The following is a 50,530-nucleotide window of genomic DNA, read 5'->3' as shown; positions in this document are numbered from 1 at the left end:
ACCCTTTGTTTCTCTCCCTCCTCCCAGCTTTTGAAAGTATCTTGTCTCCTCATTGGTCATTTTGGTCAGGTGCCAGCGAGGTTACCTTTAGCTTCTTAACCCTTTACAGGTGAGAGGAGCTTTCCCCTGGCCAGGAGGGATTTCAAAGGGGTTTACCTTTCCCTTTATATTTATGACAACAGATCCCTGGGGGACCCTGCTATTTACCTCTCTCCATTGTGAAAACACTTGTTTTGCTTTGACCAGATTTTGGTTGATAGGTGTTAGACACTTGGGGGACAATACCCCCAGCTGCACCTTATCAGGGAGAGCTTCAAGCCAGAATGTGCCTTCCTGTGATTCAGAGCACCCAGGAGGAGCATGCCCACTTCACCAATCCTTAAGATGGTGCTGCATGCTCTCCCTATGTTACTGGTAAGATCTTCTGATGAGAGTTGGGTCCATGGGCCCACCTTCTCCTTCCCCCTTTCTGCCCCCTTTTGCATAACTATTATCCCAGGGGGAGCTAAGAGGAAGTAATCCAGTCTCAGGAGAGTGCAGGGGCTGCAATTATTCCTAGTCCTGGCCCAAAAGATGCAAGAAGGAATACTTATTTATACCCTTCTCCTCAGTCCCCCTCTGTGCAAGGGGCAGACACAATCTGGCTCCAACTGTTTATCAAACGGCTTCAATAATAGACTGCTGTCTGATTTATGCCCTCGCCCAGTGACAATAATAAAATGGAAGTGAATACAAATGCACACCCATGAAGTAACCATCACTAGAAATATTTAACTGATTACCCTTTATTTGAGTTTAGAAAGTGAATCAATAAGTGAATATATAATTGAATAACAGAGGTCTTCACCAAATTCTGTAGACATAATGATAGCTCTTTGATCTATATCTGATCATGCTGAAGGTCCTAAAATGAAGGTCATGTTCAAATCCAGTTGCAATTCAGGAAAAGTATTCTGGCTTATTAGCATTAGTGTAGATTCTGTTTACACTGGTAAACAGATTAAAATACTTGACATGTTGTTCAATTAAATGTGAGATTGCTAACTGACAGACCCAAGTGTATTGATTTTTCCAGCCACATTAAACTAAATATGTGGCACAGTGTTTCGTTACCTTTTGTGCTTAACCCTTTCACATTAACCCAGTGTAACATGTGTGTGCATCAAATAAAATAATCTTAAACTTCTAAATTGATAGGCATTGGAAAACAGATGGATTCTTCTTGAGGTATTCTGATATATTATTATCACTAGATGTGTTTAGCCTCTTCCATGAGTCACAGTGTTATCTAGATGGCCAAAGGCATGCAAAAAGACTCCCACTCCATGTTCATTCAGTAAGTGGATAGCTTCATAGAGTTTAAGGCCAAAAGGGACCAATAAATCATCTAGTTTGGCCTCCTGTATATCACGTTAAATGTCATCCACTTACTCCTGTACTGAGCCCAATACCTTGTGTTTGGCTAATGGATATCTTCCAGAAAGGCATCCAGTCTTGATCTGAAGACATCAAGAAATGGAGCATCCACCATGGGAAACAAATATTTAATAACAAGGTCTTCCATCTAGCAGAGAAAGATATAACTCGATCAAATAGCTGGAAGTTGAAGCTAGACAAATTCAGACTGGAAATAAGGCATATATTTTTAACAGTGAGAGTAATTAACCACTGAAACAGTTTACCAAGGATCATGATGGATTCTCTATCACTGACTTTTTAAATCAAGATTGGATGTTTTTCTAAAAGATCTGCTCTAGGAATCGTTTTGGGAAAATTCTATAGGACACCAGATCGCAATGGTCCCTTATGGCCTGAGAATCTATGAAATTAGGCACATTTTTAGCAAGGAGGGTAATTAGCCATTGGAACAAACTACCCAGGGATAAATAGGTATAGATTGTAATCAAATCAACCCTTAACCTTCTGTTTGTTAAGCTAAATAGATTGAGCTCCTTGAATCTATCACAAAAAGCCACATTTTCTAATTCTTTAATCATTCTCATGGCTCTTCTCGGAATCATCTCCAATTTATCAACATCCTTCCTGAATTGAGAACACCAGAACTGGACACAATATTACAGCAGTGGTCACACCAGTGCCAAATACAGAGGTAAAATAACTGTTCTGCTACTCAAGATTCCCCTATTTATGCATCCCAGGATGGCGTTAGCTCTTTTGGCCACTGTGTCACGCTGGGAGCTCATGTTCAACTGATTGATTATCCATCATGATCCCCAAATCTTTTTCAGAGTCACTGCTTCTCAAAGTAGAGCCCCCCCATTCTGTAAGTCTGGCCTACACTCTTCATTCCCAGATGTGTACATTTAAATTTAGCTTAATTAAAATGCATATTGTTTGCTTGCGCCCAGTTTACCAAGTGATCCAGATCTCTCTGAATCAATGGCCTGTTTTCTTCATTATTTACCACTTTCTGAGTTTTTATGTCATTTGCAAACTCTATCAGTGATAACTGTAGGTTTTTTTCCAACTCATTGATAAAGATGTTAAATAGCACAGGACCAAAAACCAATTCCTGCAGGACCCCACTGGAAACATACCCACTCAATGACCATTCTCTGTTTACAGTTACATTTTCAGGCCTATCAGTTAGAATTAGTTTCTACTTTGAGTTTTCCTGGCTTCAACTTCCAGCTGCTGGTTTTATAATGCCTTTCTCAGCTAGATTACAGAGCCCTTTAGTACCCAGTATTTTCTCCCTGTGAAAGTCCTTACACACTGTAATCAAGTCACCTCTCAGTCTTCTTTTTGGTAAACTAAATAGATGGAGCTCTTTAAGTGTCTCACTGTGAGTCTCCAGCCTATGAATCATTTTTGTGGATCTTTTGTGCACCCTAACAATTTTTCAGTATCTTTTTCAAAATAAGCACACCATAGCTGTGTGCAGTATTGCCATGTACAACTCCCTGTTTATACATCCAAAGATTGTATTAACATTTTCTGGCACAGCATCGCACTGGAAGCTCATAATGGGATGCTTGTCCACTATGACCCCTCAATCCTTTTCAGTCACTGCTTTCCAGGAGACAGTTTCCCATTCTGTGGGTATGGCCTATATTCTTTGTTCATGGATGTATACCTTTGCATTTGGCTGTATTAAAATGCATTTTGTTTCAGTGGTCCCAGTTTAACAAGCAATCCAGACTGCTCTGTATGACTGCCTTGTCGTCATCATTTGCCATTCTGCCAATCTTTGTGTCATCTCCAAATTTTATCAGCACTAAATTTATATTTACTTCCAGATCAGTGATGAACATATTGAATAGCATCAGCTTAACATCAATCTCTGTGGAACCCTCCTAAAAACACCTTCATTTGATGATGATTTTCTATTGATACAAATTTTTTGAGATCTGTTAATCAGTTCTTAACCCGTTTAACCAGTTCTTTATTGATATTATATAATGCCATATTTTTAATTGGAATGTCATGTGTGTTACTAAGTCAAAAACCTTACAAAAGTCTAATAACTAGCCCATATTGATGGTCATAGTATACTACTATCCATAATATTTTCTGAGTGGAACATATTTAAAAAATGCAGTTACACAGAAAGAAGAATAATTGAAAACTGTTTACAACAAACCACCTTTCAATTACATCTCATGTGTTTATTTTAAATTTGCTGCTCTGCAGGGAATGGTTTGTGTTAGTTAAGAGTGTTTATTCAGAAAGGTTCCACGCTTCCAAGCATCAAAGGAAAATTCATATTCATTTTCTTTCTTTGCAAGATGTGATCCATATCATTAACTCTGCCACCAGTAAGGGAGAATGTTTGTTTCTAATGTTTGCAGTGTTCGATAAGATGATCAGATGAATGTGTCTAGTCTGTACATTATCTGTTCTGTTACATTCAGCTAATAGGGGAGGGAAGGACCTTTGAACTGCACATTAAGTACGGATTAATGATAAAAAAGTGAGATCCAGAAATTAGCCTGAGAATCAACACAGACAGTTTTTATACTACAACTTTCAGGGCATTACAAAGCAGTTGTGTGTGATAACTTCATGAGTGCATTATGGCAGATTTCCAAAGTACAAAAGCAAAATGTTAGCTGTGACTGCTAGTACAAAGTAACATTTTCTGCACTCAATGCTATTGTTAGGGAACAAGTGCTTTTCACCACGGTGATAGGGGCTCTTAGCTACTGAAATTGCTCAGTGAGGACCAAATTGTACCCAGCCCCGAAGAGGTGGCATCATGGGCCAGGCACAGTCATGATAGGCAGCATTATTTCTTCTCTCAGCTGGTGCTAGGCAGCTGGAAGGGTGTCTGGTGTGAGGGCCCCAATTACCCTTTGCCCAAAGCTGCCCTACTCCAGAGGGGAACACAGGCAGACTCCTAGGAGGATTTCTAAGTCAGACAGATTTTCTGTTGGGGTTCCCATGCCAGCGCAATGCCTCCTCACCCAACCAACTCCCCCCAGTTCAGGCTGCGTCACAATCTGGCCCTGAAGGTTCACTATGGAAAAACAAAGGAAAAACAGTTGCATAGTAGCACAGTAACCAGCACAATCACAGCAGGACCAATTAAAACAGGAACTAAACATGACAGGAAAGGGAATTTAAAACAAAATGTAACTTGAAGTATCCCATCCTTCCTACTGTAAGGGCCACAATTAGATTTGTTTAGTTTTAAGGGGGAAGGGAGAATTGAAATATTTTGCACCATACACAGTAAAATAAAGGAAACAGAGGGACATGATTTTTATAGCTACACAATGATTGGTTTTCTCGATGTGGATGATGACCGTGAGCCAGTTTCTGCTGCTCTCAAAAGTCTCATTAACATAATAGAATTAGAATAGGATTTGGCCTATTGTGGTCTGTGTGTAAATGACTCACATGTGAAGATAGGAAAGAATGAGTTCCCCCAATGCTGATCCTCACAAAGTGATTTGTGGGATTCTAACAGTTTCTTTGGCTCAGGCCTCCATTGGAAGGTTAAAAAAAAAGTCTGCCAATATGGCCTGCGAGGGTTCCTTCCTGTCTTCAAATCTGGTTAGCTACTTAGTTTGGCTTATGTGCACAAGCTATCTAAGTTAATCATCTAACCCTGCTTTTAATCAGGGGTATCCTGGCTACCCTAGAAATTGCTTTTACTTAAATCCTATGGAAGGGGATAGGGCCCTGACTCATCTCGTTGGGGAGGATGGCTTTTCAAACTCTTCAAGAGCATTTCCTTTGCTTGGAGCTAATCAGAAAAGAAACTATGAAACCTATAAGCCTACAAAAGCTATAAGCTGTAACAAACCCTAATCAAGTCAATCTTTGTCACTCTTCCTTTTTCGAGAACTGAGAGAGAAACATTTTGAATGAAAATTGTCCATGATCAAGCAGACCATCCAAAAGTCCACTGGAGAAAGGCATCTTACAGTCAGTTCCTTTTCCTTCTCTTCTCTGGGCAATATCCAAATCCATGGACTTGGATATTATCCTAGTCAGAGAACCATGGGCTTTGAATGCCCAGTGCTTCAAAAGCTGCCAATGTGCCCCACAGGAATATTAATTCCCATTCCTAAATCTGGCAGTCAGTTCAACACTGTGCATGTGAATAAGAATCATCATAACTGAGCATTCACTCACTGTATACCCTGAGGCATGAGGAATGTATACTCACTGTATACCCTGAGGAATGACTTGGGTCTGACTCTGGACCCAAGAATACTCTGCATCAGGAAAACAGCTGTAAAACTCCCTTTTATTTTGGGGGCAGAGACCCCTTCAGGGCATACATTACAGATGGACAGCTGTATCAGTGCAATGCAGTTCACCATGGTGCTGCAATTGGTAAGACGCACAAACATAAGCTTTCAGCTACCTTTTTTATAGAAACTGCTGCCCATCTGCACCAAGTGCACCTTCCATTTCTAGTGCCCTCTATGTTTGTTGCTGTTCCTTGCTTTTCTATGACAACTAGCAACAGTTTAGTAAGGTGGTCTATGCACCTGTTTCACAGTACCACATTCAGATTAGTGGCCCAGTACGTCTGTATTGCTGCCACTCTTGATTGGGTTAACCTTTGTCTGGGTATGGTGCTTCATCTTGTATGGTGCCAAACAAACTCAGGGAAGTTTCAATAGCTTCCTGAAAATGTGCACTTACTTTCAGCTCAGCAACTGAATTACTTCTGTAGGATAAAGGCTTTTAGTACTGCAGATGTTAGAAATAGATTGATCCTTACACTGTATCACAGAAAGTGTAAGGAATGAAACTTTTGTAAAACTGAACTGCCAGCAGGTTAACGAAGGGCAACTTTTGGCTAACAGTCATTTCAGCACTGTGCCTTCCAACTTGGCCCATGGATTCATCTTGACTCCATGAAGTTGCATGAGCCAAGGAACAATACCATGAATCACACAGTAGCGTAATGTCTATCATTGGCTCAGATGGGAAGAAGCTCATGCTTCTCAGGTCCGGATTTCAGAGCTGGCTTGAGCTGAACTGGTTGATCAAGTCATCAGAAATCATCAGTCGGTTTTTATAGTTACTGCACTGCAACAACAACAAAATCCACAGGTGAAATGCAAAATTGAAACATGCAGTTGAAACCATTGCTTGGCTAAAGGCATTGTCCGTCTGTCAACAGTGAAGCAGGTACCTTGACTGACATTGAAATTGTGTTTAGACTGCAAAATTAACAGTCTTTTAAAAGGAATGAGAGTATGAAATTCTCTGAAGGAAGTATCCCTGCAGTGCAGTCTCAAAGCATTGAGGTGGAGGGGAGTCTAGATCACAATCTTAGGTTCCCACTCTGAATGAAACTCACCAAGCAGAGCCCATGCTTGGGAGTTAGTGAAGATCTAGGGGCCTTTCAAAGACCTTAGCTATGTACTCAGGTGGCTAGCCCTTCTCACAGCTAATGCCACCATGGCTACATGTCTATTTTTAGCATATTGTGTCTTTGGAATTTACACCTCCAGTATAAACATATATTTACAGTGCTTTTTGCTGTATGGGTTATTCAGCACTAGCTGTTTCACACCAACTATTTTGGTTTTTTTCCACCTTGTGAACAAGCCCTGAATAAGGGGTGAATAAAGGGGAAATCATGAATGAAGAGTGAAAGTAGAGGAAGAAAAATAGGAGAGTTTGGTTGAGCTTAGGGGAGAAAGTGGGAGCGGAGGAAGGTGAATGTGAGTGAAGGTCACAAGGACTGCATTTACCACTATAACATTTGTGCTTAGTCTGGTTGTCATTCTGCACACAAGAAAAATGAACATGGGTCCACATGATGGCTTGTAGCCATGTTGAAATCATTTGACACAGCAAAATGATAGAACAGTGGCATCTTTACAATCAAAAGGGCTAGAAACTTTTTTTAGGCCTTTATCCTGGAGAATACAGCAAAATCTTAGGAGAAATCCCAAATCCCCACATCCTGTGGCTGTCAGAAGTGTGGATTTTCACTGTTCCTCCTCTTGCGTTACACTTTCACTCCACAAAGGTATTTAAATTCTTTATATCATTTCCACCTCACCTCACAGTGAGGAGGCCTCAGCAGTTAATCAGAATAAAGGCTGCCTAATGAAAAAATAAACACTGTACAAATGTTTCACTTTTTAATTAAAATATTTTCTATGATTTAGTTACCTCATGGGTTGTTTTACCCTGTGTTTAAGTTGATGTGAGAATCTTCCAGTGTTCAGCCGTAATGTGTACAGCATAATTAATGTACCTTTACTTGAGATTATACTTAAGAATACCTATCTAATCAAGTTAAATAGCCAACAACTGTGCTGGCACAAGGCCATTCCAAAATAATAGATGCCTTGTTAAGGGATTAGGATATTCAAATAAGAACACAGAATGGAAAAGAAAAGACCCATACATAAGCTACAATGTAGGAATGTGGAAAAAGCTAATGTACTCAATGCTTTTTTTGCCTCTGTCTTCATGAACAAGGTCAGCTCCCAGACTACTGCACCGGGCAGCACAGCATGGGGAGGAGGTGACCAGCCCTCTGTGGAGGAAGGAAGTGGTTCAGGACTATTTAGCAAAGCTGGACAAGCACAAGTCCATGGGGCCGGACGCACTGCATCCGAGGGTGCTAAAGGAGTTGGCGGATGTGATTGTAGAACCATTGGCCATTATCTTTGAAAACTCATGGTGATTGGGGGAGATCCCAGATGACTGGAAAAAGGTTAATGTACTGCCCATCTTTAAAAAAGAGAAGGAGGAGGATCCAGGGAACTACAGGCCAGTCAGCCTCACCTCAGTCCCTGGAAAAATCATGGAGCAGGTCCTCAAGGAATCAATTTTGAAGCACTTCGAGGAGAGGAAAGTGATCAGGACAGTCAGCATGGATTCACCAAGGGCAAGTCATGCCTGACTAACGTAATTGCCTTCTATGATGAGATAACTGGCTATGTGGATGAGGGGAAAGCAGTGTACATGTTATTCCTTGACTTTAGCTAAGCTTTTGATATGGTCTCCCACAGTATTCTTGCCTGTAAGTTAAAGAAGTATGGGCTGGAAGAATGAACTATAAGGTGGTGTGACAGGGTCGGACCAGATGGCTACAAGAGAGTGATAGAAGGCAGCTATATTAGCCCCAGGTTAAGTAGGTCCCTTTCCCCTAGGTAAGGTAATAGGGAAGGTTCCAGAAAAATCAGGAACTTTCTGGAAACAATAAGGCAGACAGGCTGATTAGAACACCTGCAGCCAATCAAGAAGCTGCTAGAACCAATTAAGGCAGGCTAATCAGGGCACCTGGGTTTAAAAAGGAGCTCACTTCAGCTTGTGGTGCGTGTGAGGAGCTGGGAGCAAGAGGCGCAAGAAGCTGAGAGTGAGAAGGTGTACTACTGGAAGACTGAAAAGTACAAGCATTATCAGACATCAGTAGGAAGGTCCTGTGGTGAGAATAAAGAAGGTGTTGCGAGGAGGCCATGGGGAAGTAGCCCAGGGAGTTGTAGCTTTCACGCAGCTGTTACAGAAGCCACTGTAGACAGCTGCAATCCACAGGGCCCTGGGCTGGAACCTGAAGTAGAGGGCGGGCCTGGGTTCCCTCCGTCCCCCCAACTCCCTACTTGATACCAGAGCAGTTGAACTGGACTGTGGGTTCCACCAGAGGGGAAGGTCCCTGGCCTGTTCCCCAATCCACTAGGTGGATCAGCAGAGACTGTAGGGATTGTTCCTCTTCCTTTCCCCATGCTGGCCAAAGATGAGGCTAACTGAGTGAATGGCAGATTTGAGCCATGAAAGTGGCCAACTGAGGGCTGCCATGAACCTCTGAGGTGAGAAAATCTGCCAGTAAGCGCAGGACCCACCAAGGCAGAGGAGGAACTTTGTCACAGTGGATAGAAATCTGGCTAGATCATCGGGCTCAAAGGGTAGCAATCAATGGCTCCATGTCTAGTTAGCAGCTGATATCAAGCGGAGTGCCCCAAGGGTCGGTCCTGGGGCCGGTTTTATACAATATCTTCATTAATGATCTGGAGGATGGCATGGACTGCACCCTCAGCAAGTTTGCAGATGACGCTAAACTGGGAGGAGCGGTAGATATGCTGGAGGGTAGGGATAGGATACAGAGGGACCTAGACACATTAGAGGATTGGGCCAAAAGAAATCTGATGAGGTTCAACAAGGACCAAGTGGCTAGGCAGCAGTTCTGCAGAAAAGGATCTAGGGGTTATGGTGGATGAGTAGCTGGATATGAGTCAGTGTGCTCTTGTTGCCAAGAAGACTAACAGCATTTTGGGCTGTATAAGTAGGAGCATTGCCAGCAGATCGAGGGATGTGATCATTCCCCTCTCTTTGGCATTGGTGAGGCCTCATTTGGAGTACTGTGTCGAGTTTTGGGCCCCACACTACAAGAAGGATGTGGAAAAATTGGAAAGAGTCCAGCGGAGGGCAACAAAAATGATTAGGGGGCTGAAGCATATGACTTATGAGGAGAGGCTGAGGGAACTGGGATTATTTAGTCTGCAGAAGAGAATAAATGGGGGGGGGGGATTTGATAGCTGCTTTCAACTACCTGAAGGGGGGTTTCAAAGAGGATGGAGCTTGGCTGTTCTCAGTGATGGCAGATGACAGAACAAGGAGCAATGGTCTCAAGTTGCAGTGGAGGAAGTTTAGGTTGGATATTAGGAAAAACTTTTTCACTAGGAGGGTGGTGAAGCACTGGAATGGGTTACCTAGGGAGGTGGTGGAATCTCCACCCTTAGAGGTTTTTAAGGTCAGGATTGGTCCTGCTTTGAGCAGGGGGTTGGACTAGATGACCTCCTGAGGTCCCTTCCAACCCTGATATTCTATGATTCTATGTAAGGCAATTACAAGAGAACAGAAACAACAGTGAATGTGTAAAAAAAGGTGCAAGAATCAAAATTCAGCTGGCAAAGACCTCACCAAAACTCTTTAATGTAAAGTTTTGAATCATCTTCTGTCACACTAAGAAGGCTACAGTACTTTATCTCTTGGTATGTTGTTGGAATGCGCTTTCTGTAGTTTAGAGACAGCAAACAAATTCTCTGACATTTAATATTTTATTATTGGCCTGATTCACTATTGTATTTCAATGGAGTTAAATTGGCATAAAACTGGAGTAATACAGTGGTGATTCAGGCCCATGAATGTTTCCCAGGGTAGATACAAGCATGTACAGTTTCTAAATTAGGAAGTATTTGTGGATTCTGAAAATCTCCTTATCAATTATTGCTGAATTTAAACAAATAACTTTCTTAAAAGATTATTTAGATACAGGGTAATTTAGGATTTTTGCTCCTTGTTCCAGTGCACTTTGCTGAAGCTGTAATAATTAAACATGTCAGTATTTTCTACTTTGATATTAATCCATTGGTTAATTTTGACCTAAATCACATATAAAATATTGTCCATCCCTGCTCCCCCCAAAAAAAATATTTTAAAAAGGCTTCTGTAGCCTTGCTGATCAGATATTTTGGAGGTGACATCTAAATATGTATTGCTAGGTTAAAAAAAAAAAAAAACTCGGATTCATGACTCACAACTTCTAAAACAAACCCACATAGAATACATTAACCCACACAATCTGTGTTGGTATGATAAAAATCTGAATGTTTGGTTTGCGGGGAAAAGTGACATGTGGGTTCCAAGAATGACTGGAGTTAGGTATTTCTGGTATAAATCAGTGCTCTGGAATTACAGCGGAATAATGTCTATTCTGCTTCATCAACCTACTGTGTGCTCTTAAAACAGCCGCTGTGTTCCACCTGAAACATTTCAGCATTGGGCCAAGTGAATTATATACCATTTTGTAAATCATTAAAACAGAATTTATGTGTTGTGTGGACTTTGTGTTGGCCCTCTGCATTGGGGGTCATTTCATCTTAAAGGCATATAGCCCTGCATATTCACAAAGGCCTATCACAAGAGGAGCTGAATAAAACAAAAAAGATCCACTACCATACATCTTTAGTGAGCATTGAACAAGATCCTTATTTGTACTATTCAATCGTAGCAGCGAGTGGAGTTGAAGCCACATTGTTGCTGGCAGCCCTCTCTCCCAAAGCAGGGCTAAGAATTGGGCTGGCCAGAAAATGGCCATTCTACTTAGTGAACAATTCTGAGGTTTTGGATTTTGTTTTTGTTTTGATGAGAAAAGAAAATGAGATCTTTTTGATTTTTTGTGTTTAAAAAACAAAAACCAAAACCCCCCAAAAATGGAGTGAGACCTACCCCAGAATTGTCAATAGCTGCTGTTCAGGGCACTTGTCTGGGAAGTGGGAGACCAGGTTCAAGTCCCTGTTCCGTTTGATTTGAAGCCGGGATGTGTACCTTGGTCTCCTACAGGTAAGTGCCCTAACCACCAGGTTATTGGCTGTTGTGAGGTCTCTCTCTGGCTTTCATTTTGACATGAGAAATTTTTGTCAAACCCAGTACATTTCTGAGAAATATTTAGATTTTGAGAAAACAGCATTTTTAATGGAAAAAGGTTTCTTGAAAATTTTTCGACCCGCTCTGTCTATGAAATGACCCATTTTTCCATACCCTGCACTGTCTCAACATTGAAAGCAGATAAAAAATTGAGAAAATCATCATATGGTTTCTCCAGCCATGCAACAGGTCCCTTGAGAGTTCCAAAAGCAGTGAAGCTGATCTCTCTCACCAACAGAAGATGGCCAATAAAAGATATTACCTCACCCACCTTGTTTCTCCAAAAGCAATGACATTCACAGAAGGTAAATGACATAGTTGGAACAAGGTTTGCTAGAGTGGCATTTATGGCTGCAGCTAGAGTCTCTCAGTAGAACATTGTACTGTGAGGCAACATGACAATGTAAAGTGTAGTGAGGTTGAACTACTTTGTTGCCAAAGCACTGTGTTGTGTTAAGAAGACACACTGATTTTTGCTGGAACACTTTTGTACTGTCACATAACTACAGAATCCATCTGCTAGTCACTAGAATAAAAGTAGCATTGGAAAAAAAACCAACTCCAGTCATATGATCCTTAAAACGCATGAAATTTAAAGCTCTGCTAATCTTTTTTTTTTTAAATATGGAGAGCTATCTATCTCATAGAACTGGAAGGGACCTTAAAAGATCATAGAGTCCAGTCCCCTGCCTGCACAGCAGGACCAAGTACTTATTTTTGTCCCAGATCCCTAAATGGCCCCTTCAAGGATTGAACTCACAACGCCGGGTTTAGCAGGCCAAGGCTCAAACCACTGAGCTGTATGCTTCCAAAGGGATGCAGTTCTTCTGCCTGATGATTTAGAGTGCAAGCTTTTTTGTGCAGGGATCATGGCTTTTTTTGTGTTTTTACAGCAGCTAGCACATTGTATGCTGCTGGAAACAACTACTAATAATAAGAAAGTCGGCTATCCTTGCTGTTTTTATAGTACAGATTCTACTGTCAAACTCATTTGTGTGTGTTCAGTGAGTCTAGAGATGCATTCTGTTTCAGTTGTTTTTTCCACTTATAATGAGAAGACGGGCGTGATCCAAAGTCCACGGATGTCAACGGGAGTCTTTCCATTCACTTCAGTGCCCTTGGATCAGGCCCTGAATGTTTCCAGTAATAAAAATGGGTAAAATAAGTCACATGGGACTATATTCACAAAGGAACTTCGGCGTTGTGATTGCCAAGCATCACAGTGCCTAGCTTTTAGGTGCCCAGAAAATCACTGGGATTCAAAAAGCCTGAATTAGCATAGACTCCCTGTACAATAAATGGGGAGAGAGAAGTGCCTAAGAATGAGATTCACATAAGCCAGCATGTTAGGTGGTTCCTTGCCAAAGCTAGCCAATGGGGGATGCCAAGGCAAGGGGTGTGTACCGAGTCCCACCCCTTAGAGAGTTCAGAGCCTAAGTGTAGATGCAGGGAAGTGTCTCCCTCTGGCTGGGAATCTCAGCTGCAAACCCTCTCTTGGCATTGGGTGCCTATGCTGTTTTTGCAAGAAACTGGGGAGGGGTAGGCTCTCCCTCATAATTTCTAGCCCATTGGTTAGGGTGCTCACCTGGGATGTGGGAGACCCCTGCTTCAGGTGCCCTCTCCACCTGAGAGGGAGAAGGGATTTGACCAGGGATGTGCCCTCTGTTAGGGGCTTGCCCTAACCACTGAGCTATAGGATACTCTGGTTTGTTGCAGGGGAGGCTGCTCCACTGTGGATAAATAATGAAAGAATCATTGGGCCAGACAGAGAGCATGAGAGTGACCCGGCAGTCACTTGGGATGTGGGAGCCCCAGAATCCAGTCACCCTGCTCCAGTAACCTTTGTTTTAATTATTTAGCCACAGTGAATGAGGAGAGACAGGCCTAGCTCCATGAGAGGGGCAGGGCTTAGCATACATCTCTCAGCTTCTGCATCTCCCATTGACTAGCTTAGAAGAAGCATCGTCTAGCCTGCTTGCTTTTGTGTATCCCATGCATAGGTGCCTGTTGCTCCGCATTCATTCTATAAGTGCCTAACGCAGATTTTGTGAATCCCTGTGATTTTCACTGTGCCTAAATTTTAGGCTTATCTAAGATCATGGTCTTACTGTGGGGCTAGGAATAATAAAGCCCAGGACTCTGGGCTCCCAGTCTCCCAGCTGTAAGGAATATAGCAGACACCCTGGGTCTGATTCTGCCCTCAGTTACATTTTTGTTAATCAAAAGTAACTCCACCGAAGTCAATGGAGTTAAAGTGGTCTAAAATTGTTCAGAATGTGTTTTGTGGGCCATATCATCAGCTAGTGATCCTTTTTTTATAGAAGTCTGGGGGCTTGTCTACACAGAGCAGCAATGTGCACTACAGGAGTTTGATTTCTGAAGCACACTAACGTGTTGCACATGCATCATCATCATCAGCGGTCCCTCGATTTGAGGATGATCTCTCCCACAGATTTACATACAGATCCTGAGATGACTCAGGAGTCTGATCCTGGAACACAGATCTGCCTGCAGTAAGTATAGAGATTTCCTGGCGGGTTAGCTGCCTGCTGAGAGAAAGTTCTCTCTTTTTCCTTCCTTCTCTCTCTCTTTTCGGCTTCAAAGGCAAGGTGCTTCTCCTTGAAGTGGGCCACTGCCTGTTGGAGGATGTGGTACCATTGAGGTCAGTTGGTGGCTTGCTCCTCTCTGCTTGTGATGTCCACATCAGTTTTCTTAGGATATGCTTTCAGTGTGTCTTTGTGGCCTTTCCTTTGACCACCATATGATCTCTGACCATGGGTGAGCTGAGAGTAGAGGACTTGTTTTGGGAGGTGAGAGTCTGGCATCTGCACACAATGTCCAGCCCAGCAGAGTTGGTTCATGAGAATCATTGCTTCAATGCTGGTGACGTTGGCTTCAGTAAGGAGGCTGGCATTAGTGCAGTGATCTTCCCACTTGATGTGAAGGATCTTCCAGAGGCATCGTTGGTGATACCTCTCCAGACTCTTGAGGTGCTGTCAATAGGTCACCCAGGTTTCGCATCCAAAAAAGCATGTAGGAATAATAATTGTCTTATAGACATGGATTTTGGTGTCCTGCCATAGGTCATGGTCTGTGAAAAAGCATTGGAGTAATTTCCCAAAGGAAGCACTTGCACTCTGGATCCTGTGCTGGATCTCACTGTCTATTTTTGTGTTTTGAGAAAGTTGGCTACCAAGGTAGCAGAAGTACATGATAGTCTCCAAAGTCTGTCCCTCGATGGTGATTTGTGGTGGGTCATGTGCAAGGCCTGAAGCAGGTTGATGGAGCACTTTAGTCTTCTCAATATTGAGTGCGAGTCTTAGGCTTTGGTAAGCTTGTGCAAAAAAAAAAAAATCCAGTGTGGCCTGTATCCTCTTAAACTGATTAATTCCCCTTGCTGAGGAAATATTGCTAGAATCTCAGTGTGGTTTTAGACCATCCCGCAGGATAACTGCCAAATCCAGGAAAAGTCTTGGGAGCAAAATCAGGATCTATATATAGCCTTCATCGATTTGACAAAACCCTTCAACTCCATCAATTGTGAAGCCCTCTGGAAGATGCTGGCCAGATTTGGCTGCCCTCCAAAATTTATTAAGGTCTTAAGACTTCTTCATGATCAGATGACTGCCACCATTCTCTGTGATGGCCTGGAGACGGACCCTTTCATCATCAAAACTTGGTTTAAGCAAGGATGCGTTACTGCCCCAACCCTATTCTCCATCTATTTAGCAGTCATTTTTGTCCTCGTTAAAGACTACTTCCCCAATGGAGTTGACATTCAATACAGAATGGATAGGCAGCTTTTTAATCTTCAACATCTCTGCTCAAAGTCTAAAGTCCCTCAGGGCGTCCATTACTGATCTTCAGTATGCTGATGACTCTGCCATCCTCACGCACACTGAGAATGTTGCACTCTATCCATCCCGTGTAGACTCTTCTGGTGTGAACTAAAGGTTCCCTCAATTGCTTATGCAATTGACTTGGGCTTTATTCTGTTTCAATCAGTACTGCCTTAAAGTGCACTGGGGAACGTCCAGTGTGCACCAGCAGGCCCTACATGGACCAATTAGTGTACAACACATCAGTGCACTTTAGAAATCACACTCCTGTAGTGCACATTGCTCCTCTGTATAGACATGCCCTTAATTAAGCATCTGCTGAAAAGTAAATGAATTACGATAATTCTTGATAGCTGGTGTCATTCTGGAATACCTAATGAAGAATCAAAAAGAAATACATTTCATGTTTTTGCTGTATTTAAGTGATGAATATTTCTTCACGAAGCATTACATTTCAATATTCAAGGGCAGATTGTGCTAAGATGGAAAGATCCTCAGCTACTGTAAATCGGCCTAGTTCCATGGAGTATTTCACATCCTTAGCTGGTGTAAATTTGTGTAGTTTCATTGTGTTCACTGGAGCTATGCTGATTTGCACCAGCTGAGGATCTGGCACTGAGAGAGGGAGAGGGAGAGAGAGAGAGAGAGTGTGTGTGTGTATATATATTTGGTGGTAAATTCTGCCTTGCCTTTATTCATGGGGGCACAAATTGATGTAAGGGATCTTCCCCATCCTTACCACAGTCTAGCCCTGAATATTTCTATTTACTGAAAGGGAAATGAATTATAAAAGACCAGATTCTCCCACCCTTACTCACATAGAGTAGCACCTTACCCCATGAGTAAGGAGGGCAGCATTGGGACCAAAGTCATTACAGGTAGATGGCATCCACAATTAAGAGAAAATGTATTTGTATTATTATTATTTATTTGCGTTTGAGTTTTAAAATTAATTGAAAATGTTTAGCCAAGTGATGGGGACCCAATTCCATGAGTTAAGGATGTAGCAGTAGAAAAGGTGACCATACCTATGTTGCATACAGAATATATTAGAATACACATAGAAAAGAAACAGCCTACTTCTAAATGTCTACTCAAATTTGTATAACCCTAATATAGCACATCCTTTTAAGTTGGATCATGGCTAAATTAAACTGACTACGGAGTAAATTGCTATTCAGATACAAATATATTTATGTAAGATATTAAATCGGTAGAATCCAATTTGTTTTGTCACTGCACAATGCTTCAATGACCTCCTTCTTTATCTCAAATCCTATCTGTTAAACAGGCTTAGGGCCTTTTGTTCTAAAGCAGGGCAACTGTTCCTTTGTTTTCCTAATGAGCTTCGGACATACCTAAAGAGTTTTCCAGTATTGCAGACATGCCTAGCCCCAGGCATGATAGTTAAGGCCTTCTGCCAGCACAGAAGCTTTACAGATGGATCACATGTGACAGCTTATGCAATTGACTTGGACTTTATATACTAGTGGGACACTGGCATGTAAAGGGCTTATGGAAAGATCTGCACCAGGTCAGGAAAAATGTACTCATCCCTCTAATATTGCTTCTCAAAGTGCTTTGGCATTATAACAAACCAAATTTGATTTAATTTTTTATTTCATTAAGATGTCATCTTGTAAAGAAACCCCCAGAGTTTAGTAACACTGTGTTCTAAAATTTTAGGAACTGAAACTCCACGAAAACTCTGGTAAAATGGTTATTCGTCTGCGGAGGATCACGCCTGGGTATATAAGATTATTGCAGGTATGAAAATTCTCTCTTCTTCCTTTCTCTTTTAATTAGAAGTTTGAAATACTGATATCTGTCTTGCTAAAAGGGATTCTAGTTCATAACATCATGTGACCAACCCAAGAGAACATTGGCTTCTGCTGGGTTAACTTTCAGAAGAACTCATAGAAGTCTTAATTAAGCATCTGCTGAAAAGTAAATGAGTTATGATAATGCTTGATAATTGGTGTCGGTCTGGAATACCTAATGCAGAATATTTGGAAGAAGATACATTTTAAATTTTTAATGTATTTAAATGATGAATATTTCTGAGTGAAGCTTTAGACTGCAATAACTTAGTGTCTTTAAGACAGTAGAAAAATGCTAACGGCAAAGAGAATGACAGCACTCCAAAACAGCTAAAACAGATCATTAATTAAACATGCCTACCTAGTTTGGTGATTTGGATGAGGAAAGCTGGAACAATTATGAGCTCCGGAAGTGAAGTACCTGAAGAAAGAATTCTGCTAATATATAAAATGCCTTTAAATAAGTTTAATACTTGGGAATAAAATATCAATATAAAGCAGATTGGGAATAAAGGCTGTTGGGGCATCCTCCTTAACTCAGTTCATATTTGCAATACTTACATTTTTTCGTCAGTGGGTCCAACAGCTGTAACCAACATAACACACATACTCGAAAGCATAAAGTATTATAGCTTACAGACAGTATGGTTGAGCTCAGGATACTGTTGCAGTCATAACAGAAATTCCTTCCTGTTTGCCTCTGACTTGTGATATCTTTATATAGTAATTTTTTGTGTTGAAATCTTTCTTTTTACATGTTAAAGTATCCTGTTGTCTATGACATTTTCGGGATTAGAGCAGCGAACTCTCATTCAAGCATACATACAAAAACTACGGTCTAGGAGCAATATCCTGGCTCCACTAAGTGAGGGTTTTGCCACTAATTTCACTGAGGCCAGGATTTCGCCCTAGGTGAGCAGGGAAAAGAGTACAAGAAATAAATCCCTGAACAGTGCTTAAACAATATTTAATGTAACAAATGGTGCCACTGGAAAGATACGCAGTACATTTTAACTTATGATTGATGTTCCAAGGACTTAATTAATTAATTTCCATGCATTCATTTCTTTGATTCCTAAGAAGATGTATGTACCAGTCAGCTGTAGTCTCCATTCCTTATTCAGACTTTCAGTAAAGAATTAATGTCTAACATTTAAGGAAGTGAGATTGCGTTAGTAGCTGACTTGTAGAAGGGGAGAAATCTTAATATTTCTCAGTACAAGGAGGTTTTGCCTGATATTTTTCAGCAGAAAGCAGAGTCATGCCACATGAAATAATGTGAAGGGGGGCTGGGGGGGAGACTGTCTTGGAAGTTGTAAAGTATCAAACTCAGCAGAACTGGCATGTAACTTGTCCTGGTTTTCCCATAGACTCAAGCTGCTGGAAAAATTGTTATCAACACAACAGACATATTGATGCAACGTACAGCTTTGCTCCTAGGAATGTTTGGGATCAGTATATCTGGTTATAGCACACGCCGGCTAACTCAAGAGAAGAGACTCCCCTTGAACCTTTAAACTGATGGAATATGATCCGAGAAATGAAAGTTTATGTCAACAGAACTGATGAATTATTTGTCTCTCCATTATCAGCTTGGAGGTCATAAGACACTTTTTAAAAGCAAGCTGGAAAAGATGGAAGAAGAGTTGTAGATCTCGCCGGCAAAAAAATAAAATAAAATAAAAAAAGACTAATGATTTGGGGAAGCATTAGATTTGCAAGCAAGATGGAGTGTTTGTACATGTGATGGATTTCTGTCAGTATACAGTATGAACACTGAGAGAAATGTAAATGTATGAAGTACAATTAAAATCAGAACAAGTGCAAACAGATTGATGGGGGGGTGCGATGCACAATTAGGGTCACCTTTTTTATTGCTTCTGCAAATCATCTACAATACAAAGCCTTGTTTTGAAAAAGAGGGTTGGAAGCAATATATTTTTAATGACAAGCAAATAGCAAAACACATCCCATAGACTGCTGGCACTGTTTTTATCTATCTATCTATCTATCTATCTATCTATCTATCTATCTATCTATCTATCTATCTATCTATCTATCTATCTATCTATCTATGTGTATTACAGAATTTGCAGGAACTTCCATCTAATATTGCATGTTACATCTACAATCCTTTGGCTACCTTTGTCTGGAAATGTTTATACAAAAATATATTCAGATATTCCAGTGTAATAAACAAAAAAAATGCTGCAGATTATATACCGTGCATATGGTATGAAAAAGGAAGGATAATGCCAAAGCAAATATATGAATGTCTTTATTGGTGTTTTATGTCTTGATATGATTATTTTAAGTCTGGTTTGCTTCTGTGCATGTGGCTGTGTAGCTTTTTAAATTTTCTATTCTAGAAGGGAACAGTACAAATAAAGAATTGTCTCTTGTGCAGAGTTCAACCTGTCTGATCACATTCCTCTGCTTAGCCTCTTGATCCCACAACACATATTCTGATTAAAATAGAACTGGAGTTTGTGCTTTTCCCCTCCCCCTCTTACGTTTCTGTGCAATTTTATTTAATGAGCATTTTACTCAGGCAAGCTCTATAACTATTATTCATTTTGTTTTAACTGTTTCAGAGATTTTGTGCAAACAGCTTTGTAGGCACTTTTATGTGTCGGAGAAAAACACAGTTCTCACTCTCTGGTTGGGTGCAGCAAGTCAGATATGTAAGTAGTTAGTATTTAAACTCTTGTGTTCTAACCTAATAACCAAATGTAATACTATTTTTCTTTTTTCAATGTTAAAAATTATTTCTTCTGTCAACAATATTTATAGTCTGCCACTAAGGGGCATCCTACACAGCTGAATATTTTCAGGTCTCAAGATTGTTCAGTGCAACATTATAAATCACAGAGAGATTCAGATTTAAACCCCCCTGTGCTATTTTTGTTTTTTGTTTGTTTGTTTTCCAGAACCATGTGTGATTAAATTCAAGCAAATTAGAAAATGAGTTTTAGCAGGTCATTTTCCGACAAATTACCTAGCATCTGCTGTCACTTTGTTTCTACTTAAAATATAAAATGAGGTGGTGGAATAGTCCATCTTTTGCCTTCCTTTGTGAGGAAGTAGAGAAAACTTCATCTTTTAGGCAAAAATAAAAGTAATAGTGCGTTTGGAAAATATTTAATCATGTCAGACCTATCGCTGAGGGATTCAGTACATAGATTGTTGCACAAAATGTCTGTATTTCTTACGACTTTCTAATCAATGTACACTACATTGATCAGCTGTATTTTTGTAGGTTTCAGCGTCGCAGCCGTGTTAGTCTGTATTCGCAAAAAGAAAAGGAGTACTTATGGCACCCTACAGACGAACAAATTTATTTGAGCATAAGCTTTCGTGAGCTAATTAATTAATTTTTGTACTGTATCCTGTTTGCCATTCATTCAGCGCCTGTGCAAAGGTGAATATAAGATAACTGGATATTACCACTTCCACTATCTGTGTTAAAATAAAAGCTTTTGCCTAGATACGTGTATCATATATTGGACCTGCTTTTAAGTAGAACTAACACAACAAAAGAAAAGGAGTACTTGTGGCACCTTAGAGACTAACAAATTTATTTGAGCATAAGCTTTCGTGAGCTACAGCTCACTTCATCGGATGCATGCAGCGGACAATACAGTAGGGGGATTTTATATACATAGAGAACGTGAAACAATGGGTGTTACCATACACACTATAAGGAGAGTGATCAGGTAAGGTGAGCTATTACCAATAGGAGAGGGAAAAAAACCTTTTGTAGTGATAATCAAGGTGGGCCATTTCCAGCAGTTGACAAGAACGTGTGAGGAACAGTAGGTGGGAAAAATAACCATGGGGAAATAGTTTTACTTTGTGTAATGACACATCCACTCCCAGTCTTTATTCAAGCCTAATTTAATGGTGTCCAGTTTGCAAATTAATTCCAATTCATCAGTCTCTCATTGGAGTCTGTTTTTGAAATAAGATGCTCAGAAGATATACTACAACTGTATAAAATGGCTACATTGCAGCTATAATTTCAAAGTTATGAAACTCATGAGGAATGTGTGTTCTTTTTCAGAACATTTGCTTTTAATAATTTCGCCAGATTTATTTGGTGCTGATAAAAGTGATGGATTGATTGCACTGGCAACAGACAAGTATAGTGTGGGGAGATTTGACATAAGCATGTGTCTCTAGAACGTCAACAATATCCAGCCATAGGCAACTTATGTGACCACAAAAGTAGTTTTACTATAATCCAAAGTCCCTAGCAGTGCAAAATTAGGGTTGTAGGCAGGCTTAATTTTCAGCATGTTCTTAGGTCCCAATGAAGTAAAAGTGATTTAAGCATGTGCTAAAGTGTCTTGCTGAATCGGGGTACTAATGTGCTGATCTCCTTGCCTCTACTTGAACCTCAAAAAAAAATTTGTATTTTTGACATCTTCACCTTTTTAGTGTATATGACTTTAAATTTGAAAATCTTGGCAATTCAACAATTCATCAGCAATTTAACACAGAGCAAAAGTGTTGAGTGCTTGTAAGTTGAAGCTGCTTACTTAATACTGTAAAGCTTTTTAGAAACACCAGAGATGTATTTAATTTGGCACATAATTTGTTAGTTTTGAGACATTATATGCCAGGAATTACTTTTTATCTTCCCTAGCTGTGTGAAAATATGTAAATAGCAGAGCTGTATGAGTAAACACGAGACCTTACTCACTAATGTGTGTTAAAAGCTGCTTCACAGAATTTATCTCTTGTTTTTATTAACTCTCAAAGTCAGGCACATCTAAATGAATGTCTCTTGATGCCAAACAATCTTTAACTAAACTAATCCACATTGGTCAGCAATAACTTCTCAAATCTGCATTACAGCTTGATGGTTCAAGTTAATTATTATATTCTACCAGCAGCAACCTCAGAAGATTTTGTAACTGTTTAGTTTGCATGCATAAGTGTATCTCTTAAAGTCAAATGAAATGAAAATGTTAAATAGTAAATCAAATATTTTAATTATTCTTCTCATCAGACAGAGATACTGAGATTGGGAAGGGATCCTGTGGAGAAATACACTGGGATTGGTTTGAGCTATTTGAGATAAATGCTCTAGCCCATGTATATCAAAGAATGTCAAGAAGTCAGTACAGAGACTTGAATAATGTGTTTTACTAATGACTTGTGTTTATATATGGATTTACTGAATATATCTTCTAACATAATGATTCTCAACCTCCTCCATACCTGGACCACCCCAAAACCACCACCTCAGCCCAGCTAGCTGGGATCTAGCTCTCCTTTAGCAATATGGGAAAGACAGTATGATTGCATCTTCCCTGGTACCACTTCACAACCTCTCTCTCCCCCACCCCCCCTGGGGTCACAACCTCAAGGTTGAGAATCCCTGCACTATAATAATGCCGATCTGTAGAGACTCTTGGATATAACAGTAGCTATGCTAATACTTTGCCTTGGAAAGTATGGGCTGGTACTTCAAACGATTGCTGTGGTTGTGTATCTGTGGCAAACAAAGTTGTGAAAGATTTGATCTTGCTTCTATTGAAGTATTGGTATTACCTTAATGGGAGGAAGATTGGGCCCCAAGTATCCAGAGATTGGCTAGGGAACTGCATAGAGACTAAAGGAAAAAGCAATGGAGGTTTTGGAGTTACAGGATATAATTTATATAAACAGCTTGCTAAAATGCTGTCATAAATATAAAGGGAAGGGTAACCACCTTTCTGTATACAGTGCTATAAAATCTCTCCTGGCCAAAGACAAAATCCTTTCACCTGTAAAGGGTTAAGAACCTAAGATAATCTCGCTGGCACCTGACCCAAAATGACCAATGAGGGGACAAGATACTTTCAAATCTGGAGGGGGGAAAAAAGGTTTTGGTCTGTCTGTGTGTTACCTTTGCCAGGAACAGACCAAGGATGCAAGCTCTCCAACTCCTGTAAAGTTAGTAAGTAATCTAGCTAGAAAATGCATTAGGTTTTCTTTGTTTTTTGGCTTGTAACTTTGCTGTGCTGGAGGAAATGTGTATTCCTGTTTTTGTGTCTTTTTGTAACTTAAGGTTTTGCCTAAAGGGATTCTCTGTGTTTTGAATCTGACTGCCTGTAAGATTATCTTCCATTCTGATCTTACAGAGTTGTTCTCTTATCTCTTTTTGTTCTTCTAATAAAGTTCTGATTGTTAAGAATCTGATCGGGTTTTTTGGGTCTTAAAAATCCAAGGGGTTTGTGCTCATCTTGTTTATTCTCAAGCCTCCCCAGGAAAGGAGGTGTAAGAGCTTGGGGGGGCGGTATTTTGGGGAAATAGGAACTCCAAGTGGTCCTTTCTCTGTTCTCTGTCTAAAACACTTGGTGGTGGCAATGTTTTACCTAATCCAAGGACAAAGACTTTGTGCCTTGGGGAAGTTTTTAACTTAAACTGGTAGAAATAAGCTTAGGGGTTTTTTCATCTGTACCCTAGAGTTCAGAGTGGGGAAGAGACCTTGACAAATGCATACACCATAGAACAATTATGCTGAAAACTCAGGAAAGGTAATGAAAAAGATTACTTCAAAGGGGATCCGTGTGGGCTCAGGGGCCTAACTGTGGTACAGTTTGCCTAAGTGATGAACAAATGTGGGAAGAGAACTCAGAAAAAGTATTTCCTGAACTGTGAATCCATTGAAAACAAATTCATGGTGTTCACAATGTTTGTAACTATGATTGTTTAAGTTAGACTCCACAGTGCTCAAATAATAATCCTCATAAAGCTTAAATGGGAAAGTGCACGTTTCCTTCCCTGAATTATGTATATGTTTTCACTATGGAGAAGAGATGCTGCAGTTTGAATAATCAAATCACTTGTCTAAGATATTTCCTGCCCTCCAAACACTGTAGGATTTTAGACTTGTAAAATTGCTATCAAGTTTCTAATTAAAAAATGAAAAGCCACGAGGGAGGTTTTATCTCTGTCAGATGCTTCACTTGTGTAACTATTGATAACACAACAGTTGCCCCAGGGATGATGATGACCCAGAGAGCCCACATGGGCAGTAAACAGGGAGGCAGTATTGGACTAGTAGATAGGGCATTGGCCTAGGAGTCAGGAAAGCTGCGTTCTAATTCCAGTTCTGCCAGTGATCTGTGGCATGGTCTTGAGTAAGTCTCTATTTCGTCTCTCCCTTTTTTTCTTGTCTGTAAAGTCTATAAGTCTTTCAGGGCAGGGATTTATCTCTCACTCTGTGTTTATGCAGTGCCTGGCATGGTAGAACTCTGATCTTGGTTGGGGCCTATAAGGTGGAACTGAAATGCTGCTTTTACTACTACTACTAATAATCATAAAAAGGAAGCCCAGGTTAATATGGACTTATTCTGTGCAGAAGCTTCCCTTAGAAGATATACCTTTGCATGTCATTATCTGCATTGTTAGATGAATAGACTACATCTAAACTGCAGAGTACCTTTTAATGCTTATATAGGTGTTTGCTTTCAGAAGAGTCCTTTGAGATTTTATACAGATTACAGTGATTGCAGGACAAATGGTTTTTTGACAGTGTTTTTGATATTAGTGCTCATCATTTCATGGTCTTTACCCTTTGGTTTAAAAATAGTCAGCAACAGCACCAAGAAATAGAATAAGTGGATACAATTGTCTGTTCTTTTCTATACGATTCTTGTGTTACTGTTCTACAAATACAGTAGTTGAATAAGGTTGCTGAAAGGTAGTTTAATCAAATAGTAGCGTAGTAAGGTTCAAGGAGCTCCATTCACTTCAGCTTTTAACTGAGCATCTAATCACTTACTTCCGTAGTAATCAAGAGCCATATTGTGCCATTGATTTGTAAACAGTGCACTGTTTTCTCACTGATTCTAATGGAGAATTCTGTTTAAAAATCAGTGACACAATGTGGCCTGAAAGAGATGCTTCTTCACTTTCATATTGGAATTTTATGCACACATACATCATTCTTGCCTAAAAACTGTTACCCAGTAAGTTATGTGAGTGATTTTACTTCAGTCACTCTTGTGATCTTACAAAATACAAGCATTTTAATCTCCATCTTCAATAATAATAATAATAAGCATTTTTCAACTTAAAAAATTCTATGATCAATAACACCCCCAGAATGCACTGCAGGTGGGTAATACTGACAGCCCTATTTTACAGATGAGGGAAACTAAGACAGAGAGGTTAAATTGTGACCAGTGCCACAGAGGAGACCCAAAGTTAGAGCCACAGTATTAGATCTCAGAAGTTCATGGAACTCCCTTCTGTTCTCAAAGCACTAGTCCATTCTTCCTTTGTCTAATGGAATGTGAATGTTCTTACTATACATGTAAATGTCCATTTGTTTTTCTTTTAATCCTGCTGATCTCTTCTTTATAAAAGTAGAGGAAGAACCTTGCTGCTAAGGACTTTGGCAATTTAAAAAAGATATCAGAATAAATAAGAGAATTGTCTGTCCTCCAATGTGTATTGTACACCAAGGAATTTACTGATTTGAAATTGTGATGTGATGATGGTGCAAAACTGGGCAAAGCATAGAACCTTGAGCAGAGTCCCCTCACTACTGCTTGTGAATAATTCAGCGAGCATAGCTCATGCTTACACTTGAGTTATACCTAAGTTACTACAGTGAATTCTTTCCCACGTGTCTGACTGGTGGGTCTCACTGACATGCTCAGGGTCTAACTGATCATCAAATTTGGCGCTGGGAAGGAATTTTCCCTCAGGTCAGATTGTCAGAGATCCTGGGGCTTTTTCACCTTGCTCTGCATCATGGAACATGGGTCACTAGCACGTTTAAACTAGTGTAAATGGTGGATTCTCTATAACTTGAAGTCTTTAAACCATGATTTGAGGACTTCAGTAACTCAGCAAGAGGTTATGGGTCTATTACAGGAGTGGATGGGTGGGAGAAATTTTGTGGCCCATAATGTAAATAAGATGATATTCAGTAAGGAAAAATGCAAAGTGCTCCTCTGAGGAAGGAACTATCAGTTGCACACATACAAAATGGGAAATGGCTGCCTAGGAAGGAGTACTGCAGAAAGGGATCTGGGGGTCATAGTGGAACACAAGCTAAATATGAGTCAACAGTGTAACACTGTTGCAAAAAAAGCAAACATCATTCTGGGATGTATTAGCAGGAGTGTTGTAAGCAAAACATGAGAAGTAATTCTTCTGCTCTACTCCACACTGATTAGACCTCAACTGTAGTACTGTGTCCAGGTTCTGGGTGCCACATTTCAGGAAAGATGTGGACAAATTGGAGAAAGACCAGAGAAGAGCATCAAAAATGATTAAAGGTCTAGAAAACATGACCTATGAGGGAAGATTGAAAAAAACAGGTTTGTTCAGTCTGGAAAAGAGAAGACAGAGAGGGGACATAACAGTTTTCAAGTACATAAAAGGTTGTTACAATGAGGAGGGAGAAAAATTGTTCTTAACCTTTGAGGATAGGACAAGAAGCAATGGGCTTAACTTGCAGCAAGGGAGGTTTAGATTGGACATTAGGAAAAGCTTCTTAACTGTCAGGGTGGTTAAGCACTGGAATAAATTGCCTAGGGAAATTATGGAATCTCTATCACTGGAGATTTTTAAGAATAGGTTAGACAAACACCTGTCAGGGATGGTCTAGATAATACTTAGTCCTGCCGTGAGTGCAGGGGACTGGAGTAGATGACCTCTCGAGGTCCCTTCCAGTTCTATGATTCTATGTGTAGGAGGTCAGACTAGATGATCACAATGGTCCCTCCTGGCCTTAAACTCTATGAGTCTATGATCTGGATTTCTTTCAAAAAGATAGTAAGAATTCCACCTATTAAAAACTAGTGCATATGATTGTGCTATACTCTCTGAGCCAGACCTGTAGCAACATGAGAGCTCTACTTGGCACAGATGGAGAGAAGGGGAGAGCAATGGTGCCTTAAGTCTGTCTTTGTACTACCTTGCTCCCTTGGGTTGCCAGGGGCCATTCAACCCCTTGCATAACTTAGAGCAGCCTCAGAGCTCTTCTAATGTCTCCTGGGTTGTAACAGCCCCCTAAGGATTGGGGTTTCTTAACTATTATGTGCTCTGACTGCACATCAAGATACACCAGGGAGATTGGCACAGAGCTGGCAATGGAAGCTCTACACTAGCAGGGATTCACCATACTGACTCCATGTCACCATTCCCCATATCAGCTATCCTGTTAGAGCAGCTTTCTGGTCCCTTTGTACTACAGGATTAGAAAGAGAGATTGAGAGAGAGCATTCAAGGGCAAGGACAGAGCTCTGATACTCAAATTACAGAAGAGCTTAATAATGAAGGGGTGTGAAGAAGAATGCCATTATATAACCTACTCTTTGTGCAAATCCCTGACTCTTACTTATCTAGAAAACAAAATCCTTCCTTGGTTCTTAGTTTCTGTCTGTAGTGTAGATCTGGTAAGAATCTGAACTTTCATCAGACAACTCCGATTCTTTTTTTCCTTTCCTTTCATTCACTTACAGATTACACACTGTGCTTCAGACCTGGAGCTTGCCTTGGTATTATTTTCACCTTTCATCTCTTACTGGAATTTGATAATATCAAGTTTCAAGAGGAGGTTTCTGAATAGAAGCTTTAAGAAACTCTAGGACAGTGTTTCCCAAACTTGGGATGCTGCTTGTTCAGGGAAAGCCCCTGGCGGGCTGGGCCGGTTTGTTTACTTGCTGCGTCCGCAGGTTCAGCCGATCACGGCTCCCATTGGCCGCAGTTCGCCGCTCTAGGCCAATGGAGGCTGCCGGAAGCGGTGAGGGCCGAGGGACATACCGGCTGCCACTTCCTGTAGCCCCATTGGTCTGGAGCGGTGAACTGCGGCCAGTGGGAGCCGCGATCAGCCGAACCTGCGGATGAGGCAGGTAAAGAAACTGGCCCAGCCCACCAGGGGCTTTCCCTGAACAAGCAGCAGCCCTAGTTTGGGAAACACTGGTCTAGGGGTATTTTCCACATGTAAAATAAAAAGGGTCATTTCCCCCCCCATAATTTGTAAATCATTGTTCATAACATTTTGAAACATATTTAAATCCCCCCCTCCTTTCCACCCTTTCTGTGTGTGTCCCTGTGTCTCTTTCCTTTGCCATGTAAAAAAGCACAAAGACCTCAACTGATGCTATCTTGCAAAAAGGAGTGAAAGGAAAGGAGATGACCATAATACTGTGAAGAATATAGGAAGCACAATGTGCACCCTCCTGTCTAGCTGAGATGAGCTCAGATAATCCTATGCAGAGGGCCTTGGGATGAATTTGACTATCTAGTGCTGTACACACAGCAGTTTGGCCAAGTGAGGGAAATGGACCAAAGCACCACATTCAAAATGTGTATTGTATCAGGCCTTTGTTGTTAGAAAGTATTCAAGGTGAGAATATGCCTTTGATTTACGTAATGGCATTACAATATTTTCTTTATAACTTGTTATCCCTCCTTAACACAGCCTGACTTCTGCTTTGTTGACTGCCATTGTGCATTAAACAAACATTTTCACTGAGCAGTATATCAAGAAGCCCTGGGAGGCAAAAACTCAGAATCCTTGTGTCTGCAAAATGCCGACTAGCTAGAGATGTTCCAGATGGTGGATTAATTAGTGCATTCTCCCAGACGAACGCATCCTGCTGTGTGGAACACTCAGCTTGTTTTTCCGAAAATGTCAGCTGAGTTTGAGACTCTTTCCAATGAGTCTGAGGAACTGGAATTGCAGCAGAGGCCAGCAAACCCAACCTCTTCTTTGATAGAGGCTACCCAAATCTCAAAACCGAAGGTTGTCAAGACATGAACAAAAGTCTCTGTATATGAAATAGAACTATGACTTTCATGGTTGATGAATGCTAATGAGGAGTGCTTAGCCTGAAGCCACTGCTAACTTAGACTGTAAATGCCCTTTTCAGAAATGACAGCCTTCCAACCACCCTGAAAATTTCAATAGTCCAACTACACTTCAGGAATCCACAACTCAGCACATACAATCACATCAACTACTGCCTTGTCCTTTAGCTCCCCTTCTTGGGCAAAGTTATCAAGACAGTGAACTGACTCTAACAACACCTGATCTTGCCATATCCTGATCTGAATCCTTCCCAGTCAGAATTCATACCAGGATATGGTATGGAGAAGACACTTTTTACACTAATGGATAATCTTCTTTCACTCAGAGAGAGAGGACAAACCTCCATCTTAGTGTTGTTAGATCTAGTCACAGCTTTCAATGCTATTCATCATGAGATGGTCCTGACTCATTTATGAGTCCTGGCAGGGGTGGCTGGAATTGCATTAAGCTGGCTTCCTTCACACCTTCATTGCCAACAATATGCTGATGACACCTACTGCTACATCTCTTTCACATTAACTGCAGGCATTGCCATTGGCCAACTATTTTAGTGCCAGAGAGAAGTAAGTGACTGGCTGAAAAGAAGCGGGCTCCAGCTGAATGCATGTAGGACTGAAATAATGTTGGTACAAATGGAGTAGCAGTAAGCTGTCTTTGCTCATTCTTATTGGATAGATCCCAGAAAGTTATGATGAGTAATTGCTCATTGTGACTTTCAAGAGCTCTCACCTTTATGTTCAGCCATTACCAGAAACAGTGTGATGCTGTCAGCTTTGATGCCAGGCATACCCTGACAATGCCCAGCTGTACATAAATCTAGCAGAGACAGTGCCAGTATCAAGCATCACAGTTCCCGGGAAAAATAAATATCTGGATGAAAAGCAGCTGTCCCAGGTTCAAACTAGGTAAAGCAGATGTGCTGCTCACAAAATGGAGGAAGCAGGTTGCGAAACTGGCTGGGGGTCTGCCATCATTGTTCATTGAGGGCATTTGCTTTCTGATTGTCAAGAGGGTGAACAATGCTGGATCTAGAATGATCTCCAGATCTGGACAGAAGCTCCCAAAACATTGACCTTCTAAGCAGGAATCCTGGAGTCATGTTGTTCAGAACATTAACAGCAATAAGGCACTTTGAGAGGTTCCTGTGTACCAAGAAGGGCAGCTTGGAGTAAACTACTTTGTCCTCTTGGAATGCAATGAGCTACTGGATGGCCATTCTCAAAGTGTGTGAGGCACAGATTGTGATAACAATCTGAGAGTCCCCAGTTTGAATGATTGTTTAACAGCCCTTTCTACCTTCCAGTCCAGAGTGGTCATGAAGAAACACACTAACCTCCAGAGGCAGAGAATTAGAATAGGAAGCCACCACTGAGTCATATTTGCTGTGGGACAACCAGAGGTTGTGGGAGTTGGGGTTCAGTTTAGAGACTGAGGAGGTTCTTTGGCAGAATGGGTGCACAGTCAGGAGTGACACCGCCTGTTTGCATCATCTTCCCAAAAGGCACAGTCAACTTTGAAGGGGTCCCCTGGGAGAACATAAAGTGCTCTGCCCCACTCACCAAGGAATTTTCCTCCACTAGAGAAAGAGTTAAGTTTTTTGTCCTGTGGGAGACCAAGTATCTGCACTTCTCCAGCATGATCTCCTAAGGTTTTCTGAGGTGTGTTGAGGGGAGGGGAAGGTATTGTGCTAAAATGCACAGGTCCAGCTCTGAGTCTAGCTCACCCTCTGGATAACTGTATCTGAGGGAGGGAAGCAATAAAGGACAAGGGTTTTGTTGCTTTAGGGGTGGAAAAGAGGTACCTTCAGAAGAAGCAGAATGGCCCATTTAACTTGCTCACTAAGCATGGGGAGCTCTCCTGGGAAGCCTCTTTTGGAGGGGAGGAGAAAAGAGCCATTGTGTGAGAGAGCTTGGAGCCAGCAAAGTCCCTTTGTATCCAAGCTATGGATCTTGGATGAAAGGCCTCCCTTGCGCTGATGGTAAGATAGGGCCCTCAGACTGGATATCCTGAGAGCCCCCCATCTGAGATGTAGACCTCCTGAAGATCCCTTTCTTTGGTGTTGGGGCATGGGGGACTTTAAAGCAGCACTGTGGATACTGAGTCCTAGGATGAGGACTAAATTCAGACATGTTCATTAGACTTAGAACCATCATGTTTTGCACAAGACTGTGGTGAGCGATCTCAGAAACCATCTCTCTTTGTGTGGCCAACTATAACAGCTATACTCTACTGGGGCATTACTACCGCTGAAGGTCCCCAAAGTGAAACTATCAGGGGCTAGGCATTCTCCCTCAGGCCCTCAGCTATTCTCTACCACAGAAGATCAAACTGAACTTGAGTCCTGCCAACTTTAGGGCAAATGTAAGACACATCTATTTGTATTAGCCTTCCCTAAATCATGATGCCATGCTCCTTGTCAGACAGAAATGATACTATTATAACGTATATCCATGGCACTTTGATACAATAATGATACATGATAGATGAACAGATACTGTACATTATTTTGTACTTGACTGTGTAGAAATTCAGCTGCCATTGGTCCGCATTGTGCAGTCGTTTGTGTGTTTTGTGGCCATTCCAAAATGGAATTAAGAAGGGAATTGTGCTGCACAGTTGACGTTCTTGGTTCCTTAAAACTAGTCTTAAAACATACCTTTTTATAACCTAGTAACCTTTTAAATTCAGCATTAATATGGCAATGCCTTTTTTGTTGAATTCTTTCTGTAAATGAAGTGTTTGCTATATAGGGGTTGTTACTTATTATTATGTTGTTCAGCCCTGGGTAATGTTAAAGGATTGTATATAAATATTTTTTTCATTTATTTTCAGTACATGCATCTGTATGTACATAGTTGTGTAATAGCTCTGTGGGTGATTACCTGTAGATCCATGGTGTACTGTAAATACAGTGCTGTGCCTTGTGCTGTGAGAGCTGACAAGATGCCAAGGACCTGCAATCATCCACTTTATTAAGGGAGAGAGAAATGGAGACATGGTCAATGGTGAGCAAAACTCAAGCTTTATATTTACTTCTGATCATGGAGATTATTCTTTGCCTCCCTTCCTCATTTGTAAAATGTGGATAATAAAACTTCCTTTCCTCCACTCTTTGTCTATCTCCCCAACTTGGTTTCTAATTTCTTTGTTTTAGGAACCAAATTTTCATGATACATCTGTACAGTGCCTATCACAGTGAGGCCCTGATCCTTGATGGGAGCTGCTAGGTTCTACTTTCATTCAAAAAATAAATCATTTTAATTATAAGTTCTTCAAGGCAGAGTCTCTTAATATCTGTTTGTGCTGTGACTAGCACAATCATAGAATCATAGAAATGTAGGGCTGGAAGGGACCTTCAGAGGTTATTTGGTCCAGCCTCTTGTCCAGCTGAGGACCAAGAACACCTAGACCATCCCTGACAGGTGTTTGTTCCACCTGTTCTTAAAAACCTCTAATGATAGGGATTCCACGACCTTCCTTGGAAGCCTATTACAGAGCTAAGCTCCCTTATAGTTAGAAAGTTTTTCCTAATATTGAACCTTAATTTCCCTTTCTGCAGATTAAGTCTATTACTTCCTGTCCTACCTTCAGTAGACATGGAGAACAGTTTATCACCATCCTCTTTATAACAGCCCTTAATATATCTGAAGACTGTTATCAGATCCCAACTCACTCTTCTTTTCTCAAGACTAAACATGCCTAGTTTTTAGGTTGTTCACCCCACACTGGAAAGGAAGGAGTTAAAAGCAACCTAGGGAAGCTGCACAGGGAGCAGCCAATTGTCGAGAGGCTGTATGGGGCAGCCAATCTGGGCCCAGCGCTTACCTAAAAGGAGCTGCAGGGCCAGAGACAGTCAGTGGTTGCTGTTTGGAGCTGAAGGAGGGAGGATTGGGCTCCTAGAAGGTAGATGGAAGCAAGCACCTTAGACAAAGCAGCTGTTGGTGGGGACTGAGGGAGCAAGAGGGAGCTCCTGGATGGCTGCCCAGACATGTGCCTGGAGGCTCTGAGACGAGGGGGAAGAAGATGCTGGGGCTGCAGGGAAGTGGCCCAGGGAATTGAAGCAGCATTAGTGGAGAATTAAGGAAAGGCAACAGGAGGCTGCTCTCTACAGGGTCCCTCGGCTGGGAACCAGAGTAGTGGGCAGGCCTGGTGATATCAGTCAGCTCTGTGTTCTTGGGGAACCAGGGCGCAGTATCCAGCCTGTCTGACTCATGGAAGACATGCCCCCCGCCCCCCACCAGCCTCTGCTTGAACCAAAACTGATCAAAGAAAAGACTTGCAGAGAGCAGTGAAGGGTGTTTGGAGACACACCTAGACCCCTCCTGACAAGGGTGACAAGAACAAAGGCCACTCCCCTAGCCTCATATTCATGAAAGATGGGACAGGGAGACATCTCCATTAGCATACAGAATGGAGAACAGAGGCAACTCCCCTGGACTCATCTGCATGAAAGATAGGACACAGAGACATCTTCATTAGCATATAGCATCTTTTCTACCTCAGGTATTAACCTTTAGTAATGTAACCGTTATATTGGTTTAGGCTCTCCTTGTGTAGTTATCACTATTATTCAATCAATAACTTTTGTGGTTAAGCTGGTTGCCCACCCCCCTCCCCCCCGAACTTTACTCTTCTGTGTCTTTAGCTTCCCCATTTACTCTGCAGCAACGCTTCTTTTGCCTAAGCTAAAGATCCCTGTAGCACCCAAAAATCTTATGGGGTTTGCTCATCAGGTGGGTTAGTACCAGAACAACTGTGATGTGAAAGTGGGGATATGAACCTATGACATACAAGGGTGGCAGCTTGAAAGTGCTGCTCGACCCAGCCTGCTCAGGCGTACTCTATTCGAGTGCGGTACTTGTGGTACATAAGGGTGACAGCTTGAAAGTGCTGATTGACCCAGTCCGCTCAGACTTGCTCTGTTAATGTGTGTGTGTGTGTGTGTGTTCATCTGGTTCTGGGGCTAGAGGAACCCAGCCCTGGGAAACCTAGGTCCTGCAAGATAGCTCTATTGGGAGGGGACTTGCAGAAGGGAGAAGTAGAGCTCTATATGAAAACACAAGTGACATAAGCAGTACATTAATAGAATTACAGAACACCCCCCTCCCCCAAGAAGAGTAGCCCTAATAAATGAGCATACCCCAAAGTAACAGGCAAATCTGGTAACACTGGGTTCCCCCCACGGTGGGGAAGTGGCTGGACAATAGGACTGGGATACTCACCCCTGCAAGGGGGAAACCTGGATGGCGACACAGCAGAGGGCTGAGTCGTGAAGAGCATGCTGCAGTTCTGGAAGCCAAGAGAGGGGCTGTAAGCGGAAGCAGAGATGGAGAGATGGTGTGAAGACTGTCAATGGGGGTGTTGGTCTCAAGCTAATCCCCAGAGCAACCAGGAGGAGGTGCCAGTTCAGCGGCAAGAGGTACACACCATGACAGTCAGGTTTTCTAAAGCTTTTATCATTTTTATTGCTCTCCTCTGAACTCTCTTCAGTTTGTCCACATCTTTCTTAAAATGTGATGCCCAGAACTGGACACAGTACTCCACCTGAAGCCTCATCAGTGCCAAGTAGAATGGGATAATTGCCTCTTCTGTCTTACGTATGATGGTCCTGTTAATACACCCCAGGATTATATTAGCCTTTTTTGCAACTGCATCACGTGACTGACTCCTATTCAATTTGTGATCCACCCTAACCCCCAGATCCTTTTCAGAAGTACTACTACTTAGCCAGTTATTCCCCCTTTTGTAGCTGTGCACTTGATTTTTCCTTCCTGAGTGAAGCACTTTCTATTTGTCTTTATTGAATTTCATCTTGTTGATTTCAGACCCATTCTCTAATTTGTCAAGGTCATTTTGAATTCCAATACTGGCCTCCAAAGTGCTTGCAACCCCTCCCAGTTGGGTGTCCTCCACAAATTTTAGAAGCATACTCTCCATTCCATTATCCAAGTCACTAATGAAAATAATGACTGGACCAGACCCAGGGCTGACCCCCTGGGACTCCATTAGATTTGTCCTTGTTTGGCAGTGAGCCCTGATCTTGGTTAGGGTGTTAGTTACTGTAATACAAAAATGTGTAAAAATACAATTGTAAAAACAATTGCCTTTGACAATTTTCTTTCTTAAAATCTGTTAATTAGAACTAGCGACCTTCTGGACACCTGCAGTCGTATCTATCACAAGAATCCCCACCCCCACCTTCTAAGCCCGACATTCCATCTGACACCTCCCTATATTCCATATCTTTCTTTATTAGTTTCTATATTTTTCCCTCCCCAGCTGCTTATGCCGTGTGGTAGGTGTTTTATGGGGTGCGATGGTAGCAGCCTATGATGATTTATTTATTTATTTATTTATTATTTGTATTCCAGCAGTTCCTGGAGTCCCCAGCTGAGCTCAGGGTCTTATTGTGCTAGGTCCTATACAAACGTTGATAAGAAGTTCCTGCCCCTAAGAGTGTACAAACTAAACAGACAAGAAAAACAAGGGGTGGAAGAAAGAGAGATAATATCCAACCAGAGTGTAACAAATACCTAGGTATTAGCTCAGATGAGCACTTGAATGGTTGAAATTTGAAAGGACAGACCAGTGATCTCTGGTGTTCTCTGATGGAAAAGTCAGAGTTGAATGTTGGGATTTTTTTTCCCTCCTGTACTCAGTGCCTCAGAATGACTGGGTGTACCAAACATCAATACTCCAATTCAACAGGAATGTGGAAATAATTATTCTCTGTCAGTCAGTCACCTTGTTGCAAATATCTGCATTATATAGGAAAATACTGAAATAGAGATGTTGTACCAAGAATCCTGGGATGCTGTACAATTACTGAAGCTGAAGCTGGCAGGTTATTTCCTAGTTATCTAATAGATATAATCACTATATAGTTATTTTCTAGGATGAGAATCCATTTATTTGGATGACCTGCATGCCATTATTACCAGAGTGCATGCATTTCCCTGTACCATTATTTCTCAGTAACTACTGTTTTGCAAATCTCTTTATTCTGATGGGCTACTATAATCCCTCTGATCTGACTGGCTCAGATTTTTAATCTGTTTGACTGCAACAAAAACTGTCCTCTTAGTATCTTGTTACCCTCAGAGAAACTCTTAAATTGATGTGGAAAGAAAAAAACTACAAACAAGCAAACAAAACAGGGCTGTGAAACTTGTGAAAGGGGAATAGGATGAATTACACGTTTAAAATCAGTTGACTCATTTCCCTCCTTACTTCTGTTTGTCTCTGGTCTCCTCCCCTTCAGGACCATTCTTATCTCTTTAATAACTGCTTTATCTTGCTGTTTGGTTTAGTTTGTGACTTACATCAATGGTTTATATTGTGCACAGCCGAACTCCTGCCTCCCAATTAAGTTTTTAAACAAATGTAACTAAAAATACACCCAGAACTTGCAATTCCTTACCCACATGAGTAATCTTTACTCACTGGAGTAATCTCATTGATTTAATCAGGCTACTTCTTCACGGAAAGATTGAACACATGAATAAAGTTTTGGAAGATTAGTTCCATCTAGTGAAGCTGTTCTACTTTGTATGAGACCTGTAAATTCATTGGTACAGAGACAAAGTGGGAATGACTTGATAGCTTAGTGCACTCTCCGGGAGACCCAGATTCCAGTCCCTGCTCCAATTCATGTTTAAATATTTCATATCAAGAGGAACAGATTCAGCAGGAGAGATTAGATACCTAGCCCTATGTGTTTAGCATACTCATGTCAGAGGGGAGAGACATGGGTTCAAGTCCCTGCTCTGAATCCAGCAGAGGGGGGCATTTGAACTTCAGTCTCCCAACTCGTAGGCAAGAGTTCTGACCACTGGATTATTGGGATGGAGGTGAGTTATCACCCCCTCTCTGTTTTGTACAAGGCCCCGTCCAGTAAGTGAGCTTTTATGTGGCATTTGAGCATGCCAGCTGGATCAGGCCCAACAAGTGAGTGAGGCAAAGAAACTCCTACCTTACAAATCCCACTGAGGCTTAAGCATGAGTTAGTTGACAAGCAGCTTGGCGGTGTTAGGTGGCTGTGCACATGTCCAGCAGCAGAAATGTAGGCAGCCCGCTGACTTTACTGCTGAAAATGTAGCCATCTAGGTTAGCCTTAGGTGCCTTCAGGGTTAGGTGGCAGTTGATCGGCAGTTCTGTGAATGCCAGTGGTGCCTAAATGTTGGACTGAGGTGCCTGAAGTGCCAATTAGTCACCTGAGTCTCCCTTGTGAATCTAGCTCTTAGCCTCTCAGTGCCTCAGTTACCTATCTGTAAAGTGGGGATAATAGCACTTCCTTGCCTCAAAGAGGAGTTGTAGAGATAAATACATTAAAGATTGGGAAGTGCTCTTATACTATGGCAATGGAGAGCATATAAGTCCTTAGAGGATAGATGCCTCTCCAACTTATGCTAGAGTTGTGCTCTAAAGCAATGGTATTCAACCTGTGGTCCGCAGACTATGTAGAAGGGGGCCATGGATGGTGGCTATGAAAATGCAGTTTCAGATCCCAGAAAAGGCATTCCATTTTTCTGATCAATCAACAGTAAGTGAAGACCCCCACCTACAGGTCAAAACCCAGCAGCGTTGTCGTTACCATAGAAGCCCACAGTTCAGTGCCCTTTTTCTTGCTGCGTCAAATGCCATGCTGAGCATGTGCAACATTTATAGTTGAATTCTGTTCAGTCTAAGACGTCCATGGTAAGGGTCGGCAGACCACAGATTGAATTTCCGCACCTCCATTTGAAATTTTGTAGGGATCCACAAATGAAAAAATGTTGAAAACCACTGCACTAGAGCATAAATGGAATTTAAGCTGTGCATGGGCCTTGTGCATCCCCCCCTGCACAATGGTGAAGCAACCCAACAAATGGGACAGTAGCAACGGGTGACTGAGACTGAGCAGTGAGTTATCTGCTCTCTAGGGTGCTGGGTCGGGACCTTGTGGAGAATGGTGGTCCAGCTCTCCCAACTGTCTGACTCACCATGGATACCGCCAACATTCAGGGAAGTGAATTGGACTGCCGAAGGCCATTACATACTTTAGCCTTACTATTCTCAACCCTGGGACATAAAAACATAAGAACGGCCATACTGGGTCAGACCAATGGTCCATCTAGCCCAGTATGCTGTCTTCCAACAGTGGCCAGTGCTAGGTACTCCAGATGGAGTGAACAGGTAATCATCAAGTGATCCATCCCCCGTTGCCCATTCCCAGCTTCTGGCAAACAGAGGCTAGGGACACCATCATCCTCCATGAATTTATCTAGTTCTTTTTTGAACAGTAGGGACAGCCCTACTAACTCTGGCCATTGGGCCTTACTGCCCTGGGAAGAAGGGTGGCTACTTAGACTTGGGTCACTGGGCCTTCCTGTCCTGAATCCCAAGATAGCCCTATTGTCTCTGATTGTTGGGCCATACTGCCCTGGGGAGGAGGGCTGCTACTTAGACTTTAGCTACTAGGCCTTATGGTCCTGAAGCCCAGGCCTGCCTTAGTGACTTAGGCTATGGGGCTACACTGGCCTAAGGGGCTGATGTCATAGCCATTTTGTTTCCTCCAGACCATATTGTGATACCTTACTCCAATTTAGTAGCACTTACTTATTGGTATCAATAGGTCTACCAATGGAGGAAGGTACTATTCAGTGTGAGTTAGGGGATCAGAATCTGTTCTTTTTATTGGGGAGATGTTTTTAAAGGCTTTATGCATTTTATTGAATCTCATATTCATTGTAAATGCTCCAGGACTGGAACTGTGCTCTGTATAATGCTGAGTAGATTGTCGTTGCAGATAATAAATAATAGTAATGATCTCTGATGAAATAGACATCTCCAAATAAATATTATGCAATCTTGTAGTACCTGCACCACTGAACATATCATTTTTCAGAAAAATAGTAAGAGAAAATCTTTCCTTGCCCATTAGTGGTGCTGCTCCAAGGGAGGATGCATTGATGAGAGTTGAAGTGGCATATGTGAATTTTACTTTTAACTGTTGTGTTGGCCACACGTAAGTTGCCAAGGAAACCATGCACATCTTAGACTTACTGAAGGTAAAAGAGAGTTGACTTGGGCAGTCTGGATGGATCTGCTGCTTGGAGTGGAAGTGAAATCCCAGGCTTGCTTGAGGAGTGAACTGAAAGGCTTGAAGTGTTACCTTTCACACTCAGGGAGTGAGCAGCTGGCCAATTGGCAGGTTTGAGACTTTGGATAGCTGACATCATCCATTTTCAAAGCAGAAACTGGGAAGAGAAGCCTAATTTACAGTTTGATGGGGTGTGGTGGCTGCTTGGAATTCAACTTAACATTTTAGTTTGGTATCCCCAAAATATATGCATGTTCTTTTAATAATATATCATATTGTTATCCTTTCAAGCCTGCTTCAGTTCCTTTACTCTTTGTGTGTATCTGTATATTGCCCAAGATCTAGTGTTAGACTCTCAGAGAAAATCGGAACCCCTTTTTTTTCTGGTTACACCACCTTATGAAGATAATAGAATTATAGAAAGGGGGAAATGTAATCTAATGTGACTTCTTTTAAGGAACATGACCCAGGGAAACTGCCCATAGCCCCAAATATATTTAAACAATTCAAGGAGTGTTAATGGGCTATCAACAAACTTGTAATTTATTTTCCCTCTGTTGAAATGGTCCACTGAGTTGCGTTTCACAGATAATCGATCATCTAGGGACTGGAACGCATCACAACCTCTTTGTTTGTTCTTAATTCCATCTACACTACAAAATTAGGTTGAATTTATAGAAGTCGTTTTTTTAGAAATCGTTTTTATATAGGCGATTGTGTGTATCCCCACACAAAATGCTCTAAGTGCACTGTTATGCATAAAGGGGTAGATTTCCAAACAAGCCTCCTAAACTGTGTCTGTAAAATATGTGCATGCAACAGTCCACATGTACAAATTTCTGTATTTGTAAATGTAAATGGGCAGGTTTTGTTTTCATTGAAATTTTACTTTCAAAATAAGTTGCACAAGGAAGGAACAGCAACAAGTGGTGTTGTAGTGAATTCCTTCCACATCTATTTGCAAAACAAAAGAAGAGGCAGAGAAGAAGGAAAAGCCACAAAAAATAAAAACAAACTCCTCACCCAAAGTATTTATTTTTCAAATGATGAGTAAACCATTCTATTGGCATGTAAATACACCATATCAATTGTTTGAGATGAGAATTAAAAACAGAAAGAAAGAATTTCCTTCCTTAGGGTGGGGGTGCGTGCATGTGGGTGGATGGAGCCATTAAAAGATATTATCTCACCCACCTTGTCTCTCTGGCTCTTTAAACAGCAGAGGAAGGTGAAACGAAATCTAATGGCTGGAAGCTGACACTAGATAAATTCAGACTAAAAATCAGATTAAAACTTTCAACTCTGAGGGTGATTAACCATTGGAACAGTTTACCTGGGGATGTGGTGAATTCTCTGTCACTCAAATTCTTTCAATCAAGATTGGTATCTTTCTAGAAGATATACTTGAACCCAGGCAGAAGCTGTGGGCCTTGAGGCAAAAGTCATTGGATGGTTCTGCCCATGGTTATTCAGGAGGTCAGACCCCATGATCACAATGGTCCCTTCTGGCTTTGAAAAAAATTTACGTGTCTTTGAAAAGCATGCAATGAAATGTGCAGTATTATTAAGGGAGCGAAGGGGTGGTGTGGACGGAGAAGAGTTTTCAAAAGCACTCAGCAGTGGCCTACCTCAGCGAAGTAAATGGTGAAAATTTCATTGACTTCAGTGGGATCAGAGTTCGGCCAATGCTAAGCTCTTTTTGAAATCCCACCCGTATGAGGTTCTTACAGCTCAAGGAATCAAGGCCTCTCCCGTGCTATGCTTGTTAAGTGGGGTCCTCTGTAGAAAGCATGTCACGTCAACCACCTCTGCGTGCAAACAAGTTTCACTTCGGCAACTCCTTGAAAAATCTGACCCATACATTTGCCATTTTAGATATTTAGATTTATTGGGCCAAATTCACTGTTGATCTAAGTAGGCACAAATGTGATTTCAGTGGGGTTGTGTCCACTGATGCAAGCAATAGAGTTCGTTTGTCATCTTAAAACTTACACATTGCCAATAATTTGGCCACTTCCCCATGTAAAACTCCAAACTGAAACTTAGGTCTCTTGAAATACCTCCATTCTTCTCTGGGAAGAATGGGCTTGGACAAACAAAATGCTGTCTGACCAAAAGTCTGCCCTGGTTTTCCCATTGCTTCCTCTGCCCTTAGAAGCAACTGTTCTTTTTGTCTGAAGAATTTCTTCCACAGTCAGCGTGATTGAGGTCTGGGGTACTCAGGTGGCACTGAAAATAGAGTCGACCCTAGGATAGTCAATAGGACATTAGTGTGCTGAGCCAGCATAAGCCCCATTCTGAGACATTGATTGGGTATAAAATGCTGTTCTCCATTTTATGCTTTTTACAGGTAGATAGGCAAGTGAAATACAGAAAGGCATCTCTCCTAGCATAAAAGCCACATACATGCACATTGCAACCGTATCATCTTGAGGCTAAGAAAAAGAGCCTGGTAGTGAAGTACAGACATGTGACTGGGATTCAGTTATAAGATGGATTTGGGGGGACAAATTCTTAAGAGAAAACCATTAGCAGGATCTCCTATATTAAGGATATCCAGGGACAAGATGATCTATAATGAATTTCTGCTTTTTAGTAGCTATGAGCCTCCATCCTTTATTCACTAACACCCTTTAATCTCCTCCGGCTTCTCTTGATAGGTTTATGTATTTTTTTTATTAATGTGGCTTTTTTAGCTGGTGTTTCAGGTTCTATCACTACCTAATTTTATTTATTTCTCATAACATAACCAATACAGATCTTTCCAGCTCATGCCATATGGAACCTAAAACTTGTTGCAGCGTTTGTGAAAAATGGCTGTTTTGTCTGAGGCAGTTTGGTAGACACTTTGACTTCGGTGCTGCTGGATGAGAAATGGTACTTGTTTGAACATCAGGTTTTTTACAAAATATGCCATTATCTCGTTATCAGAGAACGTTAAAATTGTTGAAATGTGTCCCTTGTAATCAAAAAGGACCCCATGATTTTTGAAAAATGTCAATTTCTAAATAAACCCAGCATTGACATAAGTCAGTTTGTATAAGTCCAGATTCTGACACTCTTACTCACATTTAATAGTACATTACACTTCCAGGAGCCTTATTGACCTCAGTGAAACTACCTGGTATTATTCATTGTGAGGGGGGTGTCAAAATCTGGCCCATAATGTACATAATCTGTACAAATGCCACCTCCTGGTTTTTGCCCTTTGACCTTGAGAAAGTTGTGCAAATGGCACTTACTTACAGTCAATAGGAAGAATCTTTCCTCCTAATTTTGTCTACCCTTATTCATGTATTGATATAGAGAAGGGCAAGCAGGCTTTTGTCTCCCAGATCTTATAACTGTAATGAGAGAGATGCAGGAGTTGGAACAGATAGGGTATGTCTACACTGGCAAAGTTTTTGCATCACAAGTTATACCACTTTTATTAAACCGCTGGAATTAAACCGCTGTTGCGTGTCCACACTGCGCTCCTTGTGACGCTGGAGCGCATCCACATTAGCAGCTTTTGCAATGGCAAAGAGAGCAGTGCCTTGTGGTAGCTATCCCACTGTGCAACTGGCCGCAGGGTGCTTTGGGAGGGGTTTGCAATGCCTTATGGGGCAGGCACAACATCACATGATGCAGGTTTCCCAGTCCCATTGTTCCATGGGCATCTACTCAGGCCGGATTAACTTTTTGTGAGCCCAGCACCATACATATTTATCGGCCTCCATTGGGGAAATAGGGCATGTGATGGGGGGCAGTCGGCAGAGCGAGGGGCCGGTTGGAGGCAATGTGGTGCAGAGCAGCGTGAGAGCCCCACTCAGCCCAGCACAAGGGCACTGTTTACAAACCCACAACTGCTAGGCGCACACTGGCCCACCCAGCCCTGCGCTGCCAGCCTGCCCCTTCCACACTGCCCCCCTGCCCAGTGCCCTGCCCTTATGCCCAGCACCCCTTCACCAGAGACCTCCCCCACAGATCCCTATGCCCAATGCCAATGGACATGCTATGCCCAGCACCCACTCCCAGAGACCCCTCCCGCTGACCTTCCACCACAACTGCACAGCACCCTGCACACCATACCCCCTGCCCAACTACCCCACCCACAGATCCCCTAATGTCCAACACCCCCTTCACAGTCCCACCATCACAACTGTACAGCACCCCATATTCCTGAGGGAATTCTGCATCAAATTCTGTGCATAATATTTTAAAATTCTGCAATTTTTTTAACAATAAATAAATGTGGAAGCTCCACCATGGTAGTGGGGAGCACAGGCTGCTGGCTGCATGGAGGTGGGAGAATACCCTGCAGCCTGCCCCGCCCCCCCAGGACAGGGACTTGGCAATGAGGCTGAACCTGACCCTTACACTGCACAAGGGCCATGCCTGCCACAGAAACACCCTATGCCAGGCACACCAGATGTGGGCAGGGAGGCTCAGCCTGGGAGCAGGATCCAAGTGCAGAGGGACTTAGTGTGGGGGGGATCCAGATGGGGGTAATAGGGTTCTGTGGGGGGAGGGGGTAAGAGGTAGTCTGGGTGCAGGCAGCTCAGTTGGGGATCTGGATGCACAGGGAGGTTCCAGGTGCAGGGGCAATGGGAGTCTGCAGGGGGTACCAAGTGAAACTGGTTGGAGCTCGGCAGGGGGAGGGGGAGCTGGGTGCAGGGGAGGTGGGGTTCAGTTGGGTGAGGGTCCAGGTGTAGTGGTTGGAGGTCAGTGGGGAGGGTGTCGGGGGGGGCTCCTTGGGGTGGTACAGATGCAGGGGAGGTGGGGCTTGTCAGGATGAGGGTTTGATGGGCCTGCTTAACAGGGGAGCCCCAGCTGCTGCCAAGCGGATCCACATGCTGGGCCCTCGCTTCCCCATCCCATGCCCCTTCCTCACCACTCCATCTCCTGCTCATCCCACCCCCTTCCTTCCCCCGCTTCCCCATCCCATGCCCCTTCCCCACCACTCCATCTCCCCCCCCAGGCTTGGGGGTCAGGGGGAAAACTGCCCCCAAGCATGAGCCAGAGAAGCAGGCTGGTGCCGGGTCGCTCCACTTCCTGCCGCCTGGTGATTGCAGGTCGGCCCCGACCCTGCACTCATGGGGCAGCGGGAAGTGAAGTGACCCAGCCCCAGCCCGCTCTGCTCTGCTCCCCTGGCTCCCAGCCTTGGGACTTGGGGAGCAAGGGGGAACCACCCCCCAGCCCTCACTGGCGGCGCGGCTGGGAGCCAGCGGAGCGGGCTGGGGCCGGGTCACTCCAGTTCCCGCCACCCGGTGAGTGCAGGGGGGCCCGACCCTGCAGTCACGGGGCACCGGGAAGTGAAGTAACCCAGCCTGCTCTGCTCTGCTCCCCTCACTCCCAGCCTTGGGACTGGGGGACAGGGGGAACTGCCCCCCAGCACTCACTGGCAGCATGGAGTGGGCTGAGGTCGGGTCGCTCCACTTCCCACCGCCCCGTGACTGCAGGGCGCGCCCGACCCCTGCTGCAGTCCACTGGGATTTGCTCAGGGGAAGGGGTGGAATGGGGTCAGGGCTCTGGCGGAGCAGGGGTGGGAAGAGGCAGGGCGGAACAGGGGCGGGGGCAGCTTTCCTGGCTGGCCCAGCAGGCCTGGGGATCGGACTGGCCGGGGCTCCTCTGACTCTGGGCTCGGCGCTATGGCACCATAAACCCGGTACTGATCCTACTACTTTGCCAGCTGCTTTTCAACTGAAGTGATTGGGGCGGTGTGTGTGTGTGTGTGTATGTGGAGGGGGCGAGAGAGACAGTGTGTTTTGGGGCACAGAGACTGTGTCAGCATGCTGTCTTGTAAGTTCAGACAGGGGCAGGAAGCAAGATCAGGACAGCACACAAGGGCTGTCAGAAATGGTGCTTTGAAAGGGGCGGGGCGCATGTCTCCAGGGCAGCCGAGTTCAAAACAGCGAGCAGAGCGGTCACTTGAGGCATTATGGGACAGCTCCAGAGGCCAATTACAGCACAGGAAGCAATCAAGTGTCTACACTGGCATAGAACACTGGAGCCCCTGTGCAAATAGCCTTACGACTCTCGTTGAGGTGGTTTTTTTGCAGTCCTGCAACTGAGGAGTTTCTGTGCACAAAGAGGCTTGGCAGTGTGCACACGTCTGCAGTTTGAGTGCAAAAAAGCCACTTTACTGCGCAGAAACTTGCCAGTGTAGACAAGCCCTTAGTTAGTAGTCAAACTCATTGATCTACAAGTATATGGGCCTGATCTAAAGTTCATTGAAGTCAAGGACAGTCCTTCAATGGGCTTTGGATTTGGATTTAAGTGCATTCTACTGCTGTTAAGGAAACATTACAAAAATGTAGCCAGTCCTGTGTGTTGAGTCCCTTTAGGCTCATTTGAAAAAAAGAGAAAAGTTTGAGATGTTTCTAGAAATCAGGGAGGAGGAAACTATTTCATGTATTGATTTTTTTATATAAAAATCTTGCTATTATAAAAGCAGTAAGAAAAATATCAAGGTAGTCTCTTAAGTAAAGACAGCTATCTTTTTCAATTAATAAACTGAAGACTCTAATAATAAATAAAGGCCAGATTATGGAGAACCATAGAGGACAATTTTAGAAAACAAAACAAACAAATATCACTGGTCTGATCAGCTAAGTGTCAGTGTGGTTAGAAAATGGCAAATGCTCATTCTTTTTGGCAAACTGGAAATTTGTTCCTGGGTTTGGTTGACTGATGCTATTTCTGAAAATTCCAACCTGTGAAGTATTGGTCTTCTAGAAAATCTTTAGGGCAATACATATCCTTCCTTTTTCAGTGCCTTCTGAATATTCTGCTTTATCAATTAGAGAATCCCAGTGTCTGGTATTAGTGTCTGGAAGTTTAAAAAGCACATTCATTCTGAGAAATTTTTTTTACCCCTCTAACTACTCAGTCTAATCAGCTCTTCCTTTACTTTAGTAAAGTGTCTTCACAGTTGTGACAAATAGCAAAGTGAAGAGTGCATATTACTTTTCTTAGGCTATGAATCTTTTATCTCCCTGGGAAACATAATAAAATCCACGTTCTCAGTAAAAGAGCCACCTTTAGAAATCTTTGCTTGGTATTTAATCTTAGTCCACATTATTGCTTAGGAATTCAAAGTATTCCCCAAAGAAAAAATAAACATGGAGACAGAAATGTCAAGGTCAGTGATTCGCAGCAGGATGTCATTAAAAGAAATGGAAGCTTTGTGCTTTCATATCCACTGTTATTTCCTTAACAACAGCATCTTAAATAACATCTTTAACATATAACTGAAAAACCAGCCCGGAAAAAGAACTAGACACCACAGTATAATTTCTCAAAATAAAAATTAATGGTGCTCTGCAAATGCTCATATAATAATACCTCTGATCTCCCACTCTCCTGCATGAAGAATTTGATCCTGCACCCACTTGAGCCAGTTGCAAAACTCCCATTGATGTCAGTGGTTCACAATCAAGGCCTAAGGCTTTATTTGTATACTTCACTGACTCTTGTCTTTATGCCTTGTTTCATACTGCCATTAAAGCTTAGTGCTATATGCCCCATCTAACAGCAATGTAATGTCTTACTCTGGCATCGTTGTTATATTTGCATAGCCTCTGATGAGCATGGTGCCAAAAAATGCATAAGGTCTGATATTTTTTCAGTGTATTAACTCCTCTGACCAGATCCTCAGGTGTGCTAGAATTCCACTAAGAAGAGGGAATTGAACAAGTGGCTTTAAGCATCTTTCTGCTGTCCTGATCCCCAGGGCTTCCAGGAGCCAGGTCATACCGCTGTGTAAATTAGAGCAGACTCAGGGCAGAATGTAACTACCCAAATTAGAATTTGGTCAAAATGGACACATAAGTCCAAAAAGTTCCATGGGATATGAAATGACTGCAAATGGTCAGGACCTCCAGCTTTTCATCTCATCTGAATCACAGTACTCCTAGCAGCACAGTGCTCTTGGCCCTTGCACCATGTTAGGACTTTCATTCAGTTCCAATGAAGGAGGAGTCACTAAGATCTACAGCAACATGGGGTTTCCTGGGAAGTCCATCATTGAAATACTAACAAGGCTCAAGCCTGCTTATCTTGTGAGAGTTCTTCAGCCTGAGACAGTAAGACTGCAGGCTAAAGAAAGGAGCTAGCCTTAAGGCTAAGCCTCGCCTTATATTTTCCCTATTACTATCTGGTACTGCAAAGTTTTTTTTTAAAAAATGTTATACATTTTAAGTTAAGAAATAAATATATAAGAAGCATTTTCAACAGCATACAATAGGTTTGTTTAAAGTTACTTATCTTACTTCATAGTAAGGCCATGCTCCAATAAGCTTCCATTGTAAAGGTAGAATTACTAGCATTCTGCATGTTGGCATGTTTTGTCTAGGTAAGGTTTACATTATGAATATGCCGAATGTCCATTTTAGGGTTTGTATTTGGAGCATAATGCGAAAGTTGGCAGATTGACAAACTGGCAGCAGAGTTTGTTTAATCAGGTTTATTGAGACATGCAAAATCATTTAAATCTCTTTTTTTTGTAATTAAAGAGAACATTTTCCCACAGAACCAGAATTAAGTACACATGTAACATTCTCATTGGATCACATTTCTTCATCCAGGAGTGAGAGTACCCTTGCATTTTCATGGTAAGATTGTTCTCCAGAAGCTTGTCCTCTGGAGAGCACAGTATACCTCAGATTGGCAATTTTGTAATCAGCTTGTCGTGATTATGTGCTTGCTGCTATACAAAACACAAAGGAAGAGCCAACTAAAATTTAACCAACCAATTCAGACCAACAAAGTACAACATGTCCAGGAGATGGATCTATCACAAAGCAAAGCTGAAAACAATATACATGACAGCATAAAATTGATTAAAGCTTGTACTATAGGTTCCATGGAAGAAATGTGTTTCAAGAAGAGATCTGGAGGAAGAGAGGGAGGCTATCTGGTGTACCCAGAGAGGAAGAAATAAGGGGCAGTGTGAAAAAAGGTGAGAAGAGAAAAGTGGGTGATGGATCCAAAGGTAATAGAAATACGGACTTGGCAGAGCAGAAGGAGTGAGTTAAAGAGCAGAAATAGATTAGAGTAGATATAGACAGGCACAGAACTGTGCAGATCACTGAAGGTGATGACAAGACGTTTGTGCTTGATGTGGAAGACAATGAGATTTCTTGTAACCTCCTCATTGCATTTTGCAACTGGATCTGCACAGCACAGCAGGTGAGATACACAGGAAGATGATGATTTTTCTGAATCTGGCTGTGGCAAAGTTTGCTCTGTTCTATATCTGATCACCAGTTTTCCTCTTCTGCTGCACTGAATCAGTATGTCTGAAATGAGCAAAGAAAAGAAAGCCTTGAGTCCAAAGGTTCTGAGATTCATAGCGATGCTCTTCAAAGAGGGATGGGCAACTGCCAGTACTGGAATGTAATCTGAAAAAACGGTTATAAATAATATTACAAGAGTGAGGTGGCATGGGGAGAGAGAGGAGTACAGAGGAGAAAGAAGGAAGAATTAGAAGAGATCAGAACCACTTCCATTCAGATGATCTACTATACCTAACCGAGAATTGTTTCTGGGGATTTTAGTGAGAACCCAGAAAGCTAATGTTAGTTCCTTCATTCTGAAGCCCACAGACACCTTCGTATTACAGGGTTGGTTGAAACCAGAGTTTCTTTGTCTAAGACTGTCTATATACAAACACAACCCTGATTACTTAACAAACAATGATAAGTAGATCACTTCCTTTATTCTGCTCTGATGGGGGCTTTTGCTGAATTCAATTACTGAATAACTTATTCCTTTGTTTCATTAGGTCTTCTTGGTCTGATTCTGCTGTCAATTACATTAGTGTAAATCAGGAATGACTCCACTGAACATTTTGGAATTACCCTGGTGAAAACCTGAGGCAAGTAAGATTTGGATCAAGCCTTCTCTGGTCTCTCAAGCTGTGTCCTTTACTCAGAAGGCAAGTATCATGCCTGTCATTATGTTGATGGATAGTATTTTTGTTGACCCTTGGGCCAAGTGGCTACCCAATATTTGGGGTGTAGCTCGGTTGGTTCTGTTAGGACAAAATATTGATGATAGAGTCAGATTTTTTTTTTTGGTGCAATCCTGTTTATTTGCGAGGAATGGACACAAGGCCCTCTTTCCCTGAGCATATTGGGAACAAATAGGAGGCAGTTTTGTTGTTCAGAAATCCAGCCCTATGCCCCAAGCAGCTCAGTTGCTGCTTCCTCTCAGGACCATGCTATCAGTGCTTCTTTAGCTTTCTCCTAGCTTTCCGATTTCTTTCCGCTTCTGACACTCACAGACAGAAACAGCTACAATCCAATCAATGCCCCAAGCCCTGCATTTTCAGTCAGTTTCAGGGAAGTCCCCACTGTTCTCCCTGAGTTACTTTATGCTTAGGCCTTCCCACCTGGTCTAGTGTTTTGGGCATTGGTTTCTATCGTTTCAGCTATAAATAAGTTTAATTGCTTCTTCATTTATCCTGAATGAAAGCCGGCTGGCATGCACGTCAGCTTCAGTGAGGTCCAAAGACACTCCCGCTGGCAACCTTTAACACATTATTTGCATTACAATAAATAATATACAAAATGGCTGTTCCACTCGCTGTACTGGTATAAAAGAATGATTATTTACCTTATACTGATGTTTTTATCCATGTGGATCCCACTGTAAGTTCACATGAACCTCCATGTATGCAAGATCCGACTCATTTGAAAAGCAGTATCCATTGGGCCGCACCTACCATCTGCATGACCCCCATTACCCTTTCTCAACCCCCAAAGGCATAAAGGGCAGAGAAGCCACAATAAACCCTCAGTTTCCTTGATAATTCAGAATCCCAGATAATAAGGACTCTAAAAGAGCAAGGATGGAGGCTGGGTCATGGATCCACTATAAAGTACATAAATGTTCTCTCTTCAAGTATGTGTCTGTGTGGTTCCCACTCTGGGTGACTGATATGCAGTGCCCAAGCTGGAAGGTGAGATTGAGTAGTCCGGACACTAACTATAAAGTTATTGCAGCACTACCCTCCTGAAATTAGCATCTGATCTTGCTGCCGGGTCAAGGGCATAGTGTTTAACGAAAGCCAGCAGGTTATTTCATGTAGCTGTCTTGAAAATTTCAGATA

General features: G+C 42.2%; 1 long non-coding RNA gene across 1 annotated transcript; it reads left to right on the top strand.

Annotated features, from left to right (window-relative positions):
* Positions 1-17,207: 17,207 nt before the first annotated feature.
* LOC125634508 (uncharacterized) lies at positions 17,208-49,348 on the top strand. Its single transcript, XR_007355945.2, has 4 exons — positions 17,208-17,244; positions 17,397-17,477; positions 18,901-20,214; positions 49,202-49,348. It is a non-coding gene; the product is annotated as an uncharacterized LOC125634508 (long non-coding RNA).
* The last annotated feature ends 1,182 nt before the right edge of the window (positions 49,349-50,530 follow it).

Source organism: Caretta caretta, chromosome 3 (genome assembly GCF_965140235.1).
Source record: "Caretta caretta isolate rCarCar2 chromosome 3, rCarCar1.hap1, whole genome shotgun sequence".
In the NCBI taxonomy this organism is placed as follows: Eukaryota; Metazoa; Chordata; order Testudines; family Cheloniidae; genus Caretta; species Caretta caretta.
Note: the sequence above shows the minus strand (reverse complement) of the source record. Positions and strands in the feature narration are given on the sequence as shown.